A 72,089-nucleotide genomic window follows, 5' to 3' on the forward strand; every position below is an offset into this window, starting at 1 on the left:
GCAATTACAATCAGCATATCAAACTTTAAATCCACCTGAGCAATCCCTTCATGCAAAACAGTGTATTATTAGCATTTAATATACAAGATTTAATATTATGCCTGATTTCAAAATATCCTCCCCCCCAGTAAAATGTATTAGATGTCTAATATATACATTTAATATTGACTGTGCAATATCTATGCAATACACTAGGAAACAACAGACAGCAGAGAATGACGACAACTTAGAACAGAAAGAGAGAGCTGCAGGAGAAAGGGATGAATTTCCATACAGCTCCATTTAGTGTGTGCTTTATTCCTCCAAGAAACATCTTATCACAGCAGGTACTTAACAGACAAGAAAGTCTTGAGTACCAGTACAGAACACCCCTGAAATATCTACCCTGTGCAACAGAAACGATTGCAGCTACAGAGAATGGCAACGCAACAAACATACATATACCTTTATCCATTGCCACTGTTGTTCCAGTCCACAAACCCTTTTTCCTGGTCTACTGAGGGAGATTCACGGCTAGGACTCTGAGTACCACTTTAACTCCTGTGGAGAGCTGATATGACCTGATTCCTGTGAATTGAGCAGTGTATTCCCATGTCCAGTTTGGTTTCTGAAATACATACAGGAGGAGATGCCTTCACAGCTAGTTGGCTAGTGAGTAAGGTAGGGTTAGAAAACTCTCAGGGAGCCTCAGTACTGGGATTATGCTCTGTCTGGGACTCCGTACTAAGTCCACTGTATATCAGTACAGGAATGAGTGCTTCTGACAAGCACCCAGCTTGCTGTCTCCATTTCATATAGATTCCTGCTACATTTTGAAACGATTACCCATCTACCATCTGCACTTTCCAGCCAGACATCTGCCTACATTTGATCCAAAGAACACAGAGCGCTGAGAGCTGTTAGCTATTCATTCATGTTCTATCAAGTCTCCTAAGGTAACCTTCTTCTCAGCTTCTGACTTTCTGGCCCCTTCTGATTCACTGATACAAAATGGAAAATGAGTGTCTAGGAAGAAGTACTGCAGAAAGATCTAGGCTTCATAGTGGACCAGAAGTTGAGTATGAGTTAACAGTGTGACCTTGATGCAAAAATAAAACACAAAAAGCAAAAACAACATCATTCTGAGATGTATTAACAGGAGTTTTGCAAACAAACTCGAAATAATTCTTCTGTTCTTCTTTCCATTGATTAGGCCTCAACTGGAGTACTGTCATCTAGGCACCACATTTCGGGAAAAATATTGAGAAATTGTAGAAACTCGAGAGAAGGGCAACAAAAATGATTAAAAGCTTAGAAAACATGACATTGGAGTGGAGACTGAAAGAATTAGGTTGTTTAGTCTGGAAAGAGAAGACTAAGAGGGGACATGGTAATAGCTTTCAAGTACCTAACAGGTGGTTACAAGGAGAAAGGGAAAGAATATTTTCCTTAACCCCGATAATAGGACAAGAAACAATGGGCTTAAACTGCAGCAAGGGAGGCTTAGATTGACTATTAGTGAAAACATTCTAACTTTCAGGGTTTTTAAACTCTGAAATTAATTGTCTAGGGAGATTGTAGAATTTCCATCATTGGGGATTTTTAAGAGCAGTGTAAAAAAACCATCTGCCAGGGATGATCGACATGGTGCTTGGTTCTACTGAGAGTTCAGGGGACTAGACCTGTGCAACTTTTTGAGGTCCCTTCCAGTTCTAGGAGGGTTTTTTTCCTATTTTTGCCAGTTACAAAAGTGGGCTGTGATAGTAGCTAAGCCTCCCTCTTTGCCTGCTAAGTTCTCTCTCAATTCCCACCCCATAAAGATGAAAAGGAAGTTAGGGAACTCAAAGAGGGGCATGTTGAACAGCTAACAAAGGCAGGGGCAGTGGGAGGCAATCTGAGCCATCAGTCAAACCACTAAAGGAGCTCATGCTGTTGGGAAGACTTGCTCAATAACCAGGACATCATAACTAAAAGAGGATAATGGTAAGGGGCAACCAAGGACAAAGAAATGAAGGGTAATGAAGGAGGAGAGTTGAACTGTGGGTTCACAGAGACTACATGGAGAAATTGATAGAATGTGAGAAAGCAGAGTGAGGGTGTGTGGGTAACTGATAGCTATTGGGGGAAGTTATGGATTCAGGTGGGGAGTGGGACACTGTTAGGGATTAAATACAAATTTACATACAGTTTGCATGTGTAACACCAACAGGCAGAACCGAAACTGGAACCTCTGGAGCTTAGTGCATGAGTCTCTACCAATTGAGCTAAAAGCCAGCTTGTACTCAGCTAAGGCTGTAGAGGGAAAATTCTTTTTCTCCGTAAGCTGCCTAGGTACCTCTATGTGGGACAGAAAACCGCACCCAGTAGGTGTGTGGGTTATACATGTAAATGTAAATTTGTTATGAGTTTTTTGCTGAGCCCATGCAGACAAGTCTGCTTCTGAGGCTTCAAGGATCTGGTGCAGGCAGTACAGAATTGTCAGTGTTGTCTTTTGCCGGTTAACAGAAGATACTCTTTGCTTTGTGTGGTTTTACTTTTCCCTCTAGCATCTCGTCCTAAGATAAGCTTTTGTTTTCAGGTTGGCCCGTTGATTCCTTGAAGCACGGTGGATGCTATGCTGCATACTAAATTTGGTATCCAATTCTGGACAATGTGCACTAAGTGCACATTCCTAAGAAATCTGGAGGTGCTGCAGACATAACCACACTCAAATCCAGTTGCCACTGATGAGATGGTGCCATCAGTAGTTATCTGGCTCCTAGGCCCTTTATTGTGCATTGATTGCCATCATCGAGTGGAAAAGGAAGTCCACATCTGTATTATGTCAGTTTGCACACACACCGTAGCTGAGCACTGAACCTGACACATGCATTTTGAAAATGAAGGCAGCAAGATGATTCAAGAAAAGAAGAAAACCTGACAACCTGCTCCCAGTTAATTGCAAGCACTGGACAATATTTGAAAGCTTCTTTTGTATTAAAACATATTTATATAATGATTTGGAAGCAGTGGTCACTCAAATATGCTCAGAATAATGAAAAAATATTGTAATTCAAAATAGTTTGCATGCACAAATTACCAATCTGCTGTATCTACAAAAATCCTATTTACATGTATTTATCAAGGGCTCATTTGAAATCCCATTTCGTATGTTGCTAAAAGATGATATCTGAAATGTACTTTTTCCTCCTATGATGCATGATGATTTCCACTTCTAGCTAGACATGCAGAGTAGAGGGCATTAGACATCTCCTAATTGAACAACAACAATATATTACAATTAAACAAGGGAAGCTACTCTCAGGATTAAAACCATTTTAGGCAAGTGTTCCAGGCTGCAGAAGAGTTGCTGTTCAGGAGTTTACTTCAAAAGACTCGAATGAAGAGTTTTCATCCCCATGCACTAGAACTGGCTAGTAGTGATAAAACATTACTATTTGATGACAGATCTTCAATGGCCTAAACAAAATTGTGGTGGCCTCATTCCAAAGCCAACTGGGCAAGCTTCCACCACAGCAAAAGTCACATGCTTCATTATGCCACAAAAGATTCAAGGTTTTCAGAGCCTTGACAACTGAAATAACTTCTAAAGCTTACTGCTAGTCATTCTAGACTGGAATGAAGCAATATGGACAAACCTGCCTTCCCAGAGACTTTACTATGTCTGTCCTGTAGCTAGATGGAGGAATTCATTTTAGAGCTATTTGACTGTCTCTTTTCATAAAGAGTAAATTTAACTTTAGAAATAATAGAAATTTAAGAGCCCACATCTTGCCCTGATTTACAATAACCTGTCCAGAAAACCTGTAACTAAGTGAAGTGGGAAAAACCTGTAACTAAGTGAAGTGGGAGTGTATTAGATTTAAAATCAGCTCAGAATTTGGCCAAGTGTTTATTCTCATTAATCAAAGGCAGAGATACATTGCAGACAAAACACCCTTGGCATCATTTGCCAGTTTTGTTGACTCACATAGTGGTGAGTCACTAATGTGGGTATAATGGAGGTGGGAGTGACTCTTTGGAGACTGAGTACAAGGCAGGGGGCTGAGCAGACTTGAGGGGCAACAGCTGAACACAGCTTGAACTGAATTTTATCATATTGTTGATTACCAAAAAAAAAAAGACAGATTCCAGGGCAAGGAGCATTTGGACTCCAAAGTAAATTTGGAAAGCCCCCTGCTTCAAAGTTTTTCAAGCTACAAAGGCTGGAGTGCAGGAGGATAATGAATGAACTACATATGATGAAAAACTATGCATGCAATGTGTCTAAATACACTCAGAAGCTCTGTGGACTTACACACTCAAGTCTTTATACCCCTATATTATTAGAAGCATAGATCTAAAAAAATACAACTAACTATTTAGGTCTGATGTTCTTTTAAGTATTGGTGATCATATAGGCTGTGTCTACACTAGCTCCAAATTTCAAAATGGCCACGCAAATGGCCATTTTGAAGTTTACTAATGAAGTGCTGACATGCATATTCAGCACTTCATTAGCATGCGGGTGGCGATGGCACTTCGAAATTGACGCGCCTCGCTGCTGCGCAGCTCGTCCCGACAGGGCCCCTTTTCAAAAGGGCCCCGCCTACTTCAAAGTCCCCTTATTCCCATGAGCAGATGGGAATAAGGGGACTTCGAAATTGATGCACGGCTCGTCCCGATGGGGCTCCTTTTCAAAAGGACCCCGCCTACTTCGAAGTCCCCTTATTCCCATCTGCTCATGGGAGTAAGGAGACTTTGAAGTAGGTGGGGTCCTTTTGAAAAGGAGCCCCGTCGGGACAAGCTGCGCGGCGGCGAGGCGCATCAATTTCGAAGTGCCGCGGCTGCCTGCATGCTAATGAAGTGCTGAATATGCATGTCAGCACTTCATTAGTAAACTTTGAAATGGCCATTTGCATGGCCATTTCGAAGTTTGGGGCTAGTGTAGACACGGCCATGCTGTGATCACCTGCAAAGGTAGTGGTATATGGATATTAAAGGTGTTGTTTAATAAACTCTTGTATGTTACTGCAACTCAGTGCATGAAGGTTTAATGACCATTTATAATGCAAATTTTTTCGTTATGACAAAATAGGCTTTACTGTGTGCATATTAACAGTCTTCTAATTTAAGACTAAAATTACTCGTTAAGCCTTACAAATATCACGTTTAAATGGGAAATGCATAAATCAGGTTAAATGTCTATTTTATATAAATAAAATGCAAATGCAGTTGCTGCAACCCTGCAATTACCTTGTACTGAATGGCTATGTCTACACTACAGCAATCTTCTGAAAGAAGTTCTTCCAGAGAAGAACTTCCAAAAACAACATATTTCGAAAGAGCATGTCCACACACAAAAAAGTGGATTTCCAAAAAAAAAAAAGGAAAACAGGGACCACAGAGTGTCTACACATGCTCCCCCCTCCCAAAAAAGAAGCTTTCAAAAAGAGGTGTTCTTCCTGATCCAGGAGCAGAAGAGGGCTTCCAGTAGTAGAGCCAAACTCTTTTGATTTTGGATCAAAAGAGCACATTTTGTGTGTACATGCTCTGCATGTTCTTTCAAAAAAAGAGCTGGATTTTCCAAAAGAACTTGCTAGGATAGACACAGACTATATGATTTAGCATGGTGTCATCAAATCTCTCATCTCTGTAATGTTACCTATTGCCTAAACAAGGAAATGCAGCGACAGTCACAGGCTCATACCCACTTCTGCCAGTCTGGGGATCTCAACAGTGTCATCGGGTGCAACTTTGTGCTGTATCCAGATCACTCTTCAGTTCATTCCCGTTTTGCAGTTAACAGCAAAGTCCCCAAAACAGGAAACTCAAAAAGTCTAATGGCTGCAAAGCTCATTTCCCTGCCTCTACCTGCTATTTTTGGCTTCTTTTTGCTGTCCATGCCTTCCCTCTTTGTCTAGGGAAGAGGTAGGGGAACCCAGCCCTATCTTCTCCCCTAGGTTCCAGCTAAGGGATTCTGTTTATGTGGTTAAGGACTGTTTCTTCAATCCCTCCATCATTTTTCCCAGGGCTGCTCCTTCTTTTCCTTCACTTATCAATATCCTCAGAAGATCAGCTGACACTAGTGTCCCTTCCAGGACCTGGAACTTATTTCTAGACTGCATTTAAGTGCCAGCAGATGGCCTGCATCAGCTGGCTCAGGCTGCAGGCACATGAACCTGCAATACAGATTTTGAGACCTGGGCTGGAGCTCAAGCTCCAGGATCCCGACTCAAGCCTGACCGTCTAAACTGCAACTATATAGCCCCACAGCCCCTTTAAGTCAGCTGTCAGTTGTGCACATTTCATTGTAGTATAGACAGACTCTGTGGTTTCTCACAGCTTCTCCTGAGACTAGCTTTGGAGGTGGCTTCTACAAGCCAGTCTTCATTCTTCTCCTCAGCAGATGGATGGTACCACAAGCAGTTATTTGTATCTTTCCTTAAGGCAATCAACAGCTCTCCCCTTTGAGTAGCAGTTCCCCCCAGCCATCTCCTTGGATGTGGGAATGTGCCTTGGACCTTGCCATGGCTCCTTTCCTACTCTAGCAAGATTACATGCAGAAGTGGGGGCCAGCAAAAGTACCTCCAAAACCTTATCTACCAGGTTTTGGTATAAACTATCCCCCAAAAAATCCTAAAAACCCAAAATAAAATTTGCTGCCACCACTCAAGTAATAATAAGGAAACCAGGGAGAGACTACTTGGGAAATTTTACCCCCAAAAGTAAAATCCAGGACACAAACATTAACCAATACCAGGTTAATAAAAAGAAAAAAAAATATTACTACAACAATATTTGTGTGCAAGCCTTATAACTAGATGGAAGAGTTACAAAGTAAAACACATGGGGACTCTTCACCATGGGCCTAAAACTTAGTTACAAGGAGAGTAAAAGAACATTTTTAAAAAGTGCACAGACATTAGACCCCACTTTCCAAACCACAGAACAATAAAGCCTAATGGACTTATCTAAACTTTACCCTACTTACAGAAGATTGGCGGGCCTGTTCTTGGAGGGAGATATTTTGTCTCTCTCCCCCTCATGGCTGGAAAGAAGAAGAAAAACCAAAAAACAGAAGAGGGAGGAGCCAAAATTTAATTCTTACCTACATTCCTATAGGCCAACCCCACCTGGTTAAGGAGGTTAACCCTTGTACTCCCAGGCTGCTGGCTAACCCTCATGATCATAACAGACCTCTTGCCTTCAGTTAGTAAGTTACAAAGTGCCAAATCCCACCCACCGACCACCCTGCCTAATTAGCCTTCCAATCTAGAGGATACACCAGGCATTTTTCTGTCTGTTTCATTCATCTATGAGGAAGGAGGCAGCCTTTATACAGCTCCTCTTCTCCCTATCTTTTCTTAGTTCATTGGGTTAAAGGAGAGTCCTGCCCTTCCCTGCATTCTTTGCAGCATTTCTGTCCCTTAAAGTACAATGGCCTGATGCCTTCTATAAGCATCATTCATTCCCAGGACTCAGTCTGTACATGTATCTTTTGGACCTACTCAAGCAATAAAGGTTCGTGTCAGGTGGTGGGGCGTGTTGACCACTAGAAGCTACTGTGTTCTATGGTGGACTACCCTGTCACACACAGGCACATAAAGTAGAATTGGCCTAAACTTTCTAGACCAGCCATCAAACTCAAGTTAAGGTTTGTGTCAATTATAGTAAGAACATCTCTTCAGCATAACATGTGCTCTGTTTATCAGATGCCCTACCACCTTGACTTTGCTATATACGATTCCTCAAGGAGCCATCTTTACTTTCCTGGGTGCTGTCCTCAAAGCTTGGATGCTCTGGATTCAGCCATATTGTACAGTCTACAACTTTCAAGTCAAGGAACTCTCAGAACATGCAAGTTTGGAGCCAGTAGCTAGACAAGAAAATTATAGGCTAACATTAATATTAAAGTGTAGAAGGAAGGGGGGGACGGAGACTAAACTGGACAGACAAGTAAGAAAGGACCTAAATATAGAAGTGGGAGGAACATCATGGGATAGAATGATGGGAGAAGAACTATGTTGTCCTCCTTGTTAAGGGAAAGTAGAATGTAGAAAAAGGCCAATTCTCTGAGATGAGCAGAGGGTCAGGTCAGCAGGGGAACAGATTTGGCCAGTCAAAGGAAGGGAAAAGGATAAAGGCACAAAGAGTGTTCAAGACCACCATAGAATGGTCAAACTATCACAGCCACATTGAGGAGAGATCCAATTATAATCTATGGGTCAATGAATAGGGAAAAATATGGTACAATGTAGGGTATTAAGTAACAGTCATCTTTCGGTATGTTAAGTACCAAAAGATGACTGATAGATAATAAACACATGTTTGATGTGGATTCACGATGTAGCATTCTATTTATTGAGTTCTACCATATAGGCTGTGTCTACACTAGCCAAAAACTTTGAAATGACCATGCAAATGGCCATTTCAAAGTTTACTAATGAAGTGCTGAAATACCTATTCAGTGCCTCATTAGCATGCGGGCGGCCGCAGCACTTTGAAATTGACGCGGCTTGCCACCGTGCGGCTCATCCAGACGGGGCTCCTTTTTGAAAGGACCCCAGCTACTTTGAAGTTCCCTTATTCCTATGAGCAGATGGGAATAAGGGGACTTCGAAGTAGCCGGGGTCCTTTTGAAAAAAAGCCCCATCTGGACGAGTCGCGCCAATTTTGAAGTGCCACGGCTGCCCACATGCTAATGAGGCGCTCAATACGTATTTCAGTGCTTCATTAGTAAACTTCAAAATGGCCATTTCGAAGTTTTTGGCTAGTGTAGATGTAGCCATAAGGTTCATTTCAGCTGAGTTTCTGTATGATAACTGTGAAGTCATTACTAAGGAGTGCTTCTTTTTCTAAACTCTTGTGGTACCTTTAATTAAACGCAAAATACATTTGGATGGTTACTCATATATGCTTTGTTTGCATATTAAATATTACTTTGTTTCCTTGTTTTTGTTTTATTCTTTTAGTTTTTTGTAATATAAATACAGAGACATAGAACGCACTGTATTTATTAAAAATTCTTTGTTTTACCCCCAAAGTCTTGTGTCCTTAATGAAATTTTACATAGTACTAGTTTCAGTTTGTGGCTCACTGGGATTTCATGGAAAAATTAACAGAACAGTGAATTTTGTAAGACCAACTTCTTACCCCTTCAAGCAATTTAATGCAATCATTTGGTTTACCTTTGAGACATTGATCTTAAAAGATTAGGTATCCAAAAATAGGCCATAATTACTAATAATAAATTAGTAAAGACCTTTTTTTAAAGGAGCAGCAGTGTTATGATCTTATCCTCCTCAAATCCTTCATGTTATATCCACACTGGAATGTTGGGGGTTAGGTGCCTTACACTCCTTGAAAACCCAGTCTACACTAATAGAGCTGTTTCTCCTAATTTTGCCCTTGTGGGTAGTACACTATCTATGCATTGTTCACGTAATTAGGAAAACATTAGATTAATTACTACAAAAGGCTTTGAACTCTTTGACAATGAAGGCCACTACTTCAACAATTCTAAAATCACTGCCTTTATTTTTATTGGTGTCCCATTAAATAAAAACACATATGTAGATATATATATCTCACTGAGCTGGAAGGGACCTTGAGAGGTCATTGAATTCAGTCCCCTGCCCTCGCCACAGGACCAAGGACCCTCCCTGACAGATCATTTTTTTTAAATCTATTTCCCCAAGACTCCTAAATGGCCTCCTCAAGGATCAAACTCACAACCCTGGGTTTACAAGGCCAATGCTCAAAACTCTGAGCTATCCCTCCCACCAAAAGGTTTGTCTTCCTCATATTCAAATAAAATAGTACCTACATCTAGGTAGTAGCAAAAAAACAAACTTACTCCTTCAGTACCTCTTGTACAGTCTTGCAAACATTGCTTTCTGTATGAATTATCATTGCCCTGTTTCTGTTAGGAAATGAGAAACTTGCGTGATCTAACAGAGACATCTGGGTGGGTGGGGCATTGGCTTCACTCAGGTTGGACACCTCTTCCAGTAGTGTCTCAGCTTGTCGTGTGAAACTCACCCTCCAGGACTCTTCAGAATGGGGTCATCAGGCCATGTCCCTATTGTTCCTCCATTTCAGAGTTTGACAATATCTCTCTGGACAACCTGTCCTTCAGCCATCCCAGGCAGTCTTCCATCCTTTATCCAAGGCTGTGCCACTTGTCCAGCAGCTGATAAAGGTCCAGCCTTACTGAAGCTCAGGTTCTGGGATCCTGCACTCTGAAGTTATAGTCCACCGTCACTGATCCCAGACTTCTCTGCTACTTCCTACAGCTTTGTCCTACTTCTGTCTTCTATCCTGTAGTACCTCTGGATTTATCACTCACCTGAGCTTCCTCCCCTCCCTGTGGCTACCTTGCCCTTTGGCTTCTTGGCAGACCTTGTAATCTCTAACAAACCTCCCTTCTGCCGAGAAGTGACTGCAGATGACTTCCCCCAGCTGTTCCCCTTATGGTCTCTGCTTTAGTAAAGCCCCACCTGCCCCTGGCGGGTAAACTTCATACTTACACATTATTGAGCCCTGGCTTCCCTTCAGGTGATGCCTATGCTGGTAATTGGCCCAGCTAGCCTCTCTTAACCCTTTCAAGACTGGTGTGGGTTGAACACTTCATCACAATCCCCATTTGTGGGGGACAGTCAGGGCAGGACTGAATTACTGAGGGGATGGAGAGTGATTATATACTGCAAGGTAACAATAGATTTGTTAAGCATCATCATTAGATGTTTATCTAATGAATAATCAAACAAATGAGTCACTATCACCATAACATTTATGTTTACAATTATATTTGAGTCACCCTCACAACACACAACAATGAGAATGTCTACAACGCATACTTTTGGCTGGCTTAGTGTTTTTAGAAGGAAATCTGGATAGTTTATATGATTCATATTACTTATCTGGGTTTGTGGTTACCACTGCCCCAGTGCTGGACATCACCTATGCAGGAAAAAAAAAAAAAAAAGCAGTTCTTGTTCTTGAAGGAAAATTCCCATCTGGGTCCCCAAACATTTCACAAAATTACCACCATCTGAAAGTAGCAGATCAAAGTTAAATATGAAAGAGAGTTAGGGTATGTCTACACAGCAGCTTTATTTCAAAATAAGCTGTAATGCTGCTACACACAAAGGCCATGGCTACACTAGCCCCCACCTTTCAGAAGGGGCATGGTAATGAGCCACTTTGGCAGATGCTAATGAAGTGTATACCTGAATATGCAATGCCTCATTAGCATAATGGGGGCCACACGCGTTTCAAAAGTGCAGCTTTCAAAATGCATGCTGCCTGTGTCGACAGGGATCTTTTGAAAGGACCTCCAGACTTCAAAAGCCCCTTCTTCCCATTTAGTTTTGGGAAGCAGGGGCTTTTGAAATCCAGGGATCCTTTCGAAAGGCACCTGTCTACATGGGTGGCAAGCGTTTTGAAAGTGGCACTTTCAAAGTGCGCATAGCTACCATTATGCTAATGAGTTGCTGCATATTCTTTAGAGCACTTCATTAACATCTGCCAAAGTGGCTCATTAGCATGCCTCTTCCGAAAGGTGGGGGCCAGTGTAGCCACGGTCAAAATGCATTTTAAAATAGCACTTAGCCATTTTGAAATACAGCTTCTAATAACGACAGAGCCTATTCTGAAATAACGCTATTTACCACACTATGGCTTATTTCGAAATAGGCTCTACTCCCTTCCTTAATAGCACTTATTTGAAGATAGGCACTATTCCTCCTCAAATGAGGTTTACCAATTTCAAAATAAGCCAACTGCTATTTTGAAATTATTTCAGAATAGCATGAGCATAGTGTAGACACCAAGGCTGTGGCCACACTTGGCCAAAACTTCGAAATGGCCATTTCGAAGATTACTAATGAGGCCCTGAATTGAATATTCAGCACCTCATTAGCATGCTTCCATCCACAGCACAGCACGGCTACATGGGGGTTCTTTTTGAATGGACCCCACACATTTCAAAGTCCACTTATTCCTGTCAGCTGAGGAGAATAAGGGGATTTCGAAATGTGTGGGGTCCATTCAAAAAGGACCTCCGTGTAGCTACACCACCATGGGCATTTGAAAGCAGCGTTTTCAAAGCTCTGTGGCCAGAAGCTTGCTAATGAGGCGCTGAATATTCAATTCAGCGCCTCATTAGTAATCTTCAAAACAGCTGTTTGCATGGCCATTTCGAAGTTTTGGCCAAGTGGGGCTACAGCCTAAGACAGTTATTTGAAATAATGGCTGTTATTTCAAAATAACTTTGCTGCGTAGACATACCCTTTAGGGAAAAAATATTTAAAGGGACACTGTCAGGTCAATTTAGGCCACAACTACAGGCATGATAAGAAATTGAGATTTAACAAAAGCCATCATCATCAGAAATAGGATCACGATAATTCTTAATTTCAATTAGTTTGACTTGTTCCTGTCTCATCACAGGGGGCTGGTGTAGAACACCTCCTAAGGTTCTTTCCTGTCTTCCACTTCCTTGATTCTATTATTCTAATTAAAATATTTTATTTTAAAAAGAAATAATATTCTCCTGCAGTGTCTAAAACCCATACTCTGCAGCATGATGCCGGTGAAGTATTATGGCTATGCTTTCTTCCCGCAAGTGTGCTCCTACAAGGCAAAGGGAGGTTTTCCCCTCCATGTAGCTCATGGATGTGAACCCAGCAAGGTAGGGGGTGAGGGCAGGGACAGTCTTGACTTCAACTAGTTACACTGAGATGAAAACTACCTGTGCCGTCTCTTCCACTGGGAGTTTGCCCCAAGATCAAGACAGCTATATGTAACTGGAACACGAATGGAGTTCTAATGGCATGTGAAACTGAGAAGGCTGAAAAAAAATGAAAGCTATTTGCAGCTGAAAATAATAAAAGAAATATTCACAGCATGAGGTGTATGGTAGAAATGGGGGCAGAGATCGTATCATAAGTATTACCACATAGAAAATGTCATGTCACAAGTCTTATTAATAACACAGATAAGGAAATTTGTCAATTTCTTAAAATACACATAGGAATTTTAACTCAATAGTGTCATCAGTAAAAAAGACTGAAAAGAAAGCCTGAAGATCTACAGCAAACATTGGAGACTCACATTCTGGAACTAACAGCAGTTCTTGCTTTCCAGGTGACTGAGAGGTACATGTGTCATGGAGGTCACATGCTCACTCTGCCAGCTGTTTCAGCTCAGCAACACTACTTGTCTGCTGGCTTGCAGTGCTATTATTTCTGACTCCAGCAGAAAGGATTCTCAGTTGACAGTAAGACATCTGCAATCAGAAAGCCAACAACAGAGAGACTACAAATATAAATAAGCCAGCCAGATAAAAAGGAGGAGAAAATTTCAAGGGCCTCCTATCATAAAGAACATTGTCTTGAGTTATTACTAAAGCACGTGAGTCAGCCTCCTTCCTTCAACTCCTGGGAAAAAGGACTAGAGGTCACTAGTTGGAAGTGGTCTCTTATCCAACACATGTAGATACCGAATAGCTGCAAACAACTCCAGTACAGATTGAACCCCTCTAGTCCCGCACCCTTGGATCTGACCAGTGCTGAACCACAGGAGGTCAATATTGTCTAGCAGCATTACCAACACTTCCACTGCTTACTGGGCTCTTAGAAAACATTTAGGGTTAAATTACAGCTCAATAACAGCACAGAACACTGAGAGCCAGGACTGGTGACTGGAAACAAACTTTGTGGGATCATGGGGAACCTGGCCACAACCACAGTAAGTAGATATCCAGCTAACTAAAATCATGCTGGACTATGGCTGTCGCCAGATGAGAGTGCTCTGGATTAGAGAGGTTCAACTTGCAGTAAAGAATTCCAAATATCAATAGCACATGACTGGATTAATTGTTAAAGGAACGCAGTGTCATTTTACTGCTCAATGTCCCTGTGCCAAGGCAAAGCTCCCTGGACCACCTCTCAGTTCAGAGAAAGTAATTTCACCTCCTACCACTCACAACTAAACAGATCCATCCACGATCCAAGAAAAACTTCAGGCAAATCAAAGCGGCAAGCATAGAGCTCTGAAGTTAAATGGTCAGAGGCTTCCAAAGTCTTCACTTGTAGTCATCCCAGCTAGCCTGAATACGTTAGAAACAAAGAGCTCTTCAAAGGGCTGGTGCTGTGTATGATTTCAGTACACAACACTTAGGTGCAATCTTCAAACTACCTAGTGTAAATAGGTACCATTTTCAAACATGAAACATCAGTATTTCTTTCTTTGCACAGGCAGTATTATTTGAAAACACCATACATTTAGAGCTTCATTCTGCCAGCAGTCCACTGATTTCCATTGTCCCTCAGTGGTGTTTGGATCAGGCCCTTAATCTGCTTTTGGTGTGCACACAGTAACTATGAAGAGGAAAGCAATATTTTAGTGCATTCTCTCCTGGAAGCCTTTCCCTAATGGAATCAGGCATTGGGAGAAAATTAGCCATCTGCATTCCTCTCAATGAAGAGGTATGGGACCTAACAGAACTACTGCAGAAGAGGGGGATTTTCTTTGTAAAATTAGATGCTGTAGTAGTGTAACCACCAATAGGCAGACTTGAGCCGAGGATCTCCGCAGCTTAGTGCATAAGCCTTCACTACTTGAATGAAAACCCAGCCAGCTCTCAGCTAAGGCTGTAGAGCAGACTCATTCTTGCTCTGTTTAAATAGCCTAACTGCCCCTCTATGGGACAGTGAACCACACCCAGTAGATATGTGGCTACAGTAGTGGATGAAGTGGTGGTGAATTTTAAGGGATTATGCAGAAGCCATTTATAGAATCATAGAATCCTAGGGCTGGAAGGGACCTTAGGAGGTCATCTAGTCCAGTCCCCTGAAGGCTTACTAATTGCCAAAGGAATAGGTAAGCCTTGAGGAGCCTAGAAGGAGAGGACAAAGTTTCCCGCAGAGAGAAATAACAGAAACACCATGATTTTTTCTCCTCTGCACTCATTCCCGCCCCCACCCCCACACCTGATACCACCTGTTGGCTTTGGGTTGGACATTACCCATGCTAGGTAGATTTAGTGATAACGGGAAACATAAGTTGATTATTTCAGAGAGGAAACTAGCCTTGTTAACCATGTTCTCATCTGATGCCCTGTGGCATCCCCATAAGTCTAAACTGGTATTTTTTTTTACTCCAATAACTATGATTTCTGACATAACCTGACAGCTGCAATATGAAGCCTGGATCAGCTACTACTGCATACAGCTCCAGTAACTTATCTGCTAGCATAAACATCAGGAACCAAATGAAGACATGAGCTTAGATTTGTTTTAAAGGGAGCACAGATATGAAAAATGAAATTCATTAACAGAGAAAATAATCTTACATTAATACATGTGGCATTAGCTCTGCACTATATTACCTTCCTCCATCTACTAAGAAAAACAAATGCACTGCCGCAGACAAAACCCTGCCTGTATTGCCTCCTGCAAAAACCTGCTTTCCATGATTCCAAAAGGTGGCCTAAAATTAGCATGTAAGATATAAACTAATTCCACTTGCTATGCAAGCCGCACGGTTTCATTTGTACGGTAGAGAGCAAGTCATGCTCGTCTGGGACAAATAACCCAACATGCTGCACTGGGCAGCTCGGAACGCGCAAGGCGCCCATCAGCTCTCGGAAACCAGGAGCAGCCAAAACCCCCTAAACATCAAACAACGCTCGTTTGCAGCCCGCCGAAGTTCTGCAGCCCTTCCTCCCAGGCAGGGCAAGAGCAAGTCCCACCGCCCGCCTCCCGCGGGCTCAGCCTCCCCCCGGCTTCCGGAGCTGCACCCAGCAGCTAAAACTCTCCCAAGGACACTGGCTCGATCGCCCCGTGTCCCGCCTCGGACTCGCGCAGACCAGAGCAGAGCCGAGCCCGACCTTCAGCGATACCCGGACTAGCAGCAAACCTGGGGCGGGGGGGGAGGGCTCCGCCGCGCTGCAGAACCGCCGCGATCTAGCGCATCCCTTCGGCTCCCCGGGAGATAAATCCACAGCTCCAGCCCCCGCAAGCCCCGAGGTAGGCGGAGGAGCTCCCGCCGCCTCCCGCAGGGGTTCTCACGCGACTGTGACCCGCCGCGCTGCTCGCAGGACGCGCGGGCGGCCGGGCAGAAGCCGAGCCCAGCGCCCGGGAGCCGCCGGCTTGGCTCTGGGAGAAGGGGACTGCAGAGCGCCGCTCCAGAGCAAAGTTGAGCCCGGGGACCCGATGCCCTGAGTCTCGCTCACGCGTCCCTGCCCCTCGCCGCCCCGCAGCCAACACCGGACCGCGCGGGGGAAGGCGCCGGGCGTCCCGCGACCCCCAGGGCGGGGAGCCAACAAACTTAGTTGCCCGCCGCCGCGGGGCCGGGCCGGCGGAGCCCCAGCTGGGAAGCCCGGCTCGGCTTCCAGGCGCAGCCCGGTCCCGCCCGGCGCCCCGCTGCCCCTCGGCTCGGCTCGGCTCCCGGGCTTACCTTCCCGCGGGCGGCGGCTCCCCGCAGCGCCGAGCCCGGCTCTGGACGGCTGCGAGCCCAGGCGCCCCGCTCTGCCGCGCAGCTCGGCGGTAGGAGCTGGCGCCGAGCCGCCGCTGGCCGTACCATTGAACGTCAGCGACTGGGGAGCCCTGCGAGCGCCGAGCAAACCCCACCCTCGCCCTGAGCCGGGGCCGCCCGCGGGGGAGGCGGGAGCGAACCACCGGCCCCCGCACCACGCGCTCTCCGCCGGGGGACTGTCCCCCGCGCGGCGGGCGGTCACGCACCTGCTAGGGAGAGGCGGGATTGCACGGCCCCGGCGCGCTCCCATTACACCCACGCGCCGGGGTTCCAGCGTGGCTGGGGGCTCAGGCCGCTCGCCCCGGCAGAGGAAGAGCGCCCAAGGGGGATCACGTCTCCGCGAGCGTGACTGACGTGCCAGGAGCCGCTGGAGGCAAGACCCAGCTCAAGGGGCAGCTCTGCTGGGTGCTGCCCCAAAGAGTTCACAGAGTGAACGGGCGGGGAACACAGGCCGGAGAGAGGCAGCGGGTTAGACTATGCGCAGAAAAACAAAACCAAAAAAAATAAACAACCCCTAAGCCAGACTGGGGAGCTGGTCTACAGACTCCGGCTCTCTAACAATAGCCACGTAGCCGGAGGGGCTCTGCCTGGAAGTGGAGCTCCGAAAGCATGAAAGTCAGATCAGAACATCTACGGAGCTATTTAACACCCTAGCACAGCTGTAATTGTTAGACCCAGGCTCTGAGATTGGCTGCAGCAGGGTTTGTTTTTGCAGTGTAGACAGGCAGCTCAGAGGCACAGCTAGGACTAGCTGTCTGTGCTCATGGCCTCCAGACTGATGCCCTGTCCCCTGGCCTCCATTTAGCCTTCGAAAAGTAAGATTTTCATCAGTTAATGTCAATTTCAACTCACACATAGGAACTGACATTATTTCTATGGGTAGAAAGTGTGATATATAACTTGGCAAAGCGGGAAAAATGCTGCTTGAGCACTTATTAGAGTTTGACTTATAAGATATTTACTTAGTATATTTTGACATGTGATGTCAAATTGTGTTATAATTGTAAAGCCAACATTTTGAATCTCAGTGTTTACTGGCATTGAAATAATGATTCTCTGGCATACACACCTCCAACAGTGAAAATTTATATTATTTAAAAATGCTCAAAATTCACAAGTTTGCACAACTGTGAACATTTAAACAAATAAAAACACCTTTTGAGATGTTTAAAAATGAATATGGATATTATCCTTGGATTTTTAATCAAGTTCTTCCAAGTCTATGTTCCCACCCTAATTTAAAATAAAATAAAATAAAATAAAATAAAACTTTATTTCTCTATTTATTTTCATTTATAGGCTTCATTTCAGAATATTCTTTCTTTCAGTGTTTATAGAAACACTTTAATTTCAACCAGAGGAGATACACCATGAGAAACCCTAAAGTTTACCCAAAAGTAAATGTCCAGCAGCCCTACTGATCTGGAGAAGGGGACAGGGGATGAGGCCAACTGACTCTTCTTTTTCCACCTGTCCTCCCTCCCCAGACACTAATGATCATAATAGCATACAGAGGATAACAGGTCTTAGGGCAGGTCTACACTACAGCAGAAGGATGAATTAAGGCACACAACTCCAACTATGTTAATTACATAGCTAGAGTCAAAGTGCTTTAATAAAGGTTTTTTCACTGTCTCCACTGCTCCAATCAACTTCCCTTAGTTCTAAAAAGGGGCAGGAGTACTTACATGGGTGCCCTGTGAGTTTGATTTAGTGTGTCCCTACCAGGCATGCTAAATCACACTCTGAAAGATTGACCACTGGAACATGGATGTAGATATAGATGTAGCCTTAAGCACAAGGCCCACCTGAGAAAAAACAACTCCAGTTTGCAAACTGTTTTTTGTTTTGTTTTGTTTTGTTTTTACATAGGAACAAAAATGAGATATTTCAAGTTATTTTCCCTGGAAAAAGAAGAGAAAGTGTGAGAACACACACCAGAATAGCAAATGGTGATTAGGGCACTTGGCTAGGAAGTGGGGTACTCAGGTTTAAGTCTCTGTTTTGCTTGATTCAGAGCCAAAACTGACAAGCTATTGAGTCCTCTTCTCTGGGTCTAGCTTGAGAAATCACACCCTGGACCCAAGAAACCGTCCCAATGAAATTTTTGTCAGAATAGAGTCACTTCCATTAAACACTTTGGCTATGACAAAAATGGCAGTTTTGATGGAGAAAGTTGTGTCAATATTTGTTTTTCAACCAGCTCTGCTTTGGCAGTCCACTTTCCCCAGCCCCTTGGACTTACTGGAAGTATAAACAGCAGTTCTAGGAATGTAAGCATGCCTCAAGAGCCAGGGGACTTCCCTTCACAAGGGGCAGGGAATGAACAAATGTACGGCTCTACTGTTTTCTCATCTTTGTGCTTTTACACCTGTGAACATTAGTGATGGTATCAGACTCCAAATTCTTATATTACAACTATGGACCTTCTATTTTACCTCCCAGCTGTTTGCTTTGCTTCCTGCCTCAGCCTCCTTGCCCTCTGTGCTTCTCACCGGTCTTTCTTTCTACCTTTTTCCATTAGCTTTCAATCTCCCTTGTCCTCTTCTTTTGTCCTTCCTACTCCCACTCCTGTGAATTGAAACTTCTTGCCTGCCTTCTTCATCACCCCCATCTGACCACATGCTTCACAAAATCCCAAAGAAAAATTAACTGCGAGAAGAAGCATGGAACATATATGGCATTTTCCATCACTGTGATTGTTCTGCAGATGTATCCCTCTTTACTGTCCCTTGCCCCAATTTTTCCATGTAGATTTTGCTCTTAAGAGCAGGACCCTCTCTCTCTATTTCCTTATCAATCATTTAGCTCATGGGTTCCCAAACTTTACTGCCCCTTGACCTCCTTTGGAGAACAAAAATTAATCCACCACCCCAGGATGGGAGACTGAAGCCTGAGCCTATCTGAGCCCGCTGAGCTGGGGAGTCAAAGCCGAAGTCTGAACCCTGCCAATCATGAAGGACAAAAGCTAAATCCCAAGGGCTTCAGTCTGAGACAGGGGCCTGTCATTGAGCCCTACCACTAAGGGCTGAAGCCACTGAGGTTTGTCCCAGAGCCTGGCAAATCTAGTGTCAGCCCTGGAGACCCAATTAGAATGGGATCTTTCCAATCCACTTTGGGGACCCACAGTTTCAGAGCTGCTGCTGTAGCTGTCACTGCATTCCAAATTAATAAGCCAACAGTGCCTTGGAGTTTCAAAGTTATTTCAAGCCAGAAAAAAGGAAGGAAATTTGGGTTTAAATCTGTAGGTGGGACCTGCCTTTGCACCAGAGATGCAATCTCAGTTCAGCGAGGGTGCCAGCAAAGTCTTTAGTTCAGACAGGGTGCTTAACCTGAACTGTGCATCTCCTGGGTTTTTGTGGATTAATTGAACCCTTGATTATATTTAATTATCTCCTGTGCATTGGAGATTGGCTTAGGTTGGCATTTATTGCTCTTCCTAAGTCTGCACACTGCATGCTTCCACTCTACAGGTTCATTACTATTTATCAGCACCTCCTTATGGGAACAGCTCCTGCTTTCAAACTAAATCAGCGAGCACAGTGAGGGCCATAACAACTTGACCAGCTTTCTGCCCCAGACCAAGGAAGCTGTCTCAGACAAACTGCAGGAATTCAGTGTCCTGGGACTGGGATACCACAATAGGCCACGTGGAAGGGAAAATATTACCACATGTGAGTTCCTCAGTACCAGAGAAAGGATTACAAGGTATCATGATTTGCCACCTCCTTCCCCATCCCCCAGTCTCTGCTTTGGGCCCAGCTCTGTGAGCTCGTGTATTCCAGCATCTCCCATGGCCTTTGATGGGAATGGCTGTTGCTCAGCATCTGTGAGGGTAGTTTAAGAAAAACTAATTCAAAATTCAAAATCAGGTAATTAAATTAAGAGCCTCTAACAGTGAATTTAAGAGGGACCCGATCAAGATGCCCTCCAATATTTTCCATTTGGGGTGGAATAAATTTTGTTGTGTGCGCCAAGGCAAATAGGGATGTGCACCACCTGTAGACATATCCTTGTCTACTGTGGAGGTCTGCCACTGGGGGAGAGGCAAAATTTGCCCCCAGCCTGGCATTTCAAAGGGGTCCAGAATTCCAGCTGCTGCCACTGCTACATTGGCATTGGTACCAGCCAGAGACCCAGGTCCCATAGAAGTACCACAGCAGTGCTGCTCTGGCTGTGCAGAGCTGTGCAGGAATGGGGGAGGGATCCAAGTGCTGTGGTCTGGGCAGCACTGAGAACTGAATGCATACATGTTGTCCTGGGCCCTGCAGCAGTGGGTGGCACCACTGCCACTGTCGGTGGCTGTGGGCACTCAGCTAATTATTTGGGTGGCATCTGAATATCTGTCCTGGGGAGCCACCCAAATGTTCATCTTATGGGGGGACTTTGGACCCAATCCTGCTTCCACTGACATCGATGGGGATTTCAGATTGGATGGGAGCCAGATCAGGTAGATCTGAGAGGGGATGTATTTGACAAGCACATGATTGAATTCTAGTATTGTACAAGATGTTCCATAAATGTTGTTTGTTATTTGCATAATCTCATTCTGATTTATACAATGGTAGAGAGTGCTCAGTAATCCAATATATATATATATATATTTCAAGTTTAGCTCCAAGTGTTTTCAATTTGGGACTGCCTGTGTCTCCAAGGTCACCTCATAAATCCAGGGACTGTGGCACTGCACTGCCGATCTGTGTGGGGCATAATAACTCTTAAGGGAAATCAACGCTGAAAATGCTTCTGAATTTTTCAGAAGGGACATGTGTAGAATACATCATCATTGCCCAGCTGAGCAGGCAACATCTTTGCAGACACCGGTGAAATACATCACCTCCCCTCCGTTGGGTGGTGAGCAAAAAGCAAATAAGATGAGTGAGGTAAATCATGGGACAGCTGTGCGAAGGCATGACTTGCTTAAACAGCATTTCACCTATGCAGATTTTCTGTGCATATTTTATCATCCATTGCCGAACAAGCCCACCTGCTTTATTCTAAATAAATTCAAAAATAAGTCAAAGGTAGACAAAAGTAGTCACAAATCAAAGGCTCCAACTCCAAATCCAGACATGTTGTGTTTAGAAAATGGTCTGAAATACTTCAAAGACAGGAAGATAAATTCAGCTACAAAACTGCCGGGCAGACTGTTTTAGGATCAATTGTAATAATAAGGCTGACATTTCGGACAATGCCTTAGAGGCCGACCTTCAGAAGCATACAGCTATGTAATTGTATTAGATGACTGACAAGCTACATGCTAGCTTCAGGGCACCCTAACAACAATATGTAGCGTGATAATAATAATTAAACACACAAAAACTATGTGTAATTACCATGAATGTGGCAATATATGCTGGCAAGCCAAACCAAGTAAAATGTGAAAGCGAGCATAACCCTTAACACAGTCTATCACATCCAGGTATTGAATTATAAAGGAATGTGGCAAATACATACAGGACTGCATATCCCATCGCCACCCACCTCATTGTTGCTTGAGGTGCACATCCTCTGTGGTGCATGGCTCTGCTGAGTTTCGTTCTATGACAGAATGTCGAGACAAGATGTCTGAAAGCTGAGGTGAAGCCTGAGGATTAAGGAGACCTACCACTCAACCTCACTGGACCCTGGCTTCTTTATCATGCTGATTTTCCTGATCAATGATTTGGCCATTATTTTACTTGTGCACCGAAACCTTAATCAGGTAACCTTGTTTTAAGTAACTACTTCAGAGTATCCTCAAGGTTTGCAATGCAATTTTTTTGACCTTTAATTAAATATCAAGACTATCTTCACTAAGAAAAGGGTATTTGCTACTCCCTCAGGGAATTTTTAATTCTAGCTCTCCTTGTATCCCAGTGGTTGCAATGAACAGAGAATTGTGCAGATATGTTCTTCTGTTTTGATCTGTGTGGACTTATACCCCATGAGTTTCACTTTGTTATAGTTTCAAATGAACCCCCAAAAGACCTCAAAGCAAAATTCAGATAAAACAGCACTTTCACCTATGGCTTGACCTCATTTCTAGTTTAAAACAAAGCCCAGTTATGCTTGAAACCAGGTCTGGGTTCAGATACTTATAATTAGGTAGGGGTGAGTTCTTCATTTGTAACAAAACCTGAAACCAGGTTAAGACTTGCAATGTACAATGTAGGTTAATATCCTAGGTGCCTTTTCTTAACAGTGCTCTAAGAAAATGAATTGACAGCGCCCACATCAGTACCTTTCATTTAAATAATTATTTACACACATTTAGAGATTGCACTCCAAATATGCATTTTAAATGAGATTTAAAAAGTGACAGACTGTAACAAACTTCTTTGGCAGCATTATTCGTAGCATAATGTATAAATATTCTGGAGTTCACAGATAAGTTACAACATAAATGGTAATGTTTTAAAAGGCTATGACACTAATGTATTAACTCCTGAGAGTATAAATCTTTTAGATGATATTTTTAAGTGACTTTAGGACTGACAAAGAGGTGCTGGATTGAAAGTCCTGGACGCTGTAGTCAGATAAATGAGAAGGAATGGAATGGAAGAAGCACCTTAGTGTTCTGCCAATATGCTTTGACACTTGTTTCAGCAATCGTCCATAGCAGCTAAAGAGTTGTTCTTTCTCCAAATTGATTCAATCTTTGGCCTCTGGTGAGGGTGAAAAAAAAAAGATGCCAATTAATGCCAATTATGGTGGAAGGTTTATGTAAGGTTTAACTATTAGGAGATGGATGGTGCCACATCCATGTTCAGCCCCCATAGTCCTCATCCTCCAAGGTCCCTTGAGGGAACCTTTCTAGTTTCCAGATGATAAGCAATCTCCTGTGTTAATCTCTTTCCATTAACAGTGGGGATTTTCTAGGATGTACTATTTTCTACTTACACTGTGATATATCAGCAGCAAGTCAGATCAGGAAAAAGCCAATATCTGCAATTTGCTTTGTTATGAATATTGTAATTGCCACACTTACAAGTGACCAAACTGATGTTAATAAGCAAACACATTTATTCTTAAGGTGAAAGCATTACAAAGAAAAATATCAAAGGCCAACTAAAAATTCAATACACATATTATAAAGTTTACCAACTGTAACCTAAAGTTCTGGTAGCTGTTAGACTTTCAAAACTCATAACTGGATTTTCCGCATATTTACGTGCTCATATCCTTCTCCAGATCAGAACCAGAACATCCATGAATATTTCAGTATTTACTTTACACGGGTTTGAGCCTTTTATCTTGGCCTTATGTAACAATGCCTCACTCCTCAGGATGTAGCTTCCAAGGGCTGAGGGTTTTCTTTGTTTTTTGCTTTGTTTTGTCTTGTTTCAAAAGTTCACTCTTATTCAGTACACTGTCCAATATAGTCCTTTAACCCCCAGTTCTCACATCTATTCGATATGTTCCCATTCAAGGTTAGATACAATCCTAGCCAGCAATTGTATCTATATATGGTAGAAGGGGTGTGTGTGTGTGTGTAATTAGAGTATAATTTAATACAATAGATCCTAGAAGATATCTGAACTTAATTTAGTAAAGCTTCCCAAAGCTATATCAGGGAATGGCCATATCTGTCACAGATGGAAACCAAACAATATATTTAATATCCTTAGAGTTGCCACATAGCCTTGAGATGTTCGTATTTATGTCCCTACTGTTCATAGATAAAAGTGTAGAATGTGTATTTCAGTCACTTTTCAAGATATAATTTTTTGGGAGACACCTAAATCACTAGTCTGATTGTGCATTTCTTACCTCAGCAAAACTTCCAGGAAAGTCGGTGGAAATGCTGCCTGAAATAAGAAGTGAGGCTTGTACCTAAACTAGAGTTGTAAAAGCAAGAGATTGTTTTTAATAGTAATATAATATTAAAATAGTGTAACGCAGCCCAAGTCAAGCTAGACTCAGTCCTTGTTTGGTTTTTGTTTTGTTTTGTTTTTGTTGTAGTCATCCACTGAAGACATCCAAATGTGCCCTCCTTTTGTTGGAAACAAAACAAAACAAAACAAAACCTACGTCTGAGTCCAAAGTAGAGTTTTATGTCTGAATTTCCAAATCCTGAAATTAGCGGTTTTGCAATGGAACTTATGTAATTTGAAAATTGTATAACTGTCATTGTAATTTGTAAATTAACATGTTAAAAAGTAGCACATGAAAACCCTGCAGCTTCTGAGTTTTTAATTGTGTTTTAGATTCTAAGATGACATCCATCCCTACATCTTTTTGTACTTAAAGTACCACATTTATATGGAAAACTATTATCTTTTGTGAACTTGTGAGATTACTTTTTAATGCTATCCACCTCATTATTTCAGTTATTAAAAGAAAAGTTCAACAGTCATTTGAGTTCGGCACAAAAGGGAAGTTCCAAATTACAACCCAAGTATGGAAAAAAATGTAAATGAGAAGCAAATACATTTAAACCCTGGCATACCCAACATCCATACTGCTGGCATGATAAGGTGCTGACCTTTCTAAATGTCATGCTAAGAAGAGGTACAAAATCATTACATAATAAAGCCTATTAGTCAGCTATTGACGAGTAAATATACAGTGTAGTGCCAGTGGAATATTTTACTATTGGTAAACATTTTAAATGCAAAATAAAATATTGCATTAATTTATTGAAAAAACAATTATCACAGATGACTGTGGTCACTGATTGTCCAAAGACTGGTTAGTGGAGCCTATCAATCAAAATAAACTTCATGCACCACCTGTGCTTGTGGCCATTGTAAATTCAGAAAACATGTTGCTACAGGGATATAAAGGCATTTGTGCTGGGTATGAAAGTGGGCAGCTCAGAGGGGAAAAATGTAGGGATACTGGAAAAGGAAAGAAAAGAAAGTTTGTTTGTTTGATTGATCGACTGATTGATTTAACTGACCTCATCCATCAAAATCCCGTGCTGCCTTTTCAGCAAAAGTTTAAAATATTCAGGTATTGAAGTCACTTTCCATCATAAGAGCTGCCTTACAAATTCATCACAATTCCCTCTTAGGACTCCAATCTATAGTCTGATTCACAAGCCCCCAGAGGCGTTCCAGCCTTTTGGTGTTCCAGTGACTTCAGTTAATCTCTGTGTGGTCTCACGTGGGTCCAGTGGCTAGAGGGAAGGTTTTTCTTCTCAAGAAACCTCAGCCATGGAGGTGTGAACACTGGCCTTAGCATGGAATTTGGAGGCTGTCTGTTGTTTGCCTCTTGAAATGATAATGTTATGTCCCCTTCAATGTTATTCCCATAAAAACAATTGCCATTAGCTTAGCCATTGGACTGGGTCTTGTTAAGAGTTCATGGAGAAAGCAGCCACGTGCAATGCAAAACCAGTTTTACTGGTCCTACAGAACTATGCTACTTGTTCTTGAGCACCATCTGCTGGCACTAAGTATTTACATACCTTACACTTACACACCTATTCACACAGTTATAGATCCCTGTTTCAGAAAGACCCTGTGATATCACAAGTGGGTAGCTAAAATTAGCATTGTGGGCTTGATTTTACTTGTGCTGAAGTCAACTGCAAAATTATCATTGATTTAGCAATGTAAGACCATGTCCTCTGCGGCTGCTAGGAAGAGTGATGTATCCCTTCAGAATCAAAAGTGGTCTTAACCTGTAAGACCTCTTGGATTTTCCCTAGAGCCATCAGTCACAGAGGTGATTTTAAGCTAGAAAGTCTGTTGTCGATATACAGAACAAAAGGGACCAAAATAGAACAATGTTAATTTCAGCTCAAAAACAGAGGGAAAAATAAATTTGTACCAAGCAAAACAGTGAAAGGAAATTTTATTTGCAAGTTTTTTTCTAGAGGCCATTATAAACTGTGAAGAGAGGGGAAAAAAGTTAAGTACAGTAGTTCCTTGAGTTATGCAAGGGTTGCGTTCCCACACACCCTTGCATAACTCAGATTTTGCGTAAGGGGGGCGGGGCAGGTTTTGTCCCCAACAGAGCGCACCTTCTGCAGCTGCAGAAGCAGCAGGAGCACCTGGAGCTCCTTTTGAAAGGTAAGTCCTGAGGTTGGGGAGGGTTAGGCATCGTGGTGGCTTGAGGCCATGGGAGGGGGACAGAGGGATTAACCCTGGGGTGTTAGGGATGCAGGGGAGCCGGGGTGGGGAGGAGTTGAGCTGGAGCTGGGCTGTGGGGGGCTGAGCCAGAGCTACGTGCAGGGGGGCGTTAAGCCAGAGCCAGATCCTGAGCCGCACATGGGGGGTAGCGGGGATGAGCCAGGCTGTGAGGGGTTTGAACCGGGGCCAGTGGTGGGGGTTGAACCACGGTGACGGGTTGAACCAGGTCCGGGGGGGGGGGCGGGTTGAACCAGAGCTGGGGGGAGCTGGATTTTGAGTTGTGCTTAACTTGCATTAATTAAGCGAAACTCAAAGTCGAGCATTTTGAGGGCTTACTGTAGTGGGGAAAAATGTCCTTCAGCTTATGAATGACAGATGAGCCTTATTCAGGTAATGATAAGTTACAGTTAGTTGCTGATGGGTAGTAATCTGTCAATATTAAAAGTAAAGACAAATCTATTTGTAGCAGTTAGAAGATAAACTCAAAGTTGCATTTTGACCCCTTTCACCTATTAATCATTCCAGGGTTATACAGGACATTTAATAAGCAATGTATTAACAAACATCTCTAAAAGTATGCTACAGAGTTATGTAGCAGTAGCATCAATTCAAATCATAAATTGCAGATGGGATGGGATGCTTTGCTAACACACATATATTTAATATTTGGCAATTAATAATATGTAAACATAAACATTCCTATTTAAGGCCATTTTTTGAAAATGGTGTCTCAGGTTGAATACTATGCAGGAAAATAAATATTTGCAACTCAATTTTTAAAGGTCAAAAATTAAGATTACAGTATATGCTGTATGTGCTGAAACTAGTGAAGAAACACTATCATAAATGTTCTATAGTATTTTTCAGTAACAAGCAAAAACACTGTAGTTGTTTCCATTAAAATCAACACAATTTCACCTTTTACTTAATGTTACCACTAGTTAGTATAAGCAGTAACTTGAGTTATCTGCAAATGGCAGCTGTGAAGATTTCATTGGGGGACCACTCTTGAGTAAAGGACCCTTTGCCATTTTTACAAAAAAAGAAAAAGGTTAATGGAGCTATTATTCAAAGTCTCAGAAATTATATTCAGATGTGTGTTTTAATATATGCATATTTACTTCCTCCCTATGAAAAACATGGAATATTAAAACTATGTGAGGATTTATAGGGAAGGAAAGTATTTATTTATTTTTAAAACTACTAATTATTTGTATTACTGGAGATCTAAAGCAGACTCGGGCCCATACTAATAGATGCTGCACATCACAAAGCGTTTATGATACAAATAGATACAGACCCAAAGGATGCAGTGGAAAACAGAGACATGAAGAAGTTAAGTGTCTTGTCCCATTTATAAGGCAGCAAATCACAAGAGGAGCCAGGAGTAGAACTCTGTACTTTCAGTTCAGCACCCTAGCAATGAGACCATGCTTGCTTCATCCCATATAATACATACCATTAACATCTATACAAAGTCCCATCTAATTGCCACCTTGAAACAATATTTCAGAGAAGCAATTACTTCACCAGCGCGTCAGCAGCAGCAGAAAATTACAACTGCCAAAAACCTTTTCCTCAGAAGTGCTTCAGGAGAGCAGACCACACATTCGGAAATTCCTAACCCAGCCATTCATTTTGCCAATCAGATCCATGCTGGCAGAAAGACAGTCTCCTTGAAGCATTAGTAGGGAGTATAATTAATATAATAGATGCACACATCTTGTTCCAGTACTCTACTTCTGGGCAATCTACTTTGATAGATGATAGTCACTGCATCAGTGTGGGAGTCAGCTGGCATTTCATTATGACAAAAGGGTTGTGAAAAGTGCAGCTGGGATCCTTCAGAAGCTAAGCACCTTTGATAAACAGATGTAGCCCAGTCAAAGGAAGGGATAACACATTGTGGAAGATTTAAGGAAATGTACTGCTTCCTTAGCAATGCCAAGCTCCACTAAAGTTTATATTGAAGTTCATCCATTGATTTAAGGGCATAAGACCACTGCCTTAATTAATAGTGCTTCTTCTCAGGAAGAGTTAAACCATGAGACATAATCTAAGGTGTGCCAAAATACTTTTATAAAAAAAAATAGAGTACCTCATAGCTAGCTATTTTAGAAAGAAAGAGGGTATACCAAAAATGCATTCCAGCCATACAATAAGTCTGACAAACGTAGCGTGAAGACTGTGGTGTATTGGACAGTAGCATGAAGTCATGAAGCACGACATAGGAATTACTGACCACGCAGTATAAATTGTTAGCAATAGCGGATGTGTATGATGTGAGATTGATGGCACCATACATGAATGGTACAGTATTTGGACTATCAATACGATCCTTTTGTGCTTTGTATTGACAGATTTAGAGCTGCTACTCATCAGATATTGAGGAAATTGGAGCTAGAGCTGAGGGCACATCTACCAAAGAAGTTAATCTTAGTTGCAAGAGAAGAGGGAACAGAAGCTGAAAGCTGCCTTTTTAGAGGTCCATAAAAGCCTACTACTCATTTGACAATGGTCTTTTCCCAGGCTTTTTTGTCAGTGAAGAATTTGCTTCTATTAAAACTATTCAGGGCAGATAAAAGGCATAATATATATCAGGGAAAGCAATTGTACTGATCTTTTTAGGCTTGAGCACAGGATGCTGGGCTAAGATGAGATCATGCTAAAATGGGAATGTTTTTGATACAGATTGTTTTTGTTCATTGCATTTCATGCAATGTGACCTTCCATAACAATCTATGACCTCCATGACAAGTGAATACAACTAACATCCTTCAGAGGTGACAAATACCAGTCCTACAGCCAAATCAATCTCTGTCAGGTAACTACTTCATAACGAAGATATACAGTGAGCCTTGATGGCCAAGAAAACTCAGATTTGTTAGTCCAGTGTGGGTAACTACTCCTGGGAAGTACCTCCTCTGGCCAAAAGAACACCTGTCACCTGCTCCTTTGTATTTCAATCTTGAGACTGTTAGCTGCTGATCTCATTCATTTCTGAGAGCTAAGGTAGGTGAGGTAATATTTTTATTGGATCACTTTCTGTTGGTGAGAGAGACAAGCTTACCAGCCATACACAGCTTTTCTTCAGTGCTATGTAGCTTACAAGTTTTTCTCTCTTGCCAAACAGAAGCTGGCCCATTAAAGATATTACCCCACCCACCTTGTCTTAAGGACAACACTCATTCACATCAGCATTTCATGGATAGAAAGGCTAGTTCACACATAGCTAAGGCTGAAGCCATGCTGGGAACTAAAGACCAAAGTAATCCCATTGAACTGGACTCAGATGAGGAGGAAGTGAGCATTTCTGAAGACCTTGCCAATGGTATTCTGCCAACTGGCATTACCTCTTAGTGCAATAGCTGGAGAAGGGATCTTACAGCAGCTACATGTATTTGCTGAGCTAGCAAAATTATACCTGTGAGAAAGCTGAGGAAAAAAGATAAATATCTAAATGTTAGGTGGGGGCTGAAATTGATTTCTCCATCTGTCCCGTCAACTTTCCTTGTTCCCATGGAAGCCGGCTTCTCAGAGACACTCATGCTAACAGAAATAGCATTTTTCATCAGTGTCATCATCCATCACATGTGTTTTTGAATCCTAGTGTGGGCACACAATTTGGTTTTGTGTCAAAAGAGCCTAGTCTGCTGAGAGGCCATGTAAGGAAAACTGAGTTCATTCACTGTTCCCCTGGAATTGCAGCCCTGCACGAAAAAATCTGCTGTGTGATCTCACTGGGGCTCCAGAAGGAGGGGATGGGATATTTTCAGGGCAGCAGTTGAAAGCTCTCTAAGTCTGGCTATGGCATGAGGGAGAGTACCTCTGCATTTGAGGTGGAAGATACATTCCAGGCTGATGGATACTCACCTGCAGTAGCTCTGCTCAGGTTAGCCCCTATGAAGAGCAGTGTGACCATGACAGCATGGAAAGCAGCTTGGGCTAGCTGCCCCAGTACATTCCCAAGATTGCATTCTGAGCAGCCAGCATGCCGCTGAAGACAGGCTACCCTTTTGGGCAGTATGGGCACACTTATGTGAGCAAGCTGTTTATAGGCTACATACTCTCCTTACCCGCATGTAATCTCAAATGTAGACATGCCCTTAGACATGCTCCCAGGCTGCTCTAAGTCATTCCACTGTTGGGTCCTTAACAACCTAATCCAGTGGAGGACTGGCACAGTGAAACTGATCTCTAGCACATATTTGTATGTCTACAGTACCCCCTGCTCCACTGAGCAGGTGAGGGGTGGAAGGGAGACTGCAGTCTTATGGCCCAGAGCCACCTGCTCATCTTTTCATGGAGGTTTTCTCTGACTTCAATGAAAAAATTCTCCAGTGTATGTCCCTACCCTGATTAGGAACCCCATTGCATCTACTTAGTGCAGAGAAAAGATACACCTATCAAGGATCTGACCCCTCCAACTTTTGGACCATTTTCATTTTGATCTTTATTTTAAACTACAGACTACCGCCAAATGGAGAGAGAGAAAATATGGGACAGGGAAAACAGATAAAAGGGAATATAATCTTTTCTGGAGTGGAGTGCACCAGCTAATTTAAGCTCCATTATAAATGTTCTGCATTTGCTGAGAGTGTCACTGTGGTATATAGCTGCATGAAGACTGTCTCACTATTGTCTTGACTTCCAATTTATTTTTTACTTCTGCAGAAAGCAAAGCAATTAGCTGCCTTCTTAATGTGGATGTTTCTTGCCAGGCATTTGCATGTCATTTTTTAAATTCTGTATTAGCCATCTACATGTCCTATGTTCAGGGTACAGAGTGATGATAAAATGCTTAATTATTGATTTTTTTTGTCTGCAATCCATATATATATATATATATATACACACACACACACATGGAAAACTCTAAGTGCAATTGAAAACATGTTCTCTCCAGAAGAAACCTCACAAAACAAAAATACACAGTCCATCAAACCTCAATCTCCCATAAATATAACAGTGATCTTTAAAAACCACCGTTTCCTGAGGCTTACCTATTAAAATATTAATGCAAATAATAGTAATCATAATATTTTTGAATATTTTTATTCATTGTATGTCTAACCAGAAAAAACAAAAGAAGATTTAAACATGTTTAGCTTTTCCAACTGATCTACAGATTTCCAGTTATTATAGATAGTTGAATGCATTCTTCAAGGTTCATTTGCATTGAAATAGATCATAAAAGGGATTTTTCATGGAAATAAATTACTACATTATGCTAAGTATGTTCCCTTCAAAAAAAGGCATGCATTGGCCCAATTCCACTTCAGCCAAAAATGCTGGATTTTCTTCTATGGGGAAGAGTATGTGCGGGTAAGGAGAGTACGTAGCCTATAAACATGTTTCCACAACATGCTCACAAAGTCCTAAAGAAGGTCATTGCATATCTGTGCATCAAAGGTATTTTAAGAGCCCACATACAGTCTTCAGTGTAAGTTTTAGGCTAACGTAGATTCATATACCAACATATGTAACATTAATACACATGGAAGCTTAAAATGATCATGTGTTATAAACAATTCTGTAATTAAAACTTCACAGAGATATTTAACTTCCACTTTAGAGGCACACCACTTGCTACTTGTCCCTGCTGTGTTTTGTCAATGTCTGAGCTAGTCTACATAAGCTCCTTGGAGTAGAAATGCTGTTTCCTTATTTGTTTATAAAGTGCTAAATACACAGTTGGAACATGATGATATAATCAATATTTTTTTAAACTGAAGTAAAAAGGGACTGGGGACACAGATCCAATTTCCTTCAAGTATCGGAGGTAATTTGTACATCTTATATTTATTTCTCACATCTATATTTCCAGTCAACCATTGCCTGCTTTCTAATTACGGAAAAGCACCTCTGCACATACTTATCTTTTTCAATTGCATGAATTAAAAAAAAAAAAGGGATAGAGTTTGTGTGGTGGAGGCTGAAAAGGAAAAAAAAAAGAGATGACACAGCTTGCTAGTAACATATTGCACACTTTCACTTCCACCCACAGGTTTTGATCCTGTGGAGGTTTTCTGCTAGTAGTAATATTTATTCTTACATAATCACATTTGCCAGGGAACACTCCCAATGTACCGAGGTGGGGTAAAAGATGCACTATAATTGATTGTGAAACCCCAGAGGGGCCTACTAGCAGTCATTTGTTTGAGATTAGATGACGTTGTCACTGAATTCATGAACAAAGCTGGCAAGGGTAGGCATGTTTCTCAGTTGTATAGGTGCTTTCTGCAATTCACTTCAGAGTGTCTTCTCCAAACTGGGGGCTTATAGTTTATGGTTCTGTGAGTGTGTGCTATGGGGAGCTGTTTGCTTATGCTCTCAAAAGTATAAAAGAAAGTGGCAGGAGGTGGGTAGGATGTCAGGTTACAACTGTTCCTTTGAGTTCTCCAAGTCCTTACCATTGAGAGTAGGGCTTTACTTTAAAGATGCAGCTGGTGAGAGGAGGGAGAGTGAATGTTATTATGATTTGATGTCTTTGGAATCTTTGTCTGTAGGCAATAAAATCCATCTTCTCAAAATTCATATCTAATCCATTCTGGATTGCTCATAGCAGTAATGCCTCAACCATCTTGGCTCCAATGGACAGTTCATGGGAGTGACAGCTCATCAGTGTGAATAAGAGAGTCCCAGTCTGACCTAAAGCCAAGCCAAAAAGGAGTCAAAATTTTGTGCCTACCAACTTTTACTGCCTATCTGTGGTTTCTATCCATAAAAGAGTCCTGTGGCACTTTATAGACTAACATATATTTTGGAGCATAAGCTTTTGTGGGCATAAGCTTCTCGATGAGTCTCATGCATCTGACAAAGTCTTTCCCCATGAAAGCTTATGCTTCAAGATATCTGTTAGTATATAAGGTGCCACAGGACTTCTTGTTTTTGAAAATACAGACTAACTCGGCTACCTCTCTGATACTTGTCTATAAAAGCTTTGCTTTATGCCATTTGCTGTAAAAAGGAATAATAATGGAATATAAATGCTGAACAGCAAATATTGAATTGTAACGTGTACATGAAGGAGTATGGGATGTCTACACTTATGGGAAGATCAACGTGCTGGCAGTCAATTTTCTGGAGCCCAATTTAGCATGCCTAGTGGGGATTTGATAACTCGAACTGCTATTGCACCACTGTTGATGTTGGTACTCCTGTCAATCGTGAGGAGTAAATGAAGTTGACAGGAGAGTTTCTCCCATCAACCTTCTGCTGTGTGGATTGTGGCAAAATCAATTTTAGATAAGACAAATCCAGCTACCCCATTCTTGTAGCTGAATTTGCATATCTAAAATCAATTTTACTTTCTTTGTCAACCTGGCCAAATACTTGTTAGCTTTTGGACTATGTCATATCCATTTATATATCTTCTGAGATTTTTACCCTGTGAGCACACTTTGGGCTTGTACATCTAGACCCTTAGCTAGTTGGGAAATTTACTAGTTAAGTAAAGGAATATTGTAGAGGCAATCTTCAGCAACATTAGAAATTGGGTGCTGGTTACAATTGTATGTGAGACAGTCAACTCTAACCTTAGTTTCAATGAAATGCAGCCTTGATTTGCTTTTGACTTAACTTGGGAACCAGGAATCATGTCTGCAAGCTCATCATCAGAAATACACATGAACATCTTTCACTCTTATCTGGACTTTTGGACAATATGAAATATTTATTTGTTAGTATAAATGTAGTTTTAATTACGTTGTTTGAAGCTCATTGCACATAGCAAGTCCCATGGTATTTTCCAGGATGTTTTCTAACAGTCTGAGTGAAAACCCAAACTTTGGCTGGGTCTACACGAGCCCCTTCCTTTCGAAAGGGGCATGTTAATGTGCGGGTTTGAAAGATGCCTTGTTCATTGCAGTGCCTCATTAGCATAATGCAGCCACAGCGATTCAAAAGTGCGGCTTTTTGAGTCACATGCCGCCCATAGAGATGGGACCTTCCAAAAGGAGCCCCCCCCAGTTTTTGAAAGACCTTCTTCCTAACACCAGATAGGAAGAAGGGATTTCAAAAATGGGGGGGGGGTGTCCTTTCGGAAGGTCCTGTCTCCATGGGCAATGCGTGATTCAAAAAGCTGAACTTTTGAATCACCATGGCCACCATTATGCTAATGAGGCACTGCATATTCCTTGCAGCACCTCATTAGCATCTTTTGAACCTGCTCCTTAACATGCCCCTTTCAAAAGGAAGCGGCTCATGTAGACACAGGGTTTGAGATTTATGAGGAAACAAATTAACTCAAATCCAACACAAATCTTCTAAAAACGTAGGCATTACAAACCCTACGAATCAATTTTGACTTACACTTGTACTTGCCATTTCTAACTTTTAAGAATTAGTACAACTAACTTGGAATCAGATTATCTGAAAACTATTCTGTTTTCTACCACCAACATGCAATATAAGAGGTTTCAAAAATATGACCAGTGAAGAAAGGTCAAAAGAATTAAGCATTTTGGCCTAGAGATGAGAAGGCTGAACAAGGACTGTCTTCCAATAACAGTCAAATAGCAGTTTTCAAATAAGTAATATTTTTCTGAAGATGGTGATCAATTGTTCTTCACATCTGCCAAGGGTAAGACAAATAGTTATCAGCTTAGTTTGCAGCAATGGAAAATCAGGTTAGATATTAGGGAAAAAAACACAAAAAACTATCAAGATAATTAAGCACTGGAACATGTTAGCCTAAGAAGATAGTGGAATCTCTACTCTTGGAGGTTTTGAATAGTAGGTTATACAAACATCAGTCAGAGATAGTCTGACACACTTAAACCTCCTCGGAGGAGGCAGTTTGACTAGGTAACTCCTTAAGTGTCTTCCATCACTACATTTCCATGATTTTATGAGTGCCTTCATTTTAGAAGTAGTAGCACATTCAAATGGCTATGGGGTAGCCATGCTGACACACAGAATGGCTTTCCATCATGAACAATGTTTTTGAAGTTTTCCTCCTTTGGAAGTGCCATTATGGGATGGTGTAAGCTTCTTAAATTGTTCAAAATCACATCTCCAACCTCATTCATGGTCAGCATCCTGATCTACTTCATTCAATCTCAGCTCTACAGACCTTCTGTAAAATCACACCTTCTGCACGTTGGACATTATCCCATCATTGCAGTTGTCTTGATTTCACCAGGTGCATGGCTTCATCTGGATGGGATCATCTACGTATCTCCTTGTTTGACCAAAAAATGGAAGAAAAAATATGAAACCAATGGGTGCTAAGAATGTCTTCATTTATCTATCTGTAACATTTTTGTAATAGTACTTGCTTTCTTCACAGAGATATTGAAAGATCCATTTAAATCTAATATTAGCACAGCCCTTAGATACTTTAGATGGCATAATGGCTTTTGAAACATTGTTATTAACAGGCATTACTACTGCCAATTGTACAAATGGCACATCTACATGACAATGAATGTCCAACTTACTGTAAATATGTTGTGAAAACAAGCCATTATGCTCTTCAAAAACCGTTTACCAGTTTCTATTACTATGTTTGAGTACAGTGATATGTTGACTAGTATCAGCTATATCTTGTTTTAGTTATCAATGGTTTGTTGTCAAACTGGAAGAGCGTATACAATTGGCCCTCACAGGGGTAAGTCCTGGTTTCATATTAGTTAATGTTTTCATTAACGACTTGGATAATGGTGTGGAGAGCATGTTTATAACATTTGCAAATGATACCAAACTGGCAGGGGTCCCTCTCAGACCTACATTTCTATGATCACTCTTCATTCATGGCCTCTTTTCTTCCCTTATCACACAGTGTATACTTGTTAACTATATAACATCACCTCTGACATGTTTGCTGTTCTGTGGGTCTTAAACAGAGAATATGCAAGAGCCTGAGGCCACAGTGGGAGGGTAGGGATGTCTTAAAGAGATGGGGGTTTTATGTTTTGATTGTCATGTTTCCTAAGAGGCTCTTTGAGGTCTTGTCGGGGTTCCCATCCAACTTTTATATATCACCTCAATACAGGCCTGCCAACTGCAGGGAGGGGAGGGGAGAGGAAGGGAGGAAGGGGCAGTTGCTCAGGGTCATAGTGATTCAAAAGGAGCTGGGGCTCCCAGCTGCCACTGCTGCTGCCACTGCCACAGTGGTGGCCAGAGCTTCAGAGCCTTTGAAGTGCCTCTGGAGCTCCACACAGTGCACTTTGGGCAGGTCTCAGGGCAGGCTAGCTGGGAAGCAGGGGGTCAGCACAGCACACTCCAGGAAGAGCTGAAGGCTCCCTGCCTCAGGCCCGCCCCTTCCATTTGAGGCCCTACCCCTTCAGGAGGGTGGAGCCTACCTAGGGGACTGGTAAGTCTGTTGCTACTCCCTGCTGCCCCCGCCCTCAGCTCCATGGACCTTTCTTACAATATCATTCAACCACAAGCAAGGAATGAGAAAGTTTGAAGGTCAGTGGATGCAGTGAATATTCCTAACAGAGCAGACTGAAACCACTTAGAATAATGATTTATTTGTGGTTGATACAGTGTAGTAAAGCACTAGAAACAATAATTCTCAGATGCACACTCCCAGCTGCCAGCCTCCCTGCCACCAACCTCCCAGCCAGCTCCCATTTCCAGCTGCCAGCTAGACTCTGCACCTGGTTGATGGGCTCCCTCCCACCAGGTTCCCAGCCATTGAGGACTCTGGTCTAGCAACATCCATGGTCCTGCTTTAACAGTTTTTCCCCGAGTGCACCAACCCCAGTGGATGCTGAAGCAAGCACTTTGTGGAACCAGAGTTCCAGACTAGCGAATTGTGTTGAAGTGTCAATTTTCAAAGTAGATTTTGGGTTGAGGCAGAGGTGGTGAAATTTCAAAGTAACACAACTTGTGGCTAGGACACTGGCTTGAAAAGTGCAAAATCCAGAGTTAAGTAGATTTGAGCAATTTTTTGAAAGCCAGGCAAACTGGCTGAATCTCAACGTAAACTTTGAAACAAATCTTATTTTGCATTAGTTGTAAATGTTCCAATTGACCAAGCCAATTAAAAAAAGAGCAAAAAATTGTGTTGACTCACCATTTCATTCAATTTATTTCTTTAAAGAAAATCAATTTAAGGAAAATGTGTCAAAAAGATTTGTTTTCAGCTTGAATCAAACTGGCCTTTTCTTTGGCCTTTTCAGCTCAACCCTTGAAGAGAAAAATCTATTATTTTGCTCATCTCTAAGTTCAGATCCCTGCTCTGCCTAGTTCAAAGCGGCAAGTTTTTCATCCCAGATCTCTGAGTCGCAAAGAGCAGGGTCTCCCAGATTCCATACCAGTACCCTAACTGCCTACTGACAGTGTGTGGGAATCAATTTCTCTCTCTCTTTCATAAAAAAATTTCAACAAAATGTTCACACAAATTAAAAGATTTCAGCTTCCACAAAGTGGCTTTGTTTGGCAAAGTTCTACTGAGTTAAAGATGTCCCAAGCAGCTTAAATGATCGTAGAATCATAGAACACTAGAACTGGAAGGGACCTCAAGAGGTCATCAAGTCCAGTTCCCCACCCTGTTGGCAGGACCAAACACCATCTAGCTCATCCCTGATAGGTGTCTGTCTAACCTGCTCTTAAATATCTCCAGTGATGGAGATTCCACAACCCCCCTAGGCAACTTATTCCAGTGTATAACCACCTTGACAGTTAGGAAGTTTTTCCTAATGTCCAATCTAAACCTCCCTGCTGCAGTTTAAGCACACTGCTCCTTGATTATAGTACATGTGAAGGCATCACAACACACAGGCTCAAGCATCCAATTAGAAGTCAGACATGACTTCTAATTCTGGTTCTGTCATGAATTCAGAGTGTGACACTAGGGTTAGGCATCATCTTATCTTGCCTATTTATTTATCTGTGAAATATGGATGTAGTGATAGCACCGTGAGAGTCTTTGATTTCGCTGAAAAGCCATGAGTTCACAAACCTTTTGGGGGCACCTTAGACATACCTTTCTAGGAACCAGGTCAAATTAGAGTTTGTAAGCTATTAAAATCAGACAAATGTTTAATTGGTTTCAGGCTTCATTATGAATATTTCACATCTCTCATTAAAATTGCAGGTTAGAAGATTCATTGCTAAATAGGAAGCTTCCTTCATTAATCCATTGCAAACCGCCTAGGGATTGGAAGGAACATAGCTACAGAAAAGATTAGAAAGATTTATCATTATATTGAGATAAGGTGCAGGAGCTCGAAGGTCTAGTCTACTCTACGTAGAGTAGAATTGACATAATCTTTTGCATTTTGGATTAATTTAATTTGTGAATGGCCTTCTGGGTTGTGTTAAGGCAGAATAAATTGTAGTGAACGAGCCTTAAAGTCACAAAAGCATAGATCATCTTAAGTGATAGGCATAGCTTGCTGACTATTCAAAAAGGGGAAGAACAACATGGCTGTTGTTCCTGCTATTTAATAGCTGTTTGTGAGCTGAAACTGGTGTAGTACAAAATCCAAGAATTTTAATGAATAAAGAGCCATATTCTTATTAGAAGGAAACTGAAGTCTTCTGAAAGCTACTCCAGGTAGTTCCTTCACCCAGTCAGCAGTGTTTTAGCCTCTGTGAATTTGAGCTAGCTTCCTCCCCCAGACCTTTATTTGCTTCAGAATGTAGAACAAGACAGCCATCAAACTGCGTGGATTTAAGGAATAGGAGTTGGACCCTGGAATTAGTAGCACATCAGTGGCAACAGAATCCACACTCTTTTCCCCAGCACCTTCACATATATCATACATTGCATGAGAGAGAAAATAAGGTTAAGATGTGCAGTACTCCACAAGAGAAGACCCACAGTGAAGCTGAACACCATTTTATCTCTGCACTAGAAAGGATCAGAGAGGTAGCCTCAGTATCTCGTGACCAACTTTGTGGAAGTCTGCCAGTAGGATTACTCGGGTATGTCCACACAGCAAAGTTAATTTGAAATAACTGACATTATTTCAAAATAACTTTGATAGTGTCTAAACAATGCAACTGCTACCTTGAAATAATTTCAGAATAGCAGTTGGCTAATTTTGAAATAAGTAAACTTCATTCTACAAGGAACAGTGCCTATTTCAAAATAACTATTTTGAAATATGGCTGTGTAGACAGTGAATATAACCTATTTAGAAATAAGCTATAATGCGTCCAATGGCTGTTTCTATTATGCATAGATGCTCTATTTTGAAATAGCTGAGGGCTATTTCAAAATGTAATTTTTGTACAGCTGTGCTATTTCAAAATAAGCTATTCTGGAATATCTCTTAGGCTGTGTCTACACATGCCCCTCCCTTTTGGAAGCGACATGTTAATAAGGCACTTCAGAACAGGTTAATGAGGTGCAGACATGCATATTCACTGCCTCATTAGTATAACGGTGGCCAATCACGCTTCAAAAGTGCTGCTTTTGACATACAGACTGGCTGTATAGACACGGGCACTTCAAAATAAGCACCACCCTTTGAAATTCCCTTATTCCCAAAATGAATTGGGAATATGGGAACTTTGAGGTTTATTTCAAAGTTCCCATGTCTATCCAGCCAGTCTGCATTTCGAAAGCAATGCTTTCAAAGTGTGACAGACTGTCATTATGCTAATGAGGCACTGAATATGCATGTCTGCGCCTCATTAACCTGTTCTGAAGTGCCTTATTAACATGTCGCTTCCAAAAGGTAGGGGCATGTGTAGACACGGCCACAGTGTCAGTACAGATGTTTTGGCCTTTTACCATAGCTTTGAGGAAATGGTTCATCAGCTGCGAAGTCTATGTGACCTGCAGTATCTAGGGCAATAGAAGATGAAAGTTCAGTCATAACTCTCATTTGTTGCAGATTTAAGGCTGAGAAGTCCTCATTGTGTATTCACAGCTTTGCTATAAATGGTTTATTAGAAAAAATGAAAAGTCTGTACAACAAAAGAAAACTGTGTATATACTTGTTTAATTCGAAAAGCAACCCCTGACAGCCTTTTGCACATTTGTAACCATTATCCAATCACCTCTTTTTGTTCAGGATGGATTTTGATCTTAACACATACTCAATAAAGTACTCAGCTTATTCATGTTTATGAAATAATGTGCGAGTGCGGCTATGCTGCTTTGGCTGCATAATATTAACAGTTAAAAATGGTGGTGGTAGGAAGTCTCTGTTGTGAAGAGAGTTTGGAAAACTAAAATTTTGGTAAGGCTAACACTGAATCAAGGAGAGACGTGGCATTGTTCCAAGTCAGGTGCAAATTCTTCAGTCTTGCTCAAATGTTGTAGTTTGCTAGTCATCATGAAATCTGGACTGTTGAAAAATTAAATCTTGTGGGGCTTCCAATGTCAGTTGCTGGATGTGCTAAGAACATATTTGTTTGTTTATATATTCTTGGAGTTTATCGTGGTGAATCATCTTTAGCCTCCAGTGTTGTGATTGTGAACTTCAGAATATCAAAATAGCAGTACAAATCCTTCTAATGAAGTCACATATACTGACAAAGGATACACTGGTTGGAAACTAATGGTCAACAGTTCTCTCATACATTACCCATCTGATCATCATAAGAAAAGGGAAATGTTTACCTCAACTGAATTTTATAGAGTGGCTTAATATAAAATGTAAACATTTACTTTTGAAATCCTACTTCCTTCCGAAATATACCTCACACCACACACTGAATTTCCTTACATATGTCAGTGCCGAATATATATGCAGTTGTCGCTGAGGCTGTATTTAGGGTTGTGTGTAATACTGTGATGATGTTGGATATGGTGCATTTTTCTCCTTTGCTAGAGACTGAAGAAATTACTTTGTCTTTTTTAAAGAATTTGTGTGTATTTATACAAATATTCCATGCTTTCTCATAATTTCCAAGGAAATGCTAATGCTATAGCTTTAACGTACCTATGTGTCATAAATTGACTTCTATGACATGAATTTTCTCAGCTACATTTTGATTTCTTTTTTATCCATGCATGCCCTGTCTCAGTGTCTCTCCTTATAGCTGTTCTTCAGGTTGAGGCTCTTTTGTCTGCTTGGAATACAACCCAGATATTTCCGTTTCATGTGACTTGTTGACACAGACGTCAGGTATTGCTCCCTGACTATCAGGAAAGCACACTCTTACTAGCATGAAAAGGATTTTCTTTTAGCTATCTTTACCATGTGATCTACAAGGCTCTAGTAATTCAGAGGTAAGTGAAAGGAAATGGTTTTTTGATGACAATGAAAGAACCTCCTTCACCCAAATAAACCCAGTAGGATTGAATGGTGGAGAATTTTTGTTTTCTGCAAGACTCCTTTGAAAGAGCAGACCCGGAGCACAAGCTTCTCTTAGGTACAGTGCAGTGGCTCTCTCCCTGTTGACAATTGCTCTGGTGTTCTGGTGATCTACCTTTCCCTGTAACTCAGCCCTTTGGCCCTCATCATCATCATGATCAATAAGTGTGGGCTCAGTGCCCGTTGGTGTCTGATGCCTCTCTCACTATTCCTTTCCAGGAACTCGTAATGGCTTTATGGTGGAATTCCTTTGGCCCTGTCATGCTTCAAGTCTGTTCTTTCAAAGTGCTCAAGAGCCCATCCCTGTCAAATACTATAGAGTTTGTTGCTCTTAGTTTTGAAAAGCCATAAATGCCATATTTGTACAAATTATATGGTTTGTATCATATATCTTCACAAGCAACAGGCACTCAAAGGCCACGTCTTCAGTTGCAAGTCCTTTCAGAAAATCAGGCCCTCTTTCAAAAGAGCAAAGGGAACGACCACACACAAAATGTGCTCTTTCAAATTCCTTTTGAAAGAATGTGGAACTTCTTCCGAAGGCCCACTTCCTCTCCAAAAAGCTTGTGTAGATGCTTCAGGGGCCCTTTATTTGAAAGAGTAGTCCTCGTCGTGCCAGAATTTTTGATCCCTGGCCCATTCTTTCGGAAGAGAGGGGAATGTGTGGACGCTCTCTTTCAAAAAAGCAGATTGCTCTTTTGATCCACTTTTTTGTTTGTAGGTGTGTTCTTTTGAAAGAAGAGCTTCTGGAAGAGATCTTAAGGAAGTTCTTCCTTCGAAAGATCGCTGTCACGTAGATGCGGCCAAAGTGTAAATTGTTCCACTTCTGTCTCCAGAAATTTCTGGCATTCACTGATGTAACAGGATGATAGCTTGAGTTATAAGAAACTGAATGGGTGACTTTGCAAGGCTATGTGGCAAACATTTGATTTGGTTCTAATCCCCCCAAAATTTGCTTGGAGTTTCAGCTCAACCACACCCAAAAATTTGACAGCAAAAACCCAAACAACTAAATTTTACTGAGTATAAATCCTTAGTATGCAAAATTTGAGCCAATTTCATGAGAAACACAGCTGTCATCCACCAAAATAACTGGTACTTGAACTAAAATTAGATGAATTGTACCAGAATTCAGATTTCAATATGAAAGTTTTATTTATCTGTAGAGCAAACATGTCCTTCTGGTTTGTATCCTTGATACCACCTCTTAGAAACTAGATTCTGGTCTGAGTTTTTGTGTTGAACTTTTGCTGGGGTGAAGAACAAGTTTGTGGGGCAGGCACTTACCTGGTGTAAACTGGTACAGCTTCACTGAAGGCTATACTGGAAGCAGATAATTTTTTCCATTTTTTATAAAATCATCATTGAAATCTGTTCTAGCACTTCTGTAATTCTACATTTTAGTACATATTTTTTACAAATTCCCTTTCAACTTGTGTTGTTCTCTTCAGTGGTACTGCAGCCTTTGGGGGTTACGATGCTGTGTGTAGTATCACAGGCATTATATTTGATAATCCTCGTAATTCACTGAACCATGACAGGTTAAGGAAGCGCTCTGAAGAGCATTTACTCTCAGACCATCTCCTCTGTAGAGATGCAGATGGATTTATAACCAACCAAGGGATCTGTCTGCTTCTTAGAAACTGGTTATAGAATTAGCATCAACTCCTTTCTTAACAGTAAGTGCAGCAAATACAAAATTATCTACCAGAACCAAATTTCTCCGGAGAGGCTTGCTTTCTGTCTTCCCTTTCATACTACCAAGACTCACTACTGGCAATGTTATAGCCACATTTATTGGGAAGAAAAATAGACTGGTAATTTCCCATGTCATCTCAGTCTTCTGTCTCCTTTGCTAGAAGGACAGTATCAATTTTTTGACATAGTTATGTCACTGAATGCACATTTAAAATGTGTCTCATGTTGCTATTATGGCCCACTCCCTTGACTTCTGACAAGGTTTTCTTCAAATTTATGTAGGTTCTTTCCTTTCACACATGCTGGAAAGAATTCTTCTTGAATCTCAAGAAAGGTGCCAGAGGGGCTACATAGTTAAACTTAGAATGAGAGCACAGAAAAATAAGATAAATTTACTATCTATGGAAAAGCCACCCCAGGCATCTTTCATTTGTTTGACCAGCTTTACTTAAGGTATGTCTGTTCTTACTGCAGGTTCTGCCTTCCATGATTGATCCACCAGAGTTCAATTCTGCTGCGTCAGTGAAGTCGTGGCAAAATTGATCTCTCTGGGCTCGGTCGTTGACCCTGGAACTCCATATTATCATGTGAAATAATGGATGTTGGTGTGAGCCCAAAGAGCCCTGATCTACACCATGGAATAAAGTTGATCCTGATAAGTCAATTCTAGCTATGCTAATTTCATACCTGGGATCAACTTTGTTCTCTCGTGTGGACCGGGCCTAGGTGAAAGATCTCAGGTCTCTATGACCTTGGTAGAAGAGTGGGTATTATAACATCACATGGGTAGCCAATTTGAAACAGTTTGTCCTGAGTATGAGAAACAAAAAAGATCTTTCTCAGAAGCAACCTTTCACAGCTTCATTTTCTACCTTTTGTTCACCCCACCAGGGACGTAAAGGAAGAACAACTGGAAGACTTTGTCACTTAGATGTCCAGCCCTAGATCCATTCTTTTAGAGGACAGACCTTCCTTTCAGCACAAGTACATGCATAACATATACCTCTTAGTGCGTCTTCCAACAGAATGTACTGGTAGCCCCAGCAAGGGATGTGAAAAGGCAGCTGTTTGACTATCAGCCTGATAGTCTAGGTACTGCATTGATAATGTTGAGGTGGTAGTTTGACTGCCTATTTCCCACAGAAACAAGCAATTCCTGTACGCTACTGTGTTCTGACCTCTTTGTGGAAATGCAATATGTCAATTGTGCATTATAAAAGCCAAAAACTGTAAAAAAGTTGTTTACCTGTCCCTTTAATGTAAATGTTGATGCATTCCTACTTGCACTTTCAGACAGAGTGGCTATGCTAATTTGGAAAGCTAGGATGACAAGCAAGCTCAAATGACAATTGTCTCCATTGACCTTTCTTCTTTCTGAAATTAATTGAAGCTGATCTTTTCACTGCCTGCCCTAATTAGACTAATGAAAATATTTCTGGGGAAAGCATTGAAAAGTAGATTGTTAAAAGACTAAACCTGAAAAATATCGCAGCTGTAAGCACAGCCAGTCATTATTCTAATGCACTTTTTATAATTACTTATATCCTTTTAATGTTACAAGAGGGACAGAACTGAAGCCCAATATTTTATGAGAGGTGACATCTAGCACTGAATGAATATTTGTAAGCGTTTAAACATTTGTCATATAACATTGGGTTAATTACATATTAGTAATAAATACAACATGAAGGCACAACTGCATGAATATTAATGACACTACACAGTTTGAGAATAATTTGGAAATGACTAAGCAAAGGATGTGTCATTTAGGTGCAGCAGTACCGTAACAGATTTTCATAAAGTGTGATTTGCATGCCACTTACATCTGCCAGCCTACATCTGTGTTTGCAGTTACCTAAAATTGTGGACACAAGTCGAATGTTCGTGCATGCCAATGAATACAAAGTCAAAGGCACCACTGTAGGATTGTGGATGTGCCTGGTCATTTAGGCCATTGATGGACTGGTAAGTCTTGCCTGAGGTATTTGTATCACCATGATAATGTCTGAGCACCTCACAATCATGAAGAGATTTTATCCTTATGTCTCTATGAACTAGGCAAGCATTAATCTTAATTTATGGAAGGGAAAACAAACATGAGGGAGATTAAGGTTTGGTCTACACAATGGAGGTAAGCTAATTGTAGATACACAATTCTAGCTACCACAATTGCATGGATAGAATTGACTTATCTGCCATTGACTTACCTGGCCATCTACACAGAGGAAGGTTGATGGGAGAAAGTCTCCCATGGACCTCCCTTACTCTTTGCGATATCAGATAAAATTCTTGGACACTACAGTACAAATCACTGATGGCCAGAGCAATATCACTCTCTACTGGAAATCTACTGACCGCTACACTTACCTACATGCTTCCAGCTTCCATCCTGCACATACCACACAACCCATCATTTACAGTCAAGCCCTGTTTACAGTTAACTGCACCTGATCTGATCCTACTGATAAAGACCAGAAACTACAAGACCTCTACCAAGCATTCATAAACATTAATTATTCAGCAGGAAAAGTGAAAAAAAACAAATCAACAGCACCAGACAAATACCCAGAAACCAACTACTCAAAGATAGGCCCTAAAAAACCAGCAATAGAACACCACTCATAACCTACATCCCCCAGCTCAAACCACTGCAATGCATCATTAAGCACCAACAACCTAACCTAAATCATGATGCTACACTCCAGGAGTACTGTTCTGTCTTATAGACATCCTCCCAACTTTACAAGGATTCTCACTAGCAACCACAGGCTATACCACAATAATACCAATCCCAGAACTTTTATTTGCAACGAGTCCTGTTGCCAACTTTGTCCACATATCTATTCCGGAGATACTATCACTGGACTTAACCACATTAATTTCAGAATCATGGGCATGTTCTCCTTTTCCTCAACTAGTGTTGTATATGCCATCATGTGCCAACATTGCCCACACGATTTGTATATAGGGCAGGCTGCAAACACACTTCACCAAAGAATGAATTGAAATTAAGCAGTCATCAAAAATCTCCATGTACACAAACCTGTCAGTGAGCACTTTAATGGAGTGGGTCATTCTGTTAAAGACCTGAGAGGTTGTGTTCTGCAGAAAAAGAAGCTTTAACAACCATCTAAAGAGCGAACATTCGGAACTAACATTCATATTCAAATTCAACACATTAACATGCAGTTTGAACAGGGAGAGCAATTACCTGACCCATTATAAGGACTCTTTCTCATACTTTGATGTTTGCCCTAACACTTACTTCCCCACCCTTCACCCCCCCCTCTGCTTTTTTATCTGATTTGCCAAAAGTGATGATAATTTTTCTGATTTGTCAACCTTGATAATAATTTTTGGAGCTCTGTGCTTTATATATTGAGTCTGCTCGGGTAAGGCTATAGATCTGAAGAAGTGGGTCTATCCCACAAAAGTTCATCACCTAATAAATTATTTTGTTAGTCTTTAAAGAGCTACATGACTCCTTTTTGATAGAATACAGACTAACATGCCTATCTCTCTGTTACTAAGGAGTGCAGGGGTTGACTGCCTATCCCAAATAGCTAAATTGTGCGCATCTCTACCAGACATACAATATTGAACTCCAGAAGATCAACCCTGACCAGATCTATCTTCCTGGTAGTGCAGACTTACCCTTAGTGACTTCGCAAAACAAAGCAAGCAGCCCCATAGCACCTTAAAGACAAACAATTTTATTCATTAGGTAATGAGCTTTACAATAGCGTTCTTAAGTTCCCTTCTGGACCAGGATGCCTATTTGAGAGACACGGTGGGTGGGGTAATATTTTTTACTGGACCAACTGCTGTTGGTGAGGGAGACAAGCTTTTGAACTTATGCAGAGCTCATCTTCAAGACTGGCAAACAAGGTGCAGGAGAGCTCTGTGTGTCTCCAAAACTCACACTGATGATAATAAAAGGGATAGGTTTGAGGAATAGCTGGCTCCCTGCCACCCTAGCTCTATTCTCACCTCAAATCACTAATACATTCAGTAAAACAGTAGAATCTGGCCCTGTCTGTACTGTGCAACAGTTACCTAATACGTAATCTCACTTCAAAATGCACCCAGGTGAAATTGCTATATTCAAAATATAGGCCTGTGTTTGAACTACCCACCTTTGTATATAGGGTATAGTAGGGTACACTACAGGGAGCGGGGCTGGAGGGAAGGAGGGGGTAAACGTATATGTTTTTGGATACTCACAAAATTCTGTGTTTCAGCCAGTACTAGAACTGTCAATCTCAATTAACTCATTACTAAATCAAAAATTTATCACAAGTAATATTATTTGTGATTAATCACAGTTTTAATTGCTCTGCTAAGCAATAGAATACCAATTTAAATTTATTAAATGTTTTAGATGGTTTTCTACATTGTAATTACAATGCACAATACGAACTGTAGAGTGCTCACTGTATATTTTTATTACAAACATTTGAGCTGTAAAAACAACAAACATATGAGGCAAGTTGAAAAATATTTCTTTTAAGTACAGTAGTGCAATCTGCTTATCATGAGGTGAAACTTAAATATATAGATTGTTACACAACTGCACTAAAACAAAAGCATAAAAACTTTAGAGTTTATAATTCCACTCAGTCCTACTTCTTGTTCAGCCAATTACTGTTTGTTTATATTTGCAAGAGTTAATGCTGTCTACTTATGTTGATGGACACTTGAAAGTGAGAACAGGCATTCCTATGGCACTTTTGTAGCCATAAGCCAAAAGTATTTATGTTCCAGATACTCTAAACATTCGTATTTTATTTGTGCTCCTGACATCTCAGAGGACATGCTTCCATGCTGATGATGCTTGTGAAGAACATAATATGCTAAATCAATTTGCACAATTCTCCTTGGGGGAGAATTGTGTGTTCTGCCTATTTTTCACCCACTTGTCCCTTGGGAGAAGAATCTGCTGAACTCCCTATAGCATCCAGAGCTGAGGTTGGAATAACTTTAGACCTGGTCTGCACTGCACAGTTAGGTCAACATAAGCTGCCTTCAGCCAACTTAGCTGTGTGAGTGTCTTCACTTAAATTTGGCCTCACAAACATAAATACAACTCTGTGCCAATTTGGCAAACCCCATTCAACCCTGAGTGGCGTAGAGTTACAATCCATGCAATTTGGTCAATGCAGCATCAGGGTAGACATTGGGTTGCTTATGTAATAGTTACTGGCCTTCAGGTGCCATCCCACATTGCTCAACAGTAAGACAAGTCATACACGTGCTTTTGGTGAGGATGCTGACACAGGGAGCCAAGTGTGTATGCACATACACACACACATGACTTAATAACTGTGGTCAATTTATGCCTATGTAAATTGTGTTGCCATAATTTCATAACATATACATGGCCTTAGTGCAATCATGTGAAGGAATAGCTGAGAAAGGAAGGCTTAGTATCCTTTCCGTGCCTGTACTTAGAGGCAGTGGGCTAAATAGACCTTAGCTCTTAGTGCTGAAAGAAGTTTATTCTGGTATTTCCCTCCTAGACAGAGTTGGCTACCTGCATGGAGAGAGAAGGGACATGCATATCAAAATTACTCCAATGAAATATGGGAATCATGGGAATAATTGTGCTTGAGGGATATTTTTCAGTTTCTTTCAGCCTGTGCCTACACCAGCACTTCTCTCCAGAAAGAGGCATGCAAATGAGGTAAATAGCAAATGCAAATGAGGTGCAGATTTACATATCTGGTACCTTATTTGCATATTCTTTGAAAGAAGAAAAGTGGTTTAGACATGGCTCTTTTGAAAGTAAACACCATCTTCAAAAGTACCCTTCTTCCTTTTTTTTTTAGGAAGAAGTGCTCTTCTGAAGATGGGGTTTATTTTCTAAAGAGCCCCATCAATACTGCTTCAGTTTTCCACCTGATACTCAGTGATGTGCCTAAAGATAACTTAGCCCAATATTTGCAGCTGTTTAAATACAGTACAAAATCCCTAAACAACTAGAGGCTTTTTTGACTTTTCATTAAGAATTATCCAGCAGTTGTTTTCCCTGATTTGTCAGTTTCTAGTGAAATATCACACAGAGGTAGTAATATATGAAATATTATTTATCACTCTCTTACATATTCCAAACAGGAGATGCATTATGACAATGGAATAGATCATATCAACTTGATTTACTCTTTGTACATGTGCTATATTTCCAAGAAAGAATTGCAAGTGTGATTTATATTTAACCGTAAAAAAAAAAATCCACAGAAGAGCTATCAAAAGTAATAGAAGACATAACATTTCCTATTTGCATCAGTGAATGGATCTTAAACAGGATAGCTCAAAATACTGCTATACAGCAGCTGTTGTTCAGTAGAGCAAAAATAATAGTTTGGCAACCAATGAAAATTGCAGCTTCAGTGCTTCTGACCTAAAGCCAGGCACTGATTTATCCCTCTTATAACTAATGGTCTTAGAAATTCTTAAGTCCCTTAATTTACAATTACATTATTACACTCTTTCTTACAACAGACTTTCTTTTCATGTATCACAAACGTATGATGTGAAGTTTTAGTAAGATTAGTAAGATTTGGTAAGATTCCCCAAAATTTGGGGAAGAAGGGACCTCAGGATGGAGGACTTCCTTCCAGAAGACCCCCCGGGGCCATGCTTCTACAAGCTGTTTTGGAGTCTGGAAAAGCATCTTCTGGACTCCAAATCATGTGACCTTATGCTAATGAGGCATGAGGAGTTTACAACTGTGCCTCATTAGCCTATTTCGGGCCGTTTATTAGCATGCCACTTTCAGAGAAAGTGGCATGTGTAGAAACAGCCAAGAAGAAGTGGATTGAAAGATAGATCTGCTCTTTCAATAGAGAACATGCGTACCGCCCCCGCTCTTTCAAAAGAACGGGCCAGAGATTGAAAAAGCTGGTGCCATGAGGACTGCTTTTTCGAAAAAAGGGCCCATGGAGTGTCTACACATACCTTTTTCTCTAAAGAAGCTTTTGAAAGGAGGTACTTTTCCTATCTGGGAGCGGAAGAGGGCTTCAAGAAGAAGAACCACATTCTTTTGAGTTCAGATTGAAAGAATGCATTTTGTGTGTGGACACTCTGCATGTTCTTTCAAAAAAGGGCCAGCTCTTCTGAGAGAACTTGTGGCCATAGGGAAAAATAAAATCTATCTGTAAGTTTGAATTTTACAGGGAATATATTTTGGAACTGAACCTAAATTAAATATGAATATTTGCAAATCTGTGGATGTAAGATCTTTTCCCGGTTGCAGATAGAGTAATTTACATGTTAATCAAAAATGACAGATAGACCCATATCACGTGTCAGATCAGAACTCATCATCTTATTTTAAGGTAAATTTCAATCCTGATAAGAACAGAGTGACTATTTCCTATTCTGGTGCTACTCTCAGTGTAAGAGAGTCCACTGAAGTCTGCCTTAGGAGCAGTCAAAAGTTTTCCATCGAACCTGTTTTTTGATGGTATATTGGATTTTTTGGCAAAATGTTTTCTGCAGAAAATCAGTTTTGTTGAAAAGTTAAATGCCCCAACACTGAAGTATTTCAGCTAAAAGGCAAAATATTTCAGCTTGGAAATGCTGCCACAGTACTTCAGGCCCTTATCTGTTCTTTTACAGAGGCTCACCAACTAGGGTATGTCTCCCATTATGCACCATGGTATGCACCATGCACCATGATCAGGTACTCTTTCTCTGCTCTGAGAGGTGAGAACATGGTGCATTCTGGGCTATGTAGTCTAGCAAGGAAGACCCAGCTAAAGGGGAGAATGGGAGCTTGACAGATGCAAATTACAAGTCCCATGTGGCACAATGACAACATTTCCAAACAGAAGTATTTTGGTGTATAGCGTTTCAATTTCTGCCAGAAATCAGAGTTTTCCGTGGAAGACTGAGACAAAAATGAAATGGTTCTCATACCCTTTATTTTCGTTTATTTATTTATTTATTGCATAGCAAGGAGAAAATCCTCTTTTTTAATTAGCTGCAGTCCTTGGTACTACACAGATTTGCAAGATGCTAATCACAGATTGGCCCTGTCTCTGCTTAGCGAGAGAACAATGGAAAGACATGCTAAATTGACTGCTGATCATGCTCCAATCCACTCTGGCACTGAGAATAATAAGGAAAGTGAGTGGAAGAGTTTCTCTCTTTGACCAGCAAGCAGTTGGGACTCTGCAGAAATCTGAAGTAAGGTATGTCGACTCCAGTTACGTTATTCATGTAGCTGGAGTTGCATATCTTAGTTTGACTTTCTCCCCTAATGTAGACCTGGCCTTAGAAAGGATTGCAGAATTGGACTTTGTTGCTCCCTGATTTTCAACTCTAATCCTTCTCCTCTACCCACCGAAATGAAACATTCAGTACAATCCAGCGGTGGCATTCAGATATATCAATACTGATGGAAAGCTTGATTCTGAGTCTGAACAGGAAAAGCAAAGGAGTAGACTATTCTCAACATGGTAAAGAGTAGCAGGTAAATTCTGGAGTCACACCCAGAAATACCATAGGTTACAGAAGACTTGCAACCATTATCAGTGTTCACCACGGTCACTATTATCAATGGTCTTTGCACATAGTCCTGCAAACATTTACTACTCACAGTTATTAGCATATGCAGCAGCCTCTCACTGTGGTCAGTAGGTTTCTTACTGTAATGTTACAGTAATGTTACAGGTAATATTACAAATTTATTTCTGTATTCTGCTTAAAAGGTCAACAAAAATACGTATAAAATGAAAATACCAGTGCTGGAGATTGATGTGTGAGTTTATGCCCACACACAAAGATTCATGTATATATATATGTGTGTATATACAAACATCATGACCTCCCTGTGTCCTACATCTCAGCCGGGATTTGGATCTGCATCTCTTATCTCCCCCTTAGCTCTATGGATCCACATCTCCCGTCTGTCTCTTATCACTATAGAATACTGAACTAAGATTGCAGGTTCAAATGTTGTAATACTTTTTGATTTGCATGACTCTCAATTAAGAACTTTTGTTTAGCATGCTGGTGATTTGTCTTCTCAACATAAACTGGCCAGGAGATTTTTGCATGCAGATGTCTCTGCCACATTATAGCTAGTTTGCAGGTGGCATATTAGAGCATACATTCCCAGTCTAATCTTTACTGGCACTGCTTCTACACAAACAGCAGCTTGCATTGAAGCTACCCTTTGACCTAAGGAGAGAAAAATTGCACACTCATGATGTTTCCTTTTCCTTGTAGGCTGCATAATGATGCAAACCGCCAAGTGCATCCTTCTTCATCCTGCTCCTCAACAGCAACATCATATCACTCAGCCCCACAGCATCTAACCTCTCAGCCATATCCTCTCACTCTCTTCAGTTTAAACTTTGCTGGCTAATCTCCTGCTTTCTGCATTCCACAAGGAGTCCTGCAGTTGTCCTTTCCTGGCTGTGTCTGTTTCACAGATTGAGTATGAGGGAGGGGAGAAAGATATTGGTTCTGACAGGCTCATGTGGGAGTGCACAACTAGGGGACAGTAATAAGGGTCCTCTCTCCCTTTTGTGCAGGCCCCTTGCAAGAGTCTGTGAACAATGCAGTCCATGTTGCCAGCCACTCCTCTTTCTGCTCATCCCAGGAGGCAGTGGCATGGGCTGGCAGTGGCATGGGTTGGCCATGGGTTGTCTGCACCAACCCGCAAGGAAGACCACATATAATCTGAAATCAGGTATGGACCTGGGCAAAATGGACTTTCCTGAGCTTCTCTTGATGCTGTGCACCAACACTTCATTGTTTCATCAGTGTGGGCCAAAGTCCTAGTGGGCCTAATATAGCCCAAAGAATGTAAGAAGCTTTACACATGACCTGTGATGCTTATATAGGTCTTGCCTTTTTTCTACAATGATCATGTTAATTTGGTCCCTCTCCCTTGCCCCATCAGGTCAAACACGTTTGGTGCCTCCTCTTTACCACTTTGATTTAACAGATACAATTCTAAAACTTTTCCTTTGAGTGGACCATTTCTTAAGATAGAGGCACTTTTCTAGATCACTTATCATTCCATTCATCCAATCTCTTCCACCCACATCATCCCTGCAGCAAACAGAGACTCTGGTTGCATGAATGATAATGTTAGAAAAGCATCAAGATAAATACACTCACTTTCATTGGGGATGTATGACTGCTTAGTTAGTTCCCACATTTTTAATCTGTGTTGTTTAATTCCTTCCCTTGGGTGTAGGGCTTGACATTTTAATTCTGAGCCACGTTTCATTGTCTACAACACCCATTTCTCAACAGCTAGCTTTGTGGCTTGGTTCAATCCCTCCATACAATTGCTGCTGTACTCTTCCAATTGCAGTGTCACCACAGATATCGATCATGGCTTAATTATACCAAAGAATGACATGAAGCTGTCACACGGCATGCCAACTGCTAGATGAATGATACATGCTTTATCATTGCATTAACTGAGGCTCACATTAAACTGCTCCACTAATTCAGAGCAGGTGAGAGATGTTTACTTCAAGAGAAATATAAGGACTGTAAAGTAGGAGCTGATTCTGTGGCATCATTGTTATGCTGTGCCTGCTGGACAGTTGACAGTGATGACTGAACCTAGGAACTCTAGTTCTAAAAGCATGAGGTACCATCATGCCTTCCCTTTGTGCAGAATTCAGTTCCCTGGGGCAGAGAATATAGCTTTTTTCTCACTGATGTTTCATTAGCAATAAGAGACGTGGTGAGCTGGCAAGATGTAATAAAGAGAGCTTTATTAACTGTTCTGAGAGACTGGGATTACATACTAAAACTCTAGAATTTGTATTTATTAATCTCACCCCAGCACTTATTCTGGCACCTGTTGTTAGTCCAAAGTAAGCCCCTCCTGAAACCAAACACTCTTTCTCTAGCTCCACCCATCAAGCTACAGTTGTGAAACATCATGCACATATATGTTGCTGTATATTTGCATATAATACTGCATATGTATGATACTGCATAGTCCATTCCACTGACACCACTGAAAGAAGGATGGGGAACTTCAGTGCTTCTCGCCTGGAATTTCAGTTCCTGACACATTCACACTCTCATATATATGCCGCCCTTCCCCGACTCTATAAATCGTCCTCCTGATCCTATGCCTGAGGTTCCTATCTCAAGATAAAGCAATATAATGCCTAGAATAGCCATTTCTTTTTTAGGTCTGTAGACACCCATGCTATGATAGCACCCCTTGCTGGGCGGCACGGGCTACCCCAGCTTGTCCCGAGTCCTAACAGACCCCGGGCTCTGGCTCCTTTAAGGAGCCGGCTGCTGGTCGGTCCAGCTGGGGAGGTTGCCTCTGGCCTGGGCGTGGCGGCCTCAAGGCTCACCTCTCCCTCCAGGCAAGGCAGCAGGCAGCCTGCAGGTAATCCAGATGGCCCAGCCCTTGCAACGGGTGGGGGGGGCCCTTCTGGCTTCAGGCCCTGCCCTCTGAGGGGCGGGGTACTGGTGTTCCAGCTCAGAGCCCTCCCACCAGGGCCTCTGAGCAGCCTCCTCCACCTCTGAATCTGCAGACGGCCACAGCAGCTCGCTACAAGGTCCATCCCAGGTATTTATCATATACCTCAAGAGTGGTATCGGGCAAGCTTTTACCTTTCCCAATTTGACAGAACATATTCTTTTGTTTCAGATAAGAAGCTCATACTGTTGGGGAAGCTGCTATAGCTAGGCTGAGATTAGTGCCCAATGGCTGAAATTCACCCTCTGCATAAGTCCAGCAAAATGATTATGTACCTCTTTAGTTCTATTTTGATGTTTTAAGTGGAACGTAAGAGCTTCCAGAATGACAATGTTCCATTTGGCTCCCTTGATAGTATGTTGGTTGGGTTGACTGAAGAACTGAGGAGAATTGCAATTATTCTCAATTATGAGAATTGCAATAAGACTTTGGTACACACTCTTGAAACAGTAAGGAACCAACTCATTTACACGAGGCCTGTACAAAGCCCACTGCACCATGAAAGTTGCACATCAAGACTAGAAATGATGCATACGTCTTGTGTGGCTCTCTAAAATGGGGCAAGGGTCACCTTCAAGACAGACCCACTTCGTCAGATCATAGCCATACCAGAACAGACTCAACATAAACAGCACAGAGGTCCAAAAAATATTATCAAGGTTTACAATTCAGAAAAAAATATCTTCTGATTTGCCAACCTTGATAAAGATTTTTCTGATTGTCAAGCTTGATAACAAGTTTTGGACCTCTTTGCTTTAAATATTGAGTCTGTTCTGGTATGGCTATGATCTGACGAAGTGGGTCTGTCCCACAAAAGCTCATCACCTAATAAATTATTTTGTTAGTCTTTAAAGGGCTACAGGATTGCTTTTTTGTTTTGATAGAATTCAGACTAACACAGCTATCTCTTTGTCACTGTTCTTTTCTACATCTGGTTTGTTTTACCATCCCATTTGTTGGTTTAAATACCAGATTTCAGTCACTAAATACTCACAAGTTTACCTCTCTCTTTTCTCTCCCATATGTAAATTAGTCAGTAAAATTAGGTAAAGACTGACAGAGAAGAATCATCTGTAAAGGCCACTAGTAAGGTCAGCTCTGATGTAAAGTCAGTAAACAGTGCCAAAAAGAAAGAATAGAATTCTTCCTTCAGATGATGTACTGATGCACCCTGGGAGCTTATGGGAAAAGAAACATGTTTAGGGAAGCTTTCTTTAAGTGGAAGTCAACACATAAAGGGCATGCACATGCATAATTATACAAATCTTTCCACGACATAATTTATCTTTGACATGTATTAATGGAACTGGATTTTTAAAAAAAATAATTTAACTAATGAGGTTGCTAAGTTTTTCAGTATGGTGAAATGAATATACAGTGTCCTGTTTCAGAAGGATTGTCACACATTTTAATATAGGTTTCAGATACGAGCACTGATCATGCAATTATCTGATTTTTTAAAGAACCCATTAAACAATCTTTTTTGCTAGAAGGAGCTAGAAGGTTGTCTTTAGTATGGTTAAAAATTGTCACCTTGTAGTTATGTTACAGCACGCTTGTAGGTTTTCTTCCCCCCAAAACCATCTACTTTAAAGACACCCTTAGGCTGTTCAAAACGCTTGAGACAGTTTTTACCCCATTTATTTTTTTTGGATTTTTCTCAGCCCCATCTGTTTATTTTCTGTGGAGCAACCACAATGAAGTAGATAGCCAAGATATAAAGATCTGAGAGCAAGTGGGATTGAGAGATAATTGGTGAAGCGTGATGTTATGTTCTTAGAATATAACATCTCTGATTTGATGACTAGACTGGTAACCTAATTTGCCTGGTATTATTTATTTATTTGAAACAAATAGATGTGGTGTGGCAGGGAAACATTTATTTGTGGCCAAATACTGTGTGCCTACCTAAGAAGAATTCACAAAAAGTGTAACAGGGCTACTCACTTTTTTACAAAGGAATTACCAACTATCTATTTTTAAGTTTCTTGAAATTGTAGTCCTTGGGCCTGATCATCTAAGCTATTGATCCACCTCAAATTCTATTATCTCCTTTAAATTCCATGGGATGAGGAGGAGATCATTAGAGTGCAGATTAGAAGTCAGTTGTATGCCCTACAGTCAATTCAGAAGACTAAAGCAATTGGTTGGATATGAGAAAAACATATTTCATAAAGAGGGTGTGTGAAGCACTAAAGGAAGTGGTGGAACCTCTGCCCCTAGAGATTTTTTGTCCCAGTTTGCCAAAATCCTGCCTGGGATGATTTAGTTGGGATTGGTCCTACGTTTAGCAAGTGGTTGGACTCAATGGCTGCATCTACAGCCATTGAGTTAAATGCAGCCTGAGTGGGGAATATTAATGAAGTGCTGTGATAAATGTGCAGCTCCTCACTAAGCTAATTCTCCCCACGGCAACTTCAAAGTTGCAAACTTCAAAGCGCTGGCATGCAGTGTAGCTGCAGGCACTTCGAAGTACCTGTGCAACTTCCAAGTGTCCTTACTCCCAAAAAGTTGCATAGATGCTTGGAAGTCCCTGCAGCTATATGGCATACCGATGCTTCAAAGTTTGCAAATTCGAAGCTGCCGCAGGGAGAAGCCTAATGAAGACTAATGAGGTGCTTCATATAGACACAGCCAATGATCTCCGACCCTATGATTCTAATTCTAATTCTAAAACTTTGGGTGTTTAAATGTTTGTGAGAGATTATCTGTACCTTAAGTCTTGCGAGAGTGGATAATAAACATCAGAAATCTTATTTTAACTTCCCTGACAATGAAATAGCAGAGGAGATTTGGGAGATTATGTGGTTACTCATGTAGAAATTTGTATATATCATTTGTTTGTGCTATTTTAAAGCTAGAATCAGGTTAGACAGTTTGCTACCTACAGGTTTTCTATGGCAGAATGTGCAAGGTAAGCTGTTTCAGTATGAAGCCTGAATGGACATCTTTGCTTCACTGGCTCAAAGCCAAAGTATGCTTCACTAAGTATCTTCTAACCACACCTGCAGAAAAATGACCATATGACTGGCTTTGGGGATGCTCCCCCACCCCCACCCCGGACTACAGAGAAAGCCCATATATGGCAGCTGGCCATATTCCTAAGGATAATAATGTGCTGCTGACTAAACTAGACATGAACCAATTAAGTAATGACTTACACCCTGGGAAGGTTCTCTTGGGTATGCTAATAACAGCCCTGCATTTGATCACCCATAAAGAAAAACCTACACTTCATGATTATATCTGCCAAGACTTTGCTAGTGAGAATTTGCAGACTCCAACGGCTGATAAAAATAACCAGATGTGTCAATTCCAATTCTACTGATTCACAGCCTGTAGGTGGACAAGGAGTAGCAGATATGTGTCACTGCCTTCACCCAAGCCTGTAATGCATGTACCAAGGTTTATTTTCTTTGATAACCTGAATAAAACCACCCACTAACAATAAAAACCAGTCAACATTAGATATCTCACTTCTCAGGGCATAGCCAGTATTACCAACTCCCAGTGTTCAAAAATCACGAGTCAGGATCACGATAAATTATGAGGCTGGATTTAAAATCATGAGATTATCTAAAAATAATACCTTTGGGCTGGGTCTACACAAAGCTCTGCTCAGCACTGCTGTCAGCAGAGGTATGCTAAGTGAGCTTCTAGAAATTGCAAATGGCTGCTTATTTGTCTACTCCCAAAGCTCTTTACCATAGCCCTGTGAGAGTTTGGTGCCAGCAGAAGCAGGTGCTGGCACTGCAGAGGCCGTGTGGATGTGCTTCTGCTGGCCAATCCATCCCTCCCACCCCCACCACCATTGCCAGTCCTTTATGCATGTGCACATGGCCTCTGCAGTGCTCTGTGTGACCCAGTCTTGGTGTTCTTTTTATTTGTCTTCTGTTTTATGAGACTTTAGGATATACTGGGGTCATATTTTAAAGCTTCCTCCACAGTCACAAAGCTAGAAACTTACTCTTTCCTATAAGAATGAAGGCTGAAACCATCATGTATTCACATGAATCCAGGAGCAGGGGCTTTAAGGAAAATAGTAATTATCAAGAGAGTTATGCCAGATTATGAGAGTTGGGAACACTGTGTATGGCTTGCACTCCATCGGCTTCAGTCATTTGTAGCTTGGCTTGTTTCCAACTCTCTGCATTCCGTATGAGAGATGAGAAGAGGAATAGTTTTTTTAATGACAGAGTTTGGTGACTTCACAGGTGTTCTGCTATGTGATTTTTAGAATTTTAACATGTCAGATAATACAGTTTTCCACAAATCTCCTTCCCTAAGCACAGCCCGTCTTTTTGAGTGCCAAAATACATGCAAACTCCATGTCTTTATTTCAAGCATAGCTTAGAAATGTTCTTTTCTTTTCTTTTCTTTTTGAGGTGGCTTGGGAGTAATGTATTTCAAATAGATTTTGAAATAGGCTATTTTGACATGTGGCACTGTCTAAATGTCACCACATGCCAAAATAAAGCCCTATTTTGAGGCATCCCTGCATTCCTCATGTGATGAGTTTTACAGGGATGCCAGAATAGCATGGCCTTTATCTCAAAGGCTACGTCTACACGTGCCCCAAACTTCGAAATGGCCATGCAAATGGCCATTTCGAAGTTTACTAATGAAGTGCTGAAATGCATATTCAGTGCTTCATTAGCATGCGGGCGGCAGTGGCACTTCGAAATTGACGCGGCTTGTCGCCGCGCGGCGCGTCCAGACGGGGCTCCTTTTTGAAAGGACCCCGCCTACTTCGAAGTCCCCTTATTCCCATGATCTCAGGGGACTTCGAAGTAGGCAGGGTCCTTTCGAAAAGGAACCCCATCTGGACGCGCTGCGCGGCGGCAAGCCATGTCAATTTTGAAGCGCCGCTGCCGCCCGCATGCTAATGAAGCGCTGAATATGCATTTCAGCGCTTCATTAGTAAACTTCGAAATGGCCATTTGCGTGGCCATTTCGAAGTTTGGGGCACGTGTAGACATGGCCTAAGACTGTTTTGAGACAATGGGTGCATTGCATAGACACGGACAGCTATTTTGGGATGCCTTTGTATCTCCAAATAGCACCCACTGTCTAGACATAGACCAGAAGAAATGGACTGACAGAATCTACACTTATTATAGCAGTAGCTTTGCTGTGTCTCTGCCTTTCTTTCACAGGAGCATGGTATCATTGCAATTACATGGTATGTGGGTACACTCAATTGCTGTTTCTACACATGCCACTTTCGAAAAACAGCCCAAAATATGCTCATGAGGCATGGGTGTAAATTCCCTGCACCTCATTAGCATAAGGTCACGTGATTTGGAATCCGGAAGACGGTCTTCTGGACTCCAAAATGGCATGTAGAAGCGCAGCCTCCCGGGGGGATCTTCTGGAAAGAAGTCCTTCTGGAGGTCCCTTTTTCCTGAAAATTTTCAGGAAAAAGGGGCCTCTGGAAGAAGGCCTTACTTCTGGAAGACCCCGGGGGGCCTCACTTCTACACGTCATTTTGGAATCTGGAAGAGTGTTTTCCGGACTCCAAATCACATGACCTTATGCTAATGAGGTGCCAGGAATTTACACACGTGTCTCATGAGCATATTTCGGGCTGCTTATTAGCATGCCACTTTCTCCAAAAGTGGCATGTGTAGAAACAGCCAATCAGTCTAGTTGTGGAACATTTCTCTTGAGTGGGCCTTCTGCATTATTAAAAAAAAATCAGTCTGGTTTTCTTGTCCTTCTGCCCTTAGATGGATGCAATATCCATTGAGCTGAATTTTGGGTTGATTTGCATCCCTCCAAACCTATTGTGTTGTTTAATTTTTCAGAGTCACTAAGTTTGTAATGAAAGATGCCAAAAGCACCCCCTATCTTCTGCAGCATTGTCAAAAGCAGCATCTCAATTACGTTAAACACAAACTGATCAATGTACTAATTGAGGGACTGTGTTGCTTTTGCCTTTAGTAGAGCTATCTAGCTGACAACGCACCATGAAAATTTAATAGCCCAGCTTCCTCTATCTTAATTATTCCTAATGAGCCACTTGCTTTAGCAAATTCCAATATCCTGTCTATATGTTTCACAGCAAGACAATACCATGTTAACTGAAATTGTGTTTTTCAATAATTAGATGAATTTAAGAGAGATAGTAGGTGATAAATTCTCTAAAGATGCCCGTGTGGATGAGTCAGTTCCCCTCCTGGTTATTGACAATGGATTTCAGTCAAAATGATATTTTCAGATGATAAAAATAAGCATCCCAATAAAGCTACTATGTTCTTTAGTGACAGCCATTACTTAGAATATTCTACAGTGACTAATATCACCTATATTAACAGCTAAACAATTAGGGTATAATTCCACATCAACACTGTATACATTTTACAACATTCAGGAGGCCAGACAAATTTTCTTGCTATTGTCAGTTAATACATCTTTGATTCCGAACAGAAAGGCATTGAGAGAGATTAGCTCTGGAATGAAAGTGCAAACATAACAATTAGCTACCTGTTCCAAATGACAAACAAACAGCTCTTAGAACAACATCTGAGAGCTCATTAAAAAAATAAAAAAGGAAATAAACCCACAAATATGGAGGAAGCAATCTGGCAGAAAGGCCAGGCAGGAAACTGATGTAAATCACGAGCATCTGAGGTCTGAAATTATTTTTTTAGAATAAGAATGATATTACAAAAGTTAACAATCACTTCCCTCATAGAGATTGATCTAAAGCTCCTTGCAAATATGATGGCTCAAAACCTAAAAAGGTATCACCTATGTCAAGGGAGATATGCTGACGTACACCAGCTCAAGACTTGGCCCAGAGGAGTTTTGGGCTCACTCCTGTATGGTGCTGAGAACTCTAACCTTGAGCCAACAAAACACTTTCTTAAATGCTTAAATCCTTAATCTCAGTTTCAAGAAAGTGCTTGAGAACTTGCTTCAGCCCTTTGAAATCAAATCTCAAATGTTTCATCTTAGAGCTATATCAAAAAGTCATGGATTTTGGCAAATATTGTCATCAAGTTATTTATGAATAACCTTCTAAATTATTTGACCTGATAGAAATATGGGTGAACAAACAAACAAACAAACAAACAAACAAACAAACAAACAAGGGAGAGCCAGTACCAGCCCAGCCAGAGCCAGGTTCAATATCTAAGGTAGCTTTCCACCCATTCAACAAAGACCCAGGCTTGAGCCCTGGGAAAGTCACACACCTGAATGGGAATACTTCCGTAATTTCAAGCACAGAGTCTGAGTGTAGAAGAGAAACTTTTAATGAGAGGGAGAGAAATAACTTGGCATTAATTTGGGAAAACACCACAAACAGGGTTTGGAACTATAAACCACGAATAAAAGTCCTACCCCAAGTAGGTTGGGTATTGTCCTTTTCTTCTCTGGTTCTTAAGTCCAGGTACCTAAATGTCTTGCTCTCATGTCAACCCTTCTCTGCACCCCACTCAGTATTGCTGCAGTTGGTCAGTGCAGACCTAGAGTTTAGAGGTGCAGCCACAGAGTTCACCTTGCACCCTGGGTGGGGAGAGGTAAAGAGACATCTTACTCAATCCACTGGTCACTTGCCATCCACCTACTCACTGGTTTCTACTGCTACCCTGCTGGCCACTCATCACACCTTTCTGCCACCACCCTGCTGGCTACTTATTGCATCTCCACACTGCTACCCTGCTGGCTGTTAGTCACCATGCACTACCTTCACTTCTTGGTTGTGACTTCTGCTCAGCAGTCTTATATTATTTTAGCTTCCTGTGACTTCCCTCATGCAGCCATCAGCCCAGAATAGCTTTACCTGAACGCTTCTATTCTCCTAGAGCACTGGAAGTCAAGTCCCTGCTTAGCCAGGTTCATTCTGCAGACTGTGAGCCAGTCATTAGAACAATTTAACTATTTTCCCATAATACTACAAAATTACAAACATTGGTAAGCATATTTTACTTATCCCTGCATTTAATACAAGCATAGCTGGGGTTAGGTCACGAATTAAGTTGATTACAATCAGCAAAATACCCCTCCATCTGCTGAATAGCTGACAAATGTAAGCAAAGCAGGAACAAACCGTATTTACATAAATACACCCAAGGTCTTTCTGCCATTCCAGCTATCTGTAATGAAAGCATCCCTTTAGATCCTGCTTACTGATGGAAAACTTGTAGCAACCCTCTCAACTAATTGGCATGGGCAGCCTGCTACACCCATTCACTTCCATTACTCAGCATGGGCTCCAGTTTCTAACCATATAGAGAAAGAAATATAAATGAGTAGGTCACTTTCAGGATCGAGCTCCAACCAGTGTTTGTAATGGCTATTCTAGAATTATATTCAGTGTGAATTCTGGCATTTTTTCTTTGATTTGCAAACACAAATAATCCCACAAGCTCTTGTTTAGCTTCATTTTATTTTAGCAGACAATAGCCTGACAATAATCTAAGTCCCTTCGCTATTATACTCTGACAGCCGCCAATCTAAGCAGCAAGTCCATGGGGAAAGGGCTCACACTGTTTTCAAAGAACAATATTTCTTATGCTGTCTCTCTCATTCTCTTTGTCAGTTCTTCATTTATTGGCTCACTTGAGAGTCTCCAGAGATAATAAATGATTGTAAGTATCAAGGATGTGGGGATAGTGTGGAATAGGTGCGTAGATGGACAAAGACGATGAGAGAGAGAGAAAAATAACATATACTAGCAACATTTAGGCTCAGTGTAACAAAATTGACTTTAAAAGGTCAAAGCTTTAGGCAAGCTATATCCTTCTCCATGCTCCCTCACCTTCTTTCCAGGATAGCCATGGGCTCAGCAGATTTGGGAACGCCTCTCTGCTATTGCCAGGTCTTCTCTAGTGGAAAAAATGGTTATTTTTGAGCATCTCTTTGGTCTGTAGGGTAACATCCATTTTTTCCCTCCTCCGTATGTATGACTATGTCCCTTTATCATTCCATTTCCAGTCTGGAACCCCTGTTCTTTGCACATGTGGTCAAATTATCAGTGATACATATTGTTTATAATTTGCCCTATTCTGCTTTTCTTTCTTCTGAAACAAATTTTGCTGTTTTCTGAATGTATCCCTAAAAAAGGGGGAAATTGTCCCTTTTATTTTCTTTTCTTTCACATAAAAGGACCGGTAACACCCCTGAGAATGGCTGTTTAAGTGTAGCTAGAAAAAAATCTTTTCCCTCAAGACCTAACCTTAGCCCCCAAACAAAACTTCCCAGCTAAGGAACACCAAAAGAGGTACCTTCAATTAATATATAACTGAAATACCACTGTACCTGAAAGGGATCAATTCTACTTCCCAGTTAAGATTAAGAGGTTGAACTTTATTTTTGATTATCCCACATGCACATGCCTTCCAAATCAACCACTCCCTAAAAACTTTATCACAATCTCTTATTTACTCATTTGTGGGTGGCCTAAGGCTACCTAAGTGCAGGAGGACAGTAAGACTGAAGTATTATGTATACTAGGGAAGGAATCCTGAAACAAGCATGGCTTATTTACTTCAGAAGCTACAAAGAAGTAAATGAGCCAGATTCTGGTTTTATACCAGCATGCATGCAGTAACCACAGACTAGCTTTTGTAGGTGCAAATTGAAATGAGAATTGCTCTATTTTTGGCCAGTGTTTTTTCAAAAGTAAATAGATTTGCCTTCCTCTGGTTAAAAAATGACTCATTGGATGTGCCAGTGAATGCATTTTGCCCCACCATTTCTTATTGCAAAATAGCATGATGGATGGTACCTGACATCTAAGGCTTGGTCTACACCAGAAAAGAAATTTGACCTAAAATACACAACTCCAGCTACCAGAACTGCATAGATGGAGTCAATGTACATTGGGCCGAAATTCCGCTGCAAACTCACTGCAGGGGGAAAAACTCATCCCTGTCAGGATGCTTGTGACAGGGAGCTCCTGTCAACTGCAATACTCCTTGTTATCAGGCTTGCCACAAGGAGTAAGGTGATCAATGGGAGCACCATTAGGGTTTGATTGAGTGCTTTCCCAGTACATGTGATAAACTGAACCCCGACAGACGGACTGTAGCAGTGTTGATCCTTCTTTTAGTGTAGACAAGCTCTTAGAGAAATGGGAAGTGAAGTATTCCTAAAAACAAAGCCTCGTAAGTGTCAGACATTATCTAAAAACATGAACTCCTCCATCAAACGAAACAAACATCCAACTGGTACTCAGAATCTCATAAAGTGGAAAGTATTTAGCAAATACACCATAGCAAATTGTAAATTAAAATACAATTCAATGTACATCTGGGAAGTTCTGCAATATTTTCTAGCCTTCCTTCTCTTCTCCAGGCTGTATAGATGCATTTCTATATTCAGAGATCTACTGCTTGGTTTGTATGTAGTACTTTACAGTCATAAATCTCAAAGCTCTTTACAAAAGAAGGAAGTGGCATCACCCTGCATTGAACAGACTGGAAAACTGAGGCAAAGAGAATTGTCAATGATCACAAAGCAGCTGAGAGGTGACTTGGTACCAGGGCCTTTCCTGATCCTTAGTTTAGGATCCTGTCTACTGAGCCACATGATCTTGCCTAAATATAAATAATGAATTATCTAAAATTAAAGAGAGCCATAGATGCTGTAGAGATTCAGGGGTCTTTGGGGGTCACACAATTAAAGAGAAATGAAGACAGTGCTTATACAGTTTCATAATATGTAGGGAGAATTTGTATTGCACTCCAGGGCCACATTCTGATGTCAGTTTCTCCGGCTTCACAATTGTATTATGCCAGTGATTGCAGTGCTTCTGGTATATGCCAGGGTGAGATCAGAATCAGAAACTCAGCATATAAAAGTGTGTCAGTGCTTTCAGAAGCCACTTGACTAACTGTTATCAAATGAGATCATTCCGTACCCTCCTACATGGCTGTTCATGACTTCTAGTTAACTTACAGATATGAACATGATCCCAGTAACTTCAGATGAATAGAAAGCACAGCTATTCAAACTGCAATGTGCCAGATGCCACCATTCAAAGTGTTCAGTGCTTTTTAACTGCAAGAGAAGAAAAGGCACAGAATGTACCGGCTCTGAGGCTCAGCATTGCACCGCCTAACTCTGAGGCCTCCAGTCCCCAGTGGAATTGTTAGCTTAGATCTATGTGTGAGCTAGAGAACCTGAAAGTGTGATTCTCAGAAGACAGCAGGATAAGAAAGGAGCAGTACGAGTTATCCAGGACTGAACTGAAATGAGAAAGAAAGATTAGGGCCCAAGCCCCACCCCTCCAACAGAATTATACCCCTCCCAGCACTTGCAATGCCCAGATGAGAAGCCTCTGCTGGAGTTAGGCACTTAAGCCAGGTCAGAGCTTTCTCACAAAATACTGAGAAGTCTTCCTTATGCTCAAGAGATACAGAATGTGGGAAGCAAGTTCCAATAGCCACTGCCTGATTTGGAACAGGAACTTAAACCCCCAACCTACCTCATTTAACCAGTCACTTGGCTACAGGGTAGTAGCACCCCATCTGCTGAAGTTTTGTATAAACTGTTTAAATATTCACTGTTGAAATGAGTAGAACCTTGTCTCTCAGACAAGAGTTCTGGTCCCTAAGCTGTAGTTACTCACTCTGTCCCACTGAATATGAAAGTATTTTATACAAACTGTTATACTGGTCACCAAGCTGTAGTTACCCACTGTGTCCCACTGAATATGAAAGTATTTTATACAAACTGTTATACTGGTCACCATAATACTTGTGAGCTGGGTCTACGCTAGAGAGTTTTGTTGACAGAAGGGCCTTCTGTTGACATAACTCAGGGACCATCTATACGCTTAAAGCATTCTGTTCACAGATTCTCGACAGAACTCTGCATTTGCCTCGACAGTATTATCCCTCAAAAATTTGAGGCATAACAATTTCTGGACAGAGAGGGCTTCTGGTTGCTGGGCTCCCCTCTTTGCAGAACTGTCATTCTGCTTTCTGGCACAAGAGGGCAGTGCATTCTGGCAGCTCTTTTGACAGAGCAAGTTGCGTGTAGATGCAATCTGTTGACAGAGGTTCTGTTGAGATTTCCCTGTTGACAGTAATTTCTGTTGACTAATGCTTCTAGTGTAGACGTGACCGTGAAGTTTAAGTACAGATTACACACACACACACACATACACACACACACATACACAAATGTTCTTAAGGTATGCAAATTGGGGTCTGGTCTCTAGCATGGGTGAAAATATGGTTCTTTTCCAGGCAGGATATTTTTAGCTATCTATCTGTTTACATCTGAATTGAAGTATTGTGTGTTTCACCAAGAGCAACTATTTTCTGTCTGACCTACAATCTACTGAAGGACTGTAAAATCTCTGAAAAGAGGAAATTTACAGAAAGAAGTGAACTAGCAGGGGAGCCCCCTTTATAAGTGAGCACACTGAACTTTTGAGCAGCAATTGTAAGTAGGGAGACAAAGCCTGCATCTTCCACCATGGGGACGAAAAGAAGAGCTCAGTAAAGTTAGGCTGTAATATGTTGTAAGTATTTGAGGTGAGGAAAACATCTTCACACAAGATGTTGTTATTTAAATTTACATTCCAAAGTGCTTGTTATAATGTTATATGTAACCACTTGTTCCTATCACTTACACTACCTTTTATTTAAAACAAAAAAGCAGTCCAGTAGCACTTTAAAGACTAACAAAATAATTGTTTAGGTGGTGAGCTTTCGTGGGATAGACCCGCTTCTTTTTGTTTTGATACAATATAGACTAACACGGCTATCTGTCTGTTACTATTAGCTTTTATTTGACTCTCTTTCTTAAATAAATTCTTGTTTTTCTTTATAATTGAACTCAACTGCTCTGTATATTGCATGAATGGCAATTTAAGGTGAAACTGGTAAACTGTACCCTCTTCCTTTGGGAGTGGAAATCACTATTTCATTGGTTATCCAATGGTCAAGGAAGGGCCAGATTAGTGTTTCAGGATATCCGGCAATCAAAGGGGACACTTTGAAAGGATCTAGATGCATCTGTTGTCAGCCTGCAAGAGTTGTGTGGCTCAGACCAGAGTGGCTGATAGGCTGCTCCTCTCAGGGTGCACACACCCAGCTGACCCAGGCAGAACTCCCTTTGTTCTGGAAGCAAGTGCTGACAAGATGACCCACAACCTTGAATGCTCTGAGATAAGTCACTGCTTCTTTTTATTAGTATCATGAACCAAGATAATAAAATGGTGCTTAAATAATTAAGCACCACAGGCATAACACTGATACCCAAATACAGATTGAAAATATTCGCTCCGGGGCAGCGTACCCTGTAAGCTGAATACAGAGGTGGCCACCCAGGAAGGATGCAAACGCTACCCAGCTGATTAGCAAAGCACCCACTGTGGTCACAGTTAGCAGTATGTGTTTTACTTGGTGGTGCACATCTGTACATGCCTCAGTGCACATAACAAAATTGATTCTGCATATTGATGGGAAAAATAGAGGGAACACTACTCTGCAGTTTCTGGAAAGGGCACCATAGCATACATCAACACTTGCCTTGAATTATTTCTGTGGCAAATACGGGGTGGAAAGACATGCCAAATCTTTCTTAGCTTGCCTTCTTAGACTCCAACCCTCTTTCCTCCACCCCCCAATAATGCTGTAAACATATCAGTTTCCATGTGCACATAAAAGAGAATAACATGAAAAAAGGGCTGGAGAAATTTGGTATCTAATAGTGTATTTTGTGGTCATTGAATCATGAAAGCTAGACAGGGCAGTGATCATCACAGTGTCCTGGAACAGACAGCTTCATGTTTGCACTGTCACTGAGATTTATAGAATTATCATACTCTGTGTAGCAGAATATTGACCAAAGTCTTGCAGAATTCCAGGCATCCTGTTTTTTAATTAATCTCCTTTATGAATGAAGCTGAGTGGGGTGTGATAGGAGGTAAAATGGAAAAGGGGAGAGGAGCATGCTCACATTGTGTGGGCAGTTTGTAATCATTACATATACATTAATAATCTTCATAATGCATAATTTTGTAGATGACACAGACACTATTTTACAGCTGTTCTTTGGAGAAAGAATAAGTTTCTCTTCATTAAAGACTAATGAATGACATTCCATTTAAATGCTTGCATTAGATATGCTTCTTTGAATTTAATGATGCAGCAATGAGGCCTTTAATTAAATAGTCAAAATTTCGAGTGGGAGAAACAAATGATGTTTATCAAAAGAAAAAAGGAGTCACGTAGCACTTTAAAGACCAACAAAGTAATTTAATATGTGATGAGCTTTTGAGGGACAGACACACTTCTTCAGATCATAGCCATACCAGAACAGACTCAATAGATAAAGCACAGAGGTCCAAAACATTGTTATCAAGGTTGACAAATCAGAAAAATTATCAAGGTTGGCAAAGCAGAAGATCAGAAGGATGGCAGGGGGATGTGGGGTGGGGAAGTTAAGAGTTAGATAAAACATTAAGGCTACATCTACACTAGCCCAAAACTTCAAAATGGCCATACAAATTTTGAAGTTTACTAATGAAGCGCTAAAATACATATTCAGCACGTCATTAGAATGCTGGCAGCCGCAGCACTTTGAAATTGCTGCGGCTCGCTGCCGCGCAGCTCATCCAGACAGGGCTCCTTTTTGAAAGGACCCCAGCAACTTTGAAATCCCCTTATTCCTAACAGCAGATATATTTGCATGGTCATTTCAAAGTTTTGAGATAGTGTAGACATGGCCCAAAGTATGTAAAAGAGTCCTTATAATGGTTCAGGTAATTTTGTCCCTGTTTCTGTTGAATTTGAATATCAGTGTGAATTCTGACCATTCCCTCTGTAGGTGGTTGTTAAAGTCCCTTTTCAGTAGAACACAAACTTTCAGGTCTTTAACAGAATGGCCCACTCCATTGAAGTTCTGGCTGACAGGTTTGTGTATTTCGAGCTTTTTTGTTTTGATAGAATACAGACTAACAGGCTATCTCTCTGTCACAAAACAAATCTATCTGTAGGATTTCCCCCTAAAACTAAAAATAAAACGGAATCCAATAGTTAAATAATCAATGCTACTACTCCTCAGATTAGGCCTCACTACTCATTTCTCTTCTCAAGATTTGTTCCCTATTTCTGAAACCTGTATGATGGAATCAAGATACGTTTCCTAGGTGTAATAGCTGAATCAGTCAATGCATAGATATCATCATCATCAATAACCGTGGGTTCAGCACCCTTTGGTGTCTGATGCCTCTCTCACTATTTCCTTCCATCTTTCCCTGTCCAGTGCAGGATGGCTTAGTTTAGTGATCTGATAAAAAGTTTTTTCTGTGAAGAAAAAAAATACAAGCCTCGTTCATAGATCTCTGATTTGTTAGTGCATGACAATCAGTCACTTTGGCCATGGCTACACTAGCGTCCACCTTTTGAAAGGGGTATGCTAATGAGCTACGTCAGCAGATGCCAATGAGGCACTTCCATGAATATGCATGGTATTGTCTCGTTAGCATAATGGCGGCCAGGCGCGTTTCGAAAGTGCCGCTTTCAAAACACACGCTACTTGCATAGACAGGGGCCTTTTGAAAGGACACCTTGGATTTCGAAAGCCCCTTCTTCCCAAAACCAAGTGGGAAGAAGGGGCTTTCGAAATCAGGGGGTCCTTTTGAAAGTCCCCTTTCTACACGAGCGGCATGCATTTCAAAAGCAGAACCTTTGAAACGTGTGGCTGCCCATATGCTAATGAGGCACTGCATATTCATGGCAGCACCTCATTAGCATCCACCAAAGTGGCTTGTTAGCATACCAACCTTTTGAAAGGCGGGGGTTAGTGTAGCCCTGGCCTTTGTGACACACTGGCTACGTCTACACGTGCCCCAAACTTCAAAATGGCCATTTGCATGGCCATTTCGAAGTTTGGGGCACGTGTAGACATGGCCACTATGAACTCCTTCATATGGTATTCTCTGTATCCAGTTAAAGAATTAGATCTGAAGAAGCATTATCAGATTATGAAAGGATTGTCTGAAAATGGTCAGTTTCAAGCATTAGAGTATCCTATGCTTGTACCCAAAATGCCCACTGCACATAAATAAAAGTATTTATTAAAGACCCAGCTTTACTGGCTTGTTACTGAAACAAGTAGTGTTCAAGGTCGCTAAATACACATTTTTCATAAAGTCCTTAGAACTGAAAACAATTAATAAAACTTTGTATATTCTTGAACATGAGAAGTAGTATCGGATGACACTTGTAAAACTTGCCTGATTAGCTAACTGTCTACTATTCAAGCAGACTATTCTTCTTGTGCACATCTCCATTTCAATAAATTGCTGTAATCCAAACATAATCCATAGGTTTACTAGGATTATGTGCAAATGTGTTTAATAAAATCAATAGAGAAAGACGTGTTTAGTCGGTAACCTCATCTTTATGCTGAATTTACAAATATCCTCCCCTTTCATGTATTCTATTTTAACTGAAAGGACCTTGCTGTTGTTTAAAATTTATTTAAATTTATTGCACACAAAGTTTGTCTCAAAATGATAGCTGTTTTAGTCTGTATCTGCAAAAACAATGAGTCCTGTAGCACCTTAAAGACTAAAGCTGTGTCTACACTACAGAGTTCTGTCAACAGAAGTACCTGTCAACAGATATTTCCTGACAGAACCTCTGACTACAGAACTTATCCACACCTAACACAGGCTCCCCACCATCAACACCCGCTGTCGACAGTGAGCAGCCAGACTACCCGGCACTCAGTCGATAGAACCGCCAACCGGAAGCTCTGCAAACAGGACAGCCTGGTGAATCAAAAGCCCACTCTGTCCACAGATGGCCCCACGGAACACGTACACCATTTTTTGTTGGCAGAATCTGTCAACAGTGGTAATATGCCTCGTGCAGTCAAGACAGAACTCTGCTGGGAAAACTGCTGCGTTCTGTCACAGATTCTCCGCAGAATGCATATGTATGTGAACACTCCCTAGTTGCGTTGACAGAAGGCCTCTTCTGTTGACAGTACGCTGTAGTGTAGACCCAGCTTATATGTATCAGTTTGGTCCCTTTTCTATTCCAATTTATTTCTGCATGATGTGGAGATTTTTTGTTTAAGATTCACTGTATTTCTTTATGTATCTGGTTTAATACACAAAATAGTTTTATTTAAACACTTCTCAATATTCAC

This window comes from Carettochelys insculpta, chromosome 11, assembly GCF_033958435.1.
Source record: "Carettochelys insculpta isolate YL-2023 chromosome 11, ASM3395843v1, whole genome shotgun sequence".
In the NCBI taxonomy this organism is placed as follows: domain Eukaryota; kingdom Metazoa; phylum Chordata; order Testudines; family Carettochelyidae; genus Carettochelys; species Carettochelys insculpta.